The 71,112-nt window shown below is 45.2% G+C and overlaps 3 protein-coding genes across 6 annotated transcripts; 1 reads left to right on the forward strand and 2 right to left on the reverse strand.

The window, feature by feature from the left end:
• The first annotated feature begins 1,235 nt into the window (after positions 1-1,235).
• Syce1 (synaptonemal complex central element protein 1) lies at positions 1,236-9,173 on the forward strand. 2 transcript variants are annotated; one of them, XM_040273545.2, is made up of 13 exons: positions 1,236-1,336; positions 4,707-4,769; positions 5,476-5,535; positions 5,887-5,961; positions 6,548-6,595; positions 6,845-6,899; positions 7,086-7,175; positions 7,392-7,455; positions 8,116-8,182; positions 8,258-8,381; positions 8,453-8,563; positions 8,723-8,807; positions 9,024-9,173. In XM_040273545.2, exons 1-13 carry the CDS (start codon positions 1,258-1,260, stop codon positions 9,099-9,101), a joined length of 999 nt encoding a protein of 332 aa, XP_040129479.2. In that variant the 5' UTR covers positions 1,236-1,257; the 3' UTR covers positions 9,102-9,173. The 2 variants fall into 2 exon arrangements, with proteins under 2 accessions (XP_040129479.2, XP_077879743.1); XM_078023617.1 differs by having other exon boundaries at positions 8,723-8,756.
• Positions 9,174-29,797: 20,624 nt separating this feature from the next.
• On the reverse strand, positions 29,798-50,889 carry Cyp2e1 (cytochrome P450 family 2 subfamily E member 1). Of its 3 annotated transcripts, none has more exons than XM_078023632.1 (9): positions 50,732-50,889; positions 39,413-39,572; positions 36,708-36,857; positions 36,113-36,273; positions 35,604-35,780; positions 34,636-34,771; positions 31,949-32,136; positions 31,389-31,530; positions 29,798-30,585 (listed from the first exon to the last, which is right to left on the reverse strand). In XM_078023632.1, the coding sequence occupies exons 1-9, from the start codon at positions 50,732-50,734 to the stop codon at positions 30,401-30,403; spliced, it is 1,302 nt and encodes a 433-aa protein (XP_077879758.1). In that variant the 5' UTR covers positions 50,735-50,889; the 3' UTR covers positions 29,798-30,400. The 3 variants fall into 3 exon arrangements, with proteins under 3 accessions (XP_077879758.1, XP_040129428.1, XP_077879762.1); XM_040273494.2 differs by lacking the exon at positions 50,732-50,889 and adding an exon at positions 40,351-40,567; XM_078023636.1 differs by lacking the exons at positions 29,798-30,585; positions 31,389-31,530; positions 31,949-32,136; positions 50,732-50,889 and adding an exon at positions 40,351-40,567 and having other exon boundaries at positions 34,637-34,771; positions 35,521-35,780.
• A 5,764-nt stretch (positions 50,890-56,653) lies between these two features.
• Positions 56,654-57,646, reverse strand: LOC101968300 (olfactory receptor 13G1). Its single transcript, XM_005320853.2, has one exon. The coding sequence runs from the start codon at positions 57,606-57,608 to the stop codon at positions 56,694-56,696; it is 915 nt and encodes a 304-aa protein (XP_005320910.2). The 5' UTR covers positions 57,609-57,646; the 3' UTR covers positions 56,654-56,693.
• Positions 57,647-71,112: the final 13,466 nt, after the last annotated feature.

A 71,112-nucleotide genomic window follows, 5' to 3' on the forward strand; every position in this document is an offset into this window, starting at 1 on the left:
TCTTGCTATTCAGAAGAGCTTCTCTCAGAACCTGAGAGTAATATCTAAGAAACATGAACATCAACCCGGAAAAAGTCCATCTCAGCCTCTGCAGAAAGATAGGATCCTTACTTAGACTATTGCCACAAACTCTGATGGTCTAGTCACATTTACACTGATCAAACTTTTGTCCTTTTCCATTTTGCTGAATCTCTAGACACAATTTCCCTTCCCCATTCTTGCTTTAAAAGTGCAAATCATCTCTGCACAAATAATAATAAAGCTCTGCTCTCTCCTTTACTGTCAGTACTGCATAAAATCTATTTCCATCCCTATAAGCCATGCCTGGCTGTAGTTATGGTTGTCATCACCAGAGGCAGGAATTCAGAAGACAAGAAAAAGAGTCAAAAAAATAATTTCTCTAAGACTCCAACCACTGCACCTAACTACACCACGCACTGCTGCAGCCTAGGGACCAGGCACAACAGAGGAGTGAACGTGATTACAGGTGGCCAAGCAGCCACATACTGCCCACCCAACACGTTACTTGTTTACCCAAGGGCTGAGCTGTAAGATGGAAGCAGAAACACTGTAGAGCCTAAGGAAAAGATAGTCTTTGGGATTAAGTGTTCCTGATTTAGGATCATGGCTTTTAAGAAAAGAGGTTGACTGCCAGCACCAGGTTGTCCATTGTCATGGTGAACACAGTCTAGGCTCCGAAGGGAATGACCCAGATGCCTCTGGAGGCTGCAGGCAGCACCCACCCGCTACCCTGAGGCATTCTGGATAATTCAGTCACTCCTCCCTGCCCGGGCCTCACTGCTGGGCCTCTGGAGCTGAGGAGGTTATGGGTTATGGTTGGTGGGTTCCCTCTGAGACTGCTCTTCCCCCAACCTCCTGGGGAAAACTCTGGAAGCTTCTTTGTATCTGCTTCTCTCCACACCAGGTAACCATCCTTTGGGGGGCCTTGCACTTGGCAGAGAGGAGCTGATCCTCCCAACTGCTGAAACTCAGAGCTGGGGGCCCACCACGCGCAAGTGATTACCTGCTCAACTGGCCAATCACCAGCTTGGAAGCTCGCCCACTCCCCGACCCGCTAAACCGGATTTGCAGTTGCGGGCTAAAGCTTCGAGCCTGCGCCGTAACTGCCAGGCGCAGAGCCAGACTTCGACCAAGCCCAGCTTCCAACTGGCACGTGCAGGCCACTGCGCAGGCGCGGCCCCCGTGCGGGTTGGTCCAATCAGCGGTCGAGCAAGGCGGCGGTGCGCGCGCAGAGACATGGCGGCCAGGCCCCGACCCTCAGCGGTGGAGCCCGCGGGAGCCGCGGACCCGGCCCAGGGAGCCGAGGGCCCCAGAGGTAGTGGCAGGCGCGGGGCTGGGGCTGCAGAGCCCCTGGAGAGGTTTCTGGGCAGAGCGCGGAGGCTCCGCGCAGTGGCCGCCTGGCTGAGGGGACCTCGAGGTCTCCCCGCGAACGGTTCCCGGGGAGGGCGATGGGCTGGCGGCCTCCACGCCCTGGTGTGTGCCGCCTCGTCGAGGACGCGCCCCTGAGAGACCCCAGCTTGGTCTTGGAGTCGCCTGCGGCTGGTCTCGCAGGGGCGCCGGGGACTGGGGGATGGCGGGTGGGCCAGAAGGGTTGGTGCCCCACCTGGCTGGGTCGACCGGGGCTTGGTGCAGCCGTGGAACCAGGCAGACGCCGGCTGCGGTGCAGACCCCCTTCACACGCCTTCCGACCCCTGTGGGACCTCCCGACCCGACCTCGGGGTACCTTCCGATCCTCCTCCCAACTGCACGGGCCACCCGCCTCTCAAACCCTGGCACCTCTGGAACCCTCTTCCCAGCTCCTAAGGATCCTGACACGTTGGTACCCCCAGGCACCTGCAGACCCCAAGGAACCTGCCTCCCCGTCTGCCGACCGTGTGCAGGAGACGGCAGCCTGTCGCCACCCAGAAAATCACGGTGTGAAAGTGCCAGTGGGGAGGGGGCACAGACACCCAAACGGCTGGCAGTGTGGAAGCTGATGTGGGTTCCTTTAAAGCTCTCCACTCATTTTTCTTCAAATGGAAGAGTTGGCATTTTTCTAATTGATTTTCAAGAGCTTTTAAAAGGCATATTTTTATAACATAAATTTTTAAAAATATAAAAATATACAGACGTGTATGTGGCGAAAAATAAACTTCCTCCTTCCTGTTCCTTTGTCAAGGATTCCTACCGTCAGAGGTAAGCACTGTCCAGGTGTTGTTTTTTTTTTAAATGCAGGTGTGTGATCTGTCTAGGAATAATCTAAACATGGCATACATACATTGGTTGACCTTTTTGTGGTCACTGCACTTCTTTTCTCTTTAACATTTTTAGGATCTCTTATTCATGTTAACATATGGATCTGCCTCCTTTTTAGTGGCTACATAGCATTCTGTTAAACCCCAAGTTTTCTACTGATAAGCACTCAAGCTGTTTCATGTTTTTAGTTTCACAAATATCGTTTTCACTGCCATCAAATATATCTTGCATACTTTACTGAGGATATTTAATCAATAAACTCCTGGAATTGGACATATGTCTTCCAAATATCGTGTAGCCAATCTGTCTTCCAAAAGTCACATTGGTTTCCATAGTCTCTATCAGTGAACATGAGTGCTGGTTCCTGCATAGTATCACAAACAAGGTGCCGTATATTAATTAGCACTTTAATTATGACAGTAACTATTTTCAAATATGTATTGGTAACTTATGTAATTTTATGTTATCATTAGCTTTTATTTACTGTAACAAAATATGTGAAATAACTTCAAAGAGAAAAGGCTTATTTTGGGTCACAGGTTTGGAGATTTCAGCCCATGATCAGTTGGCTCTGTCACTTTTGGACCTGTGGTAAGATGACAGTCGTGGCAGGAGTGCATTATAGAGGAAGATGCTTTACCTCATGACAGCCAGGAAGCAAAAAGAGGCAGGGAGAAATGACCAGAGTCCTAGTAGCCCCTTCAAGAATCACATGCCCTAATGTGACTTGGAGATTTTCAAATAGGTCCCTCCTCTTAAAGGTTCTAATACCCCCCAATACCACCACACACTAGATATCAAACCTTTACCACATAAGCATATGGAAGGCAAGAATCCAAACCACTGCATTTTTATCTCCTTTTCTCCACTCATCTATAAAAATGATTGTTTACCTTCACTGTATTGATTGGGGAATTGTTAAACAACTTTAAAAAATTATTGGTGAATGTAAGCATATGTCAAAGTTGAAAACAAGGTATAATTACTCTCATCTTACAGCTTTAACAGCTAATAACTATTGGCCATTCATTTCTGTTTTGTTTTTTACCATACCCACTCCCTACTGCCCACTTCAATATTTCATTTTAAAGCATCCAAGACATCATAGAGTACCATCCATAAATATTTCCATGTGTATCTCTAGAAAATAAGCACTTTCCAGGAAAGTAATGCCATTATTGCATTTTTGTAGTAGAAAAAGATAATTTCTTCATTTCATCAAATAGCTAGTCAATTATGAAAGCTTGCTGATTGTGTTAGTATTTTTATTTATTTGAACCCAGATCCAATTACAGACTACTGTTTGATATTTATTGAAGTGTCTCATTGAGGGTCTTATTTTCCTCATCTTTTATTGTTAGGAAGGTCTGTCTTCCTCCTTTCTTTTCCCTGAAAATTTATTTGTGAAATGTTTTTTTTCCTGTTTAGGTTCCCAGTCTGGATGTTACTAATTGTACTCTGATATACTTTTTAGCATGTTGTTCTATCCTTGATTTTTTTCTGAATTGCTATTTAGATCTGATGCTTTGGTAAATCTGAGCATCATTTTTTGGCAAGAGTTCTTAGTAGATGATGTCTTTTTGCTTTAGTTGGTTCATGATGTCTGATTACCTTTATTGTGATGTTAATGACATAAGTTATTTCCTAGGCCTTATTAGAGGGTTAAAAATGGACATGTAAGCTGGGGGCAGTGGTGCATGCCTGTAATCCCAGTGGCTTGGGAGGCTGAGGCAGAAGGATCACGAGTTCAAAGCTAGCCTCAGCAATGGTGAGGCACTAAGCAACTCAGTCAGACCCTATCTTTAAATAAAATACAAAATAGGGCTGGGAACATGGTTCAGTGGTCAAGTGCCCCTGAGTCCAATCCCCAGTACCCCCCCCCAAAACGGGTGTATATAATGACTATGAAATTAATATGAAATGTTACTTTATAGGGAACCAGAATCATTATTGATTATACATAGGAAAACTGTTTGTATATGTGTATATGTATATACGTATATATATATATATATATATGTATGTGTATATATATATATATGCATGTGTGTGTGTGTATATATACATGTATACCTTTAACCAGATAATCTTTTTAAATTTTCTTATGTCCTTGTTTTGTATAAAACTTTCTAGAATTTCCTAATGATCAGTTGCAGTGATTTTCAATTTATTGCCAGTTTTTTATATCCCTTTTATCCATTATTACTTTGTGAACTTTGGCTCAACTTTGATCGCAAACAGTAGAGTGCAGTCATGCCTTTACCTTGAGTTTCGTGAAGGGGCTCTGTAGTGTCATTACACTGTAGGTGGAAAAGCTGACCATAGATGCACCCAGTTCATCTTAAATGCCCTGTCTGCCTCAGGACAAGGAACATACGTTGCTCTGTTAAGAGACTTCCCCTGGCCTTTCACCCTACTGCATTCTGAAATGTTTGGTTTTGTCTCCACAGGGCAGGATGTGTCTACACAAAAAATCGAAGGCTTGATGGAAATGGTGAAAAAGCTGCAGAAAGGTCAAGAGTCTCCTCTGTGTACTAGGTTTAGCCTGAGGTTTGAGGTTAGGCAGATGTGGGTTCAATCCTAGCCCCACAGTTCACAACCATGGGAAATTATTGCATTTGCTTTCACTTTATTTTAAAATTTAATATTGTAAATGATAAAAAGGGCTCTATGATTCAAAATTGCAGAAATATAAGGAGTTAGAAGGCAATTTTTTTTCCTCAAAATGCTGTCTCAAGCCCCTTGCTGGTCACCCACTTGGCTCCCACAGCACTCATGTTAGATCCAGAGATTTTTACCTATATCATACTTCCTTCTCCCTCAGCTCCACTGCCCCCTGCTTGCTCTCTAAGCTTCTCCCTCCCCTCTTTAGGGTAAGCCTTTGCACTGACTACCCACACTCTACCCGAGAGCTTCAAGGCGTGTCCTCTTGTGTGATATGGGGCCCATAAGACATTTTCCCATTCCTACTCCTGCATTCTTTACCCCTTGTCCCACTTCATTTCTCATGACTGCAGTTATCACAACCTGATTCAGAATCTCTATTGGTCTGTACTTTGTCTCCCCACCCAGAATGTGAGCCCATGATGTAACACCTGTGCACAGGAGATGCATAGGAGATGCTCAGTAGATTTGTGTAGAGTGAGATAGTAGACACAGGCAGGCACCCATCATCTCTGCCTGCTCTGTCATCATCTCAGTCTCCTTTCCTCCCTGCAGCTGGAAGTCTAGAGCCCCAGATTGAGGTCCTGATTAACCGAATTAATGAGGTTCAGCAAGGTGAGCTCAGGGACCTTGGCTGTTTTCCAGAACTAGCTACATGTTTTGCCAGCCCCCAGTGCAAAGTAAAAATATAGAAGCCTGTGTTTTAAAAAATATGTATATAGATATTTCATGACATTAACAACAGAGTATTAAGTACAGAACTCTCTGCATGCAGCTACCATAGTCTGCCTGTGAACTTGGTCCTACTGCTATGCAAGCCTGCAAGAAAGGCCTGTACTATGAAAGTTACCTGCTCTGTAAAATCTGGGCCCCTCTAGATTTGCTTGAAGACAAATATTAACTGTCACTGTTTGCGGTGAGAGGTTGTACTCATTCAATGTCGTGTCCATCTGCTCTCTGATGAAGCAAAAAAGAAAGCGAGTGAGGAGCTGGGAGAGGCCCGGACAGTCTGGGATGCCCTACAGAAGGAACTCGACTCCTGTAAGCAATCTAGAAGTCAACAGCGGTCCCCAAAATGTCTCAAGCCTTTCCTAACTTGCTTTTCCAGATACTTGGTATTCTTACCACAGCCAAGTGTCCTGCCCTCTCTGCAGCTTCATATCCTTTATGTCCTTCCAATACCCTGTTCTCATGGTGGAGTGTTCTAGAAATGCCCACCAAGCACACCTTTGCTGAGCCTTTGCCATGATTCTCTCTGTGTTCCCCCAGATGGTACAAGTCCCTGTTGCCTCTGTTACCATTCAAGGTTGTCTTGTGTTCCCTTCTCAGAGAGTCCTTCCCTAGTCATCCTCCCTAAAGACACCACCCTGCCTCCTTGTGGTCAAATGCCCCTTCCTCTTTGATGTGTTTCTTCCCAGCCCTGGTGGGTGTCACAAGATCCTCACAGACAATCTTTGTGAATCCAAGGGCCCTTGGTGTTTATAGGAAGTGTGGGCACCAAGAAGAGGGTGCTCACCTCAAGAGGTCCTTGATTGGGTTGAGGACAGGGCTCTACACAGTTCCCCATGTGACTCTCTGATCATATCATGGGAAGTCCTTGATGCTAAACATTCTCTGTGCTTTCCAGTGCATGAAGAGAAAGTACACCTGAAGGAGATCTTGAGCAAAAAGCAAGGTATTTCTGGCTTCTGTGTCTCCAGGCTTTTGCCTATGCTATTCCACAGAAGCCCACTCTTCCTACAGTACCTGAAGCCTTTAAAGACCCCTGATTTTGTGTTCCTCTTGTGGTTTCCACCAGTCTCAGAAAATGTCAAAACCCAATAAGGTGCCCACATATCTGATATGATCTGTCCTTATTCCCTCTGCCCAAACCTGATGCCTTGATGGGCTCTTATAGAGAGGGCCCTGTTATTCTCCCTTGCAGAATCCCTAAGGATCCTTCGTCTACACTGCCAGGAGAAGGAGAGTGAGGCACAGAGGTGAGAGACCATGCTTTCATGCATCTCCTGAAATCTCACAACAGGGGAAAGTGCTCCTGTCACCCTCTCTCACCCACTACCATGTTACCAGACATGAACCTGAATAAAGGGATAGAACAGAAGCCCCTCAGCCCCCTCCCAAGGAGTCTATCAGAGACTGTGGATGAGGGCTGCCTCCCTTTCCAGGAAGCATACCCTGTTGCAAGAGTGCAAGGAGAGAATTTTTGCCCTGAACTCCCAGATTGAGGAAGAGAAAAACAAACAAAGACAACTAAGGTAAACCCCGTGCATGAGATCTGGGGCCCAGAGAGGCACAGGTAGGGTAATGTTAGGGATGAGTTAGAGAAGCTGGCTGAATTGAGCCTTGGAGGGTCCAAGGGGTGAAATTGCTCCCCGTGGAGCACATGGCATATCCCAAGGGCTATGTATGAAGACCTAACTGGGTCAGTAGTCTCAGCCCAGGGTCCTTATGCCTGTGTGGTTGGGCCCCAGGTTGGATTTTGAAGAACAGCTGGAGGCTCTGATGGGCCAGCACAAGGACCTCTGGGAATTTCACGTGAGTCACTTTGACATGCTTTTGACCTTTCACACCTCATCTGCCCCACCTGTTCCTGTGCCAGCCCTGGTGGTCCTGTTGTCACCATTCCCCAATTCAGCTTCTTGTCACCACCTTCAAGGCACCCTATGTGCTTATTGCTGGTCCTGCCCACCTATCTGTGCTGCTGTCCTGTGTCTGTTCAGTGGTCAGGAGTCCTGATGAAACCAAGGTGGAGTCCTCCATTGTTGAGGGTGTTCACAGATGGGAAGATGGAGCAAGCAGCAGGTGCTTGTCCACAGCGGATCCCAGACACCAAACAAGGAAACATGAATCAGGAGGGAAGGGGTCAGTAAGGAGGCCAGAGAGGGCAGGAGAGAAGGGGAGGAGCTTCAGTACTGTGCTGGAGACCATATCTCTAGATAAAGGCCCAGAGTCACAGGTTTTGGGCTTTCTCTTGTGTAAAACTTGCCCAAGGCCTGTTTCTGGGGAATGGGAGGGGATGGGGAAGTCAGGAATGACAACTACAAAGGTCCTGAGGCTGGATTGTGGCTCACATACACAGAGGGGCAAGGTACTAGGAAGTGAGTCATGGTGAGGAGGTCAATGGCCATGTCCAGGCAGATTTCTTTGAGGCATGGGAAGATGGAAAGTGTGGACAAATCTTTCTGCCCCCTTCAGAGGCCAGAGCAGCTAGCAAGGGAGATCTGCACCCTGGACAGCAGCAAGGAGCAGCTGCTCAAGGAAGGTGAGGCCAGGGGAGAAGGGTGGCCCTGACCTGGCCTTCCTGCCTATACCTGCTCACAACCCCTTCCCACTGCAGAGAAGTTGGTTGAGGTGAAGCTGGAGGATGTAAAGCATCGGCTGTGTTCTCTATGCATGCCTGAGGGGCCCTCCACCCTCACTGAGGGGCTCTTCCTCCGCAGCCAGGAGGCAGCTGCAACAGTGTAAGATATGGAAGGTGGGGGTGGACAGAGGGAAGAAGTGACCCATGCTGACTCCCCACCTTGCCCCATAGGCAGCTATTCAAGGAAGAGAACCAGAAGGCTGAGGAGCTCCTGGAGGCTGCATCCCAGCACCACCAGCAGCTGCAGCAGAGGTGCCAGCAGCTGCAGCAGAAGCGGCAGAGGTAGGCATAGAGCCCCTATGCCCTCACCCTCTTCAGGAAGGTGGATGAAGGGTCTCTCTTCCCTTCTCCACTTGTGTCTTCACATACTCTTGTCTCTCCTGCACCCCTTTACCTCTTCCATTCCTAAATTCATCTTCCTACCTACCCCTTCTGGATCAGGCTGAAGGAAGAGCTGGAAAAGCATGGATTGCAGGTACCTGCTCAAACCCAGAGTTTGCAAGAGGAAGGAGCTGGCCCACAAAAGGTGGTGATTCCTGGAATCTGACGGAAGGAAGCACAGACATATCCTAAAGGGAGGGCAAAGAGGGGCCTAAAATCCTCAGAGGTGGTCTGTGGGCAAAGGGTGTTCCCTTGGGGGCATAGACAAGGCCTATCAAAGGCATGGAGATATGAGGTGGGAAGGGATGATGTGGGCTTAGGATTGATGAAGACTGCCACCCTTGACCCTGACCTTCCACAGGCCAGCCCCAAGACTCTAGAAGTCCACGAGGAGAAAGACTCTGATCTCCCTACCAAGCAGGGCCTGATGCCCTTTTAGCCCAGGATATGCCCCACCCTCAACCTCATCCCATAGGGCCACGAGAAATAAAGGTGCTATTTTGGTACAGTCTGCCTCAGCTGAGTCTGTTTGTGTGAGGGAAAGAGGGTTTAGCCAAGACCCTCAGGTCCTTGAGACTGGTGAAGTCTTGTCCCAACTTTGCCTTTTGACCTTTACATTGCAGGCATTCAGTAAATGCTTCCCAACCTCCCGGGCCTGGTCCAGCATGCAGCTTCAGGCTGCCAAACAGTGTGGAGTCAGAGGGGTTGGCTCCAGTTCTCTTCTGCAGGGTTGTGGCAGGATGCACGAACTCCCTTATGCCTAGTAGAAGAGCCCTTCTATGTCCTAGACACTGTGTTCTGGGCAGAGGGATGCAAGTCTGAATGTCTCACAATGGCCCCAGTGAGTCTGAAATCCACTGATGATTTAATTACTTTATGTAGACTCTCAGAAATAAAAATTAGGGTAAGATGAAGTGGGACCCAAAGCCAGTTTCATGCCTTATTAGTTCATGCATCCTGAATGTAAAGCATCAGCTGTGCTCCCTGTGCAGGCCTAAGGGGCCTAAATCTCCAAAAAACAGGGTTTTTTTGCACAAAAAAGGTGTTAAATTTTGTAAAAGGCCTTTTATATGCCGATTAAACTAAATGGCTGATTTATTTTTAAAAACTTTTATTGGTTTGCCACAAAAAAATAATACCAACCATATAGAAAGGCCTTTTATGATAGTGGAATTGAGGGAAATTTTTAATACATAATGATTGCTATTTCACTAATGTATAAGAAGTTTGTGATTCTCTGACCTATTCCCTCAGCAATGTATCAACTTTAGCTAATTTTTTTAAGTTACTAATTATGCAATACCTTCCATAGAACCACCAGTAACCAAAATTGAACATCCTCATAAGGTCATTACACTACTTCAATAAAAAAAAAAGCCTTTGGGAGCTGAGGTTGTGGCTCAGTGGCAGAGCGCTTGCCTCACATATGTGAGGCACTGAGTTCAATGCTTAGCATCACATAAAAATAAAGATATATTTTTTAAAAAGGACTTTTACAAAATTTAACACCTCTTTATGTAAAAACCCCTCAAAATTAGAAATGGAAGATTACTTCCTTTATATTTCTTGCTGAAATGTTTATAAAGTGCTTTGTATTGGGAATAATTCATGGATATTATATTCAGATTCTATGTATCATATTGGAAGTTCTACACAGTGAGTGGATAAGCATAGAAGTCTAAAGGAGTCTACAGATGAATTGCATAATGGCTACATGAGTATACAAGTTTGCTAAATACAGGTCCATAATCAAGAATCAACTTGTCTATTAAGCACCAATTAAAAAAACAATAAATAAATAGAAGACAGACCAACAGAGTAGAGGAAGGGGAATGGCAGAGGGAGGAGGGGAGGGAAAGAGGAAGTATGAAGGACTGAAATGGAGCAAATTAAATTTCATGCACGTATAATTATGTCAAAATTATAGTTATGTATAAAGATAATACACTAATAAAAATATTTTTGAAAAAAACAACTATGGACACCATGCAGCAGTTACCAAAAAGGGTTACATGGAGAACAACTACCATAAAATGCTCTGTAGAGAAGAACAGGCTCTCAGGCTGGGGCTGTAGCTTAGTGGCAGAGCTCCCGTCTCGCATGTGTGAGGCACTGGGCTCAATCCTCAGCACCACATAAAAATAAACAAAGATACTCTGTCCAACTAAAACTAAAAAAATATTTAAATAAAGAAAGAAGACGCTCTCTACCATCACTCCGCTTGGAGAAGCACAACATGTATCTCATTTTAAAGCTTAAAGAGATCTATGCTATGTACATATATGAATATATCAAAGTGAATTTCACTGTTATATATAAAAAAAGAATTAACTTGTGTCTGGATACTAGGGCTCAGGACCCCAAATGGTAGTGCTTAGGAGGAATCTACATTTTATTGAAGGAAAAGAAACTGGCATAACATTAGCATATGTATCCAGTGAGGACAAGCATGTAATCCCTCACAATGTGGAGTCAGAGAAGTTGTCTCCAGTTTTCTTCTGCAGGGCTGTCCTGGGATGCATGAACCCCTGAGATTAGAAACCTGCCACATGTGCAGAGAATATCTCAAATCCAGGAAGCCCCTAAAGGAGAGTAGACTGGGCTGCTTATACCTGATGGCTATGTGGACTAAGCCCTTCTGTATTATCTTATCAAGAACAACTGAGAACCTAGTCAGTTATTAATGTCATGATTATCAGTAAATGATGGTTATAAGCCAGTACAAACCACCAACACCCAGCTTGGACCCACTATTAACCAGTACTTTTGCACTTCAGATAAGGTCAGTGCCTCAGTGGTTTGTCTTATACCATTGAAAGGGCTCAGTCCATTCCACTCCTGCTGGGATTAACATACCATTTAAAAACAGAGAATTTAAAATCAGATTCTTCCAAAATTATAAAAATATGAAGATAGATATATAATCTTCCCCCCAAAACTATACAGTTTGGAGAAATGTTAGAAGACCTAAATAAATGGAAAGATGGATCATGGTCATGAATTGGAAAGTCATTAATATAAAGATGTCATTTCTGCCCAGTACAATATACAAATTCATTATAATTTCAATAAAAATTTTACATGTTTTTTGTGTAAATGAAGGAATCCATTATAAAAAATATAGAGAGAGAAATAGAAAAGTCCAAGCATCTCCAGCATAGTGTTGGAAATGAGCAATGTGGAAAGATCTCTACAGGTGTTGAACATTGTATGTAGATCCCACTGCAGGAGACATGGTAGTAATGATGGAGAGAGAGGCAGATGCTGCACAGGGAGTATGGGAAGAGTCTGGTGCATGTTACATGGCTGAGGAATGACAAATATTGCATTCAAGAAGAGATGAATGGGAAGGTACGAGGACAATGATTTCTAGGGGCCAGTCATATTCTAGATTTTACAGGTCCAGTTTAACAAGTACAATAAAATATCACATGATTTTATAGAGAGGTCATATGTGTGACATACATGCATGTGTTTGTTTTTTTAAAAAATATGTAGAATCTATTAGAAAATAATCATATAGGGACATAATAAAAGACAATTATACATTACCATGTTCATGGATAAGAAAACTTACCATCATAAAGATGACACTTAATAAAATTAATCTATAAATATATTATCCCACTAAAATTTCAACATGCTTCTTTTTTAAGCAGTAGAAGAGACCTAATATGGCTTGATTGTGTCTACAAAATTATCATGTGTTGGAAGCTTGGTCTTCAGTGTGGTAGTGTTGAGAGGTGGTGGAACTTGTCAAAGATAGGGCATAGAAGGAAGTCATTGGGTCACTGGGGGTACTGCCCTCAGAATTACTATTGCTGTCAGATACTAATTAGTTCTTGTGAGAAGGGTGTTACAGAAAAGAGCAAGACTGACCCCTCTCCACCCTAGCTTCCTATCTTGCCGTGTGATCTCTCCTTCTGACATGGGTTCTCTTCATGATGCCATCTGCCATGAGATATAGCCAGTGGGCCCTTCTCCAGAGCTGGCACCATGTTGTTTAGATTTTCCCCTTCCAAAACTGTGATCTAAATAAACATATTTTCTTTATAAAGTACACAGCCTAAGGTTTTCTTTTATAGGAAAGGAAAACAGATTAACACAGTACCAAAGCAAAAAAAAATTCAAATTTATCTGGAAGGTTAAGTGTGTGTGTGTGTGTGTGTGTGTGTGTGTGTGTGTGTAATTGAACAAGCAATTTCTGAATTATTGGAGCAATGAGAATAAATAGGATTACCTGAAACTAACAGATATTATAAACCTATAGTATTGCAATAATATCAATGACCAATGGACCAGAATTAAAAGAAATCTGTGATTGACCCATAAGGAATTAGTAATTGTGTATTATAAGTGATATTTAAAAGCAATAGAGATGATGCTAATCCATCCACATCAAGAGTAGTAGTAAGTGTCACTGGATTATAAAATCCAACCAAAAGACATAAATTGTCGGGTTGGATAAAAAAAATCAAACTATATTCTGTGTACAGTGGAGAGTCTATTGCAAAGATACAAATTGACAAAGGATGAAAATGATATACCATGTAAACCCAAGCATAAGCGAGCCCTACTGATGGACTTAGTAATATCAGACAAAATAGACTTTAAAGCAAAATTTCTGATAGAGGCAAAAGGGATATTTTATAATAAAATGGTCAATCAATTAGGATATAACAATTATATATGCATACACATATCTAACAAAAACTCCATATGAAGTGAAAAAAATTAAGGGAGAAGTAGACTGCTCTACATAAGCATTTGGAGACATTAATATACACTTTCCAATAATAAATGGAACAATTAGATAACAAACTGACATGGATGTAGAGTCTTTGAACAACACTATGAATAACAAAGATTTATATTACACCAGTCAACAAATACATATTCTTCACAGGTGCACATGGAATTTCTCCAGATAAGATATGAAAAATTATGGTATATGTGTGTAATAAGAATTGTAATGCAAAAAAGTACATGTATAAAGACATGAATTGGCATGAACATACTTTATATACAAAGATATGAAAAATTGTGCTGTATATGTGTAATAAGAATTGTAATGCATTCCACTGTTGTGTATTTAAAAAATAAAATCAATTTAAAAAATTTGTGATAAGGGGAAAAAGTGTGCTAATTCATAAAGGGGCTCAATAAATATAAAATGATTGAAATCATACAGAATATTTCCTCTACCACAAAAACTGAGAAATCAATAACAAATACATTTGAGAAGTTCACAAATAAGGGGAAAGTAACCAAAACGAAACCAAATATACCTGTGAATTTCCCAATCCTTGTTTCACATAGTTTTGGTATACTGTGTTTTAATTTCAATCATCTCACAATAATTCCTAATTTCCATTATGATATCTTCTATGGCTCAATGATTATTTGGAAGTGCATTAACTTCCTATTGTAGGTCTGGAAATGTCTTTTTCATAGCAAGAACAGGATGAATAAAATTCTGGTCAATACCTATCATGAAAGGATCTGAAAGGAGCTCAAATCTAGCGCAAGGACCTAACTATAAGCACAGACCTGAAATGCTGTGTCAGATGAAGATCAATGTAGATCAGGGTAATAGCAGGAGAAAAATAGAGACAGTGATGTGTTACCAGGTTGAACTTCACTGAAAACCCAAAGATACATGAATGTGCTCTCATGGATATGAAGCATAGAAGCCAAGTCACAAGAGCACAAAGAATACACACAGAGGGTTGGTAACTATGACAGCATCCTGACTAGGTGGGTGATCCCATGCTATGGCCAGAGACAAGGATGGTAAAGTTGTTCAAGTATATGCCAGGGACAGGAACTTGTCTAGGTGGGTGTTACCATGGTATGATGAGAAAGCACAGTAAATGGTGTTCAAGTATTCCGGTGAGGGTAACCAAGACAAAAAAATGCTAGGTACATGTTCACATGCTATGATGAGAGAGAAGCACAGTGGAGATGTTTGACTACATGCCAGGTGAGGGTAATATGACAGAATCTTGTCTAGGCAGGTGTTCTTATGCTATAACTGGAGACAGGGACAGTAAAGATATTCAAGTACTCACCAGATGATAGTACCTATGACAGTACATCATCTAGGTTAGTATTCCCTAACTATGCTATGATCAGGAAAAGGCACAGTAAAGATGTTCAAGTACACACCAGGTGAGGGTACCTATGACAGTACATCACTAGGTTAGTATTCCCATGCTATGATGGGGAAAAGGCACAGTAAAGATATTCAAGTATTCATCAGGTGAGGGTACCTATGACAGTACATCACTAGGTTAGTATTCCCATGCTATGATGGGGAAAAGGCACAGTAAAGATGTTCAAGTACTCACCAGGTGAGGTTACCTATGACAGTACATCACTGGGTTAGTATTCCCATGATGGAGAAAAGGCACAGTAAAGATGTTCAAGTACACACCAGGTGAGGGTACCTATGACAGTACATCACTAGGTTAGTATTCCCATGATAGGGAAAAGGCACAGTAAAGATATTCAAGTACTCACCAGGTGAGGGTACCTATGACAATACATCATCTAGGTTAGTATTCCCATGCTATGATGAGGAAAAGGCACAGTAAAGATATTCAAGTACACACCAGGTGAGAGTACCTATGACAGTACATCACTAGATTAGTATTACCATGCTATGATGGGGAAAAGGCACAGTAAAGATGTTCAAGTACACACCAGGTGAGGGTACCTATGACAGTACATCACTAGGTTAGTATTCCCATGATGAGGAAAAGGCACAGTAAAGATGTTCAAGTACTCACCAGGTGAGGGTACCTATGACAGTACATCACTAGGTTAGTATTCCCATGTTATGATGGGGAAAAGGCACAGTAAAGATATTCAAGTACACACCAGGTGAGAGTACCTATGACAGTACATCACTAGGTTAGTATTCCCATGATGGGGAAAAGGCACAGTAAAGATGTTCAAGTACACACCAGGTGAGGGTACCTATGACAGTACATCATCTAGGTTAGTATTCCCATGATGGGGAAAAGGCACAGTAAAGATGTTCAAGTACTCACCAGGTGAGGGTACCTATGACAATACATCACTAGGTTAGTATTCCCATGATGGGGAAAAGGCACAGTAAAGATGTTCAAGTACTCACCAGGTGAGAGTACCTATGAAGTACATCACTAGGTTAGTATTCCCATGCTATGATGAGGAAAAGGCACAGTAAAGATGTTCAAGTACACACCAGGTGAGAGTACCTATGACAGTACATCATCTAGGTTAGTATTCCCATGCTATGATGGGGAAAAGGCACAGTAAAGATGTTCAAGTACTCACCAGGTGAGAGTACCTATGACAGTACATCACTAGGTTAGTATTCCCATGATGGGGAAAAGGCACAGTAAAGATGTTCAAGTACTCACCAGGTGAAAGTACCTATGACAGTACATTACTAGGTTAGTATTCCCATGATGGGGAAAAGGCACAGTAAAGATGTTCAAGTACACTCCAGGTGAGGGTACCTATGACAGTACATCACTAGGTTAGTATTCCCATGATGGGGAAAAGGCACAGTAAAGATATTCAAGTACTCACCAGGTGAGGGTATCTATGACAGTACATCACTGGGTTAGTATTCCCATGCTATGATGGACAAAAGGCACAGTAAAGATGTTCAAGTACACACCAGGTGAGGGTACCTATGACAGTACATCACTGGGTTAGTATTCCCATGCTATGATGGACAAAAGGCACAGTAAAGATATTCAAGTACTCACCAGGTGAGAGTACCTATGACAGTACATCACTAGGTTAGTATTCCCATGATGGGGAAAAGGCACAGTAAAGATATTCAAGTACTCACCAGGTGAGGGTACCTATGACAGTACATCACTGGGTTAGTATTCCCATGCTATGATGGGGAAAAGGCACAGTAATGATGTTCAAGTACAAACCAGGTGAGGGTACCTATGACAGTACATCATCTAGGTTGGTATTCCCATGATGGGGAAAAGGCACAGTAAAGATGTTCAAGTACACACCAGGTGAGGGTACCTAGAACTGTGCCTTGTCCAGTTGGGTACTCCTATGCTATGATGGGAGAAAGAGAGAGTAAAGTCGTTCAAGTACACACCAGGTGAGGGTATACTAATTCCAGTACATTGTCTAGGTGAGTGCTCCCATGCTATGACTAGAAAGAAGGACATAAAAATGTTCAAGTACCTGCAGGTGGGAGTAACTTCAAGAGGACTTTATCTGGGTAGGTGTTCCCATGGTATGATAAGAGGACAGTAGATACATTCATGTATATGAGAGTAGCTGTGGCAGCAGCTTGCTAGGTATGTTCCCATGCTGTGCCGAGAGAGATGGACGGTAAATATATTCATGTACACACTATGTGAGGATAACCACAGCAGAACCTTGTCTGCACGGGTGTTCCAATGCTGTGATGGGAAAAAGATACAGTAAATATGTTCAAGTATATGCCAGCTGAGTATACCCATGATAGCACCTTTTCTAGGTGGGTATTTCCATGGTATAATGGAAGAAATGAAAAATAAAGATGTTCAAATACATGTACAGTGAGGGTACCTGCAACACATCTTGTTTACAGGGGTGTTCCCATGCTTTGATGAGAGAAGGATATTCAGGACGTCCAAGTACACACTGGGCCAGAGTACCTATGACAGCACCCTGATTAGGTGGGTGTTCCTGGAGAGAAGGACAATAAAGATGTTCAAGTACATGCCAGCTGAGGATACCTATGACAGTATTTTGTTTGGGTGGATGTTCCCCTACTTTAACAGGAACAAAGAGCAAAGCAGGTGCTGATATTTGAGTGATTACATTTAGAACTGGCCCAAATTTGAATAATAGGTTTCCTTATTTTTCATAATAAGTTTCTGTGCTTATAATTACTTATAAATTGGGTGTCTTTACTGGTGTACTCATATTCCTCCTCATCCTCAGGAGTTGCTAGCATCCATGTAAAAGTGAACATCATCCATTTTTTAAAAATACAGAGTATAAATAATGGAATCAATAAAATGGTAAGCTACTTACCAGATATGCATTTTAATAGTCACCCCCTTAAAAGAGAGCAAGGAAGGGGTTAAAGGAGTCAAAGAGAAAGAAACTGAGTCAGTCATGATGATCTACATCAGGACACAGAATAATAAGAATAAAAAAGAGGGAACTTCTCTCAGGAAAAAAAGAAGAAAATAAAGGTCAGGAACAGAGTTCATTGCTTATTTTTTGTGCAGAGGGTTAAAAGTGGAGTTTAATTCCTTGTTGTCTCCATGACCAGATCTTGGATCAGCAAACTGCAGTTGGGGAAATGACTAAAAAAACATGATGGGCAAGCTCAGCATGGTGGCACATATCTGTAATCCCAGTGGTTGGGAGGATGAGGAAGGAAGATTGCAAGCTCGAGACCTGCCTGGGCAACCTAGCAAGGCCCTAAAAAAATTAGATAGACCCTGTCAAAATAAAAATAAAAAATAAATGGCTGGGTATCTCAGTGGTTTAGTGTCCATGGTTAAATTCCCAATAACCAAGAAAAAAATGAACATGATGGGAAGAGTGAGACAGATCTGGAACACTGTGTTGGTGTCTCTGTGGAGACGTCTCTGTGGAGATGCCCCTTTGGCAGTTGGATCTATGATGTTTTAGTCAGCCTTTTCACTGCTGTGACTAAAGGACACTTCATAGGTCTCAATCCATAGACAGTACTCTCCATTCCTCAGGGCTCCAGGTGAGGCTAAACATCATGGCGGAAGAGTGTGGTGGAGGGAAGCAGCTCCCGCAAGGATCAGAAAGCAGAGAGAGAGACTCCACTTGCCAGATGCAAAATATATACCCCCAACCACTCCTCAATTCCCCACCTCCTCCAGCCACAGCCTACCTGCCTTCAGTTTCCACTCAATTAATCCTATCAGGGGATTGATTCACTGATTGGGCTAAGGCTCTTGTAAAACCTAATAATTTCTTCTCTGAACCTTCTTGCATTGTCTCACATATGAGCTTTGGGGGGACACCTCACACCCAAATCATAACATTCAATATACAGCGCAGGAGAGAGACCTAATCTGAAAATAAAGATTTGGGAAGTGGCAAAATTTCAGTGGTAGTTGAAGCCATCAGAATGATTGAAATAGCTTGAAGAGAACCTATGCAGATACATATTGCTAGAGGAAGAGAAACAGATAATGAAGACTGAGAAGATGTTTTTGAAGTTTATTCTAGGAATAAAGCTCAATATTAAGAAATCTAGTAATACATTTCCTCATATTTGTCCCTATGGGAAAAATTTATGATCATCCATGTAGACATTGAAAAGTCATATTTTAAAATATTGTCCCATTTTTAATATGGATACTGCATAGAAAAGGATTCAGAGAATCCTTCTTTAACATGATAAAATATATATATTTTAGTTCATATTTTATCATCAGAGTTAAAGGGGAAACACTGGAGGGCAAAAATGTTCTATCACCAAGATTCTTTTAGCACTGTACATGACGTATGTGTTCATCAAATGAAACAAGAAAAGCAGAAGGGAAAATGTGTTATCTACGGAACACAAGAGATTCTTCAAAAACTAATACAAACATGGGCAGGGATTGTGGCTCAGTGGTAGATTGCCCGTCTAGCACATGCAAGGCCCTGGGTTCGATCCTCAGCACCACATAAAAATAAATAAACAAAATAAGAGTATTGTTTCCAATTCTAAAAAATAAACATTAAAAAACTATTACAAACAGGAAGACTCAATAAATAAAGAGGCTATGCAGGGGCTGGAATTGTGGCTCAGGAGTAGAGTCCTTGCCTAGCATGTGCAAGGCCCTGGGTTTGATCCTCAGGGAAAAAAAAGAAGAAAGAAAAAAAGAAAGAAAGAAAGAAAGAAAGAAAGAAAGAAAGAAAGAAAGAAAGAAAGAAAGAAAGAAAGAAAGAAAGAAAGAAAGAAAGAAAGGAAGGAAGGAAGGAAGGAAGGAAGGAAGATTAAAAGAGAGACTATGGAAATAACACACAATAAAAAGACAAAATACTTAGCCATATAGTTAACAAAAAATACATACATACAACTCTATGAAGTTGTGAGGGAAGAAAAAAGTGAAGTATACTAAAAAGAAAGGACTGAAAGACACATGTTCACGGATAGGAAGATTCTACCTTGTTGTGGTTTAGATGTGAGGTATCCCCACAATCTCATGTATGCAGTGGTGCAAGAACATTCATGGATAAAATGATTTGATTATGAGAGTTGAAGCCTAATTAGTGGTTTTCCCACTGATGGGTTAGTTGGGTGGTGATTGGAGGAGGTGGGTCTCTGGGCATTCCTTTTGAGTTTGTATTTTGTCTCTGGTGAGTGGAGCTCTCTCTGCTTTTTTTGCCACGTCCTGAGCTGCTTTCCTCCTTCACACCCTTCTGCCATGATGTTCTCCCTCACACTGGGCCCAGAGCTATGGAGTTAGTCAACCATGAACCAAACCTCTGAAACCGTAACAAGTATAAACTTTTTCTCCTTGTTTTTTTCTACCTTGTTTTTGCCAGGTTTTTTGGTCATAGTGATTCAAGGTTGACTAAAACATGCATCATACATATGTCAATGCTCCCTAAGGCACTAAACTAATTCAACATTATTCTGACAGAAAAAATTCTTATTTATAGATAAAGTGATTCATAAGATCATATGAGAAAGTAAAGAAGCAGGAATAGACATGTGTGGTAAGCTATATTTCTGTCCACCCATATGAGTCATCTCTGACTGCCATAAAATACTATAAACTGAGTGCCTTAGACAACAGAAATTTTCTTTCTCACTGTTCTGCATGTTGGTAAGTCAAGGTGCCAGCCAGTGCCTCTACTGCAGACTTAGAGATAGCAGCTTCTTGATGCGCCCTTGCATAGTGAGGAGAGGCCAGTTTTCCTCTTCTAAGAAGGTCATCCGTCCTACTGGATAGGTTCCACTATCATGATTTCATTTAACAACCATTACTTCCTAAACCTCTCTTTCCAAATGCAGTCATACAGGGGCTTGGGACTAAGCTTCAAAATCCACAATTTTGGGAAATGATAAATTTATAGCAGTATCTGGGCTGCTTTTCACTGCAGGAGGGTTAAATATCCCCATGCAGTAGAACACATAGCATATTTTTAATCCAACATTTGCCTTATTTTAAATAAAAATTAATGGAAGTGGCATGGGTGACTACCAAATAGAGACTGTAAAAGTCATACATAAGCCATCAAGATCTCCCTCTGTCACAGGAGCCAGTGCCATTAAAGAGATGAGCCTGGGGCTGTAATTATGGCTCAGTGCTAAAGCACTTGCCTAGCATGTGTGAGGCACTGGGTTCAATTCTCAGCAGCACATAAAAATAAATAAATAAAAATAAAGTTTCATCCACAATTAAAACTTATATATATAAATTATCCTCTGTCTGGGATTCTGAGTGAAGCAGAAACGAGAAAAAATAAAGCTTAGGCTTGATGGAGAGGCACTATGAGTCAGAAGAAGACACTGACTGCTGATCTGCCTGTCAAATGGGTCAGAACAAGCACACCAGCACCAAGGACAGGGCCCCAAGGATGGCATCTGCACTGTCCCACGGCAGCACCCTCCCAGAGGAACACACCAGCACCAAGGACAGGTCCCCAAGGATGGCATCTGCACTGTCCCACGGCAGCACCCTCCCAGAGGAACACACCAGCACCAAGGATGGGCCCTAAGGATGGCATCTGCACTGTCCCACATCAGCACCCTCCCAGAGGAACACACCAGCACCAAGGATGGGCCCCCAAGGATGGCGTCTGCACTGTCCCACATCAGCACCCTCCCAGAGGAACACACCAGCACCAAGGATGGGCCCCCAAGGATGGTGTCTGCACTGTCCCACATCAGCACCCTCCCAGAGGAACACACCAGCACCAAGGATGGGCCCTAAGTATGGCGTCTGCACAGTCCCACATCAGCACCCTCCCAGAGGAACACACCAGCACCAAGGATGGGCCCTAAGTATGGCGTCTGCACAGTCCCACATCAGCACCCTCCCAGAGGAACACACCAGCACCAAGGATGGGCCCTAAGGATGGCGTCTGCACTGTCCCACATCAGCACCCTCCCAGAGGAACACACCAGCACCAAGGATGGGCCCCCAAGGATGGTGTCTGCACTGTCCCACATCAGCCCCCTCCCAGAGGAACACACCAGCACCAAGGACAGGGCCCCAAGGATGGCGTCTGCACTGTTCACATCAGCACCCTCCCAGAGGAACACACCAGCACCAAGGACAGGGTCCCCAACGATGACATCTGCACTGTCCCACATCAGCCCCCTCCCAGAGGAACACACCAGCACCAAGGACAGGGCCCCAAGGATGGCGTCTGCACTGTCCCACATCAGCACCCTCCCAGAGGAACACACCAGCACCAAGGATGGGCCCCCAAGGATGGTGTCTGCACTGTCCCACATCAGCCCCCTCCCAGAGGAACACACCAGCACCAAGGACAGGGCCCCAAGGATGGCGTCTGCACTGTTCACATCAGCACCCTCCCAGAGGAAGACAGGAGCATCAAGGACCTGGACCCCAAGGATGACATCTGCACTGTCCCACATCAGCCCCCTCCCAGAGGAACACACCAGCACCAAGGATGGGCCCTAAGGATGGCATCTGCACTGTCCCACATCAGCACCCTCCCAGAGGAACACACCAGCACCAAGGATGGGCCCCCAAGGATGGCGTCTGCACTGTCCCACATCAGCACCCTCCCAGAGGAACACACCAGCACCAAGGACAGGGCCCCAAGGATGGCGTCTGCACTGTCCCACATCAGCACCCTCCCAGAGGAACACACCAGCACCAAGGATGGGCCCCAAGGATGGCGTCTGCACTGTCCCACATCAGCACCCTCCCAGAGGAACACACCAGCACCAAGGACAGGGCCCCAAGGATGGCGTCTGCACTGTCCCACATCAGCACCCTCCCAGAGGAAAACACCAGCACCAAGGACAGGGCCCCCAAGGATGGCGTCTGCACTGTCCCACATCAGCACCCTCCCAGAGGAACACACCAGCACCAAGGATGGGCCCCCAAGGATGGCGTCTGCACTGTCCCACATCAGCACCCTCCCAGAGGAACACACCAGCACCAAGGATGGGCCCTAAGGATGGCGTCTGCACTGTCCCACGGCAGCACCCTCCCAGAGGAAAACACCAGCACCAAGGACAGGGCCCCAAGGATGGAGTCTGCACTGTCCCACATCAGCACCCTCCCAGAGGAACACACCAGCACCAAGGATGGGCCCTAAGGATGGCGTCTGCACTGTCCCACATCAACACCCTCCCAGAGGAACACACCAGCACCAAGGATGGGCCCTAAGTATGGCGTCTGCACTGTCCCACATCAGCACCCTCCCAGAGGAACACACCAGCACCAAGGACAGGGCCCCAAGGATGGCGTCTGCACTGTTCACATCAGCCCCCTCCCAGAAAAACACACCAGCACCAAGGATGGGCCCTAAGGATGGCGTCTGCACTGTCCCACGGCAGCACCCTCCCAGAGGAACATACCAGCACCAAGGACAGGGCCCCCAAGGATGGCGTCTGCACAGTCCCACATCAGCACCCTCCCAGAGGAACACACCAGCACCAAGGATGGGCCCCCAAGCATGGTGTCTGCACTGTCCCACATCAGCACCCTCCCAGAGGAACACACCAGCACCAAGGATGGGCCCTAAGGATGGCATCTGCACTGTCCCACATCAGCACCCTCCCAGAGGAACATACCAGCACCAAGGATGGGCCCCCAAGGATGGTGTCTGCACTGTCCCACATCAGCACCCTCCCAGAGGAACACACCAACACCAAGGACAGGGCCCCCAAGGATGGCGTCTGCACTGTCCCACATCAGCACCCTCCCAGAGGAACACACCAGCACCAAGGATGGGCCCTAAGGATGGCATCTGCACTGTCCCACATCAGCACCCTCCCAGAGGAACACACCAGCACCAAGGATGGGCCCCCAAGGATGGCGTCTGCACTGTCCCACATCAGCACCCTCCCAGAGGAACACACCAGCACCAAGGATGGGCCCCCAAGGATGGCGTCTGCACTGTTCACATCAGCACCCTCCCAGAGGAAGACACCAGCACCAAGGATGGGCCCTAAGGATGGCATCTGCACTGTTCACATCAGCACCCTCCCAGAGGAACACACCAGCACCAAGGATGGGCCCCAAGGATGGCGTCTGCACTGTCCCACATCAGCACCCTCCCAGAGGAACACACCAGCACCAAGGACAGGGCCCCAAGGATGGCGTCTGCACTGTTCACATCAGCACCCTCCCAGAGGAAGACACCAGCACCAAGGACAGGGCCCCTAGGATGGCGTCTGCACTGTCCCTCATCAGCCCCCTCCCAGAGGAACACACCAGCACCAAGGACAGGGCCCCAAGGATGGCGTCTGCACTGTTCACATCAGCACCCTCCCAGAGGAACACACCAGCACTAAGGACAGGGCCCCCAAGGATGGCATCTGCACTGTTCACATCAGCACCCTCCCAGAGGAAAACCAGCACCAAGGACAGGGCCCCAAAGGATGGCATCTGCACTGTCCCACATCAGCACCCTCCCAGAGGAACACACCAGCACAAAGATGGGCCCCCAAGGATGACGTCTGCACTGTCCCACATCAGCACCCTCCCAGAGGAACACACCAGCACCAAGGACAGGGTCCCCAAGGATGACATCTGCACTGTCCCACATCAGCCCCCTCCCAGAGGAACACACCAGCACCAAGGATCGGCCCCCAAGGACAGCATCTGTGCTGTCCCACATGAGCATCCTCACATCCAGGGCCATGGATTGCTTCTCTGTTTTCTGAAATGCTAATGCCTCTTTTACATGGCTAGACCATGATTAGTGGTGCTGCTCAAGAAGACTCTTCTGTCTATACTTAATATCACTTATGGTGTCTGTAAGCACATCACGGGAGGCATATTATTAAGGCAAATCAAGTTACCCTTATGGACTTACGCTTTTTTTTTTAAAGAGATAGAGAGAGAGAGAGAGAAATTTTTTTAATATTTATTTTTTAGCTTTCGGCAGACACAACATCTTTGTTTGTATGTGGTGCTGAGGATCGAACCCGGGCCACACGCATGCCAGGTGAGCGCGCTACCGCCCGAGCCACATCCCCAGCCCTGTACTTACGCTTTTGCCAAAGAGTCTGGAATACTGAATTATAGAAGTATGTCTCAGTTACTGCTCATTCCATTTGAGCTTTCAGAAAACCTTGAGCTTTTAGAAACATTGGGCTTTTCAGAAAACCTTGAGCTCATGGGAAACTAAAGTGATTTGCAAGCAGGAGTGAAAGTTAATAGGAAGATACTGGAGATCTGGGGATACACAGGTCTGGAAAACTGTGGCATTTCACTATTTATCTTTTGCTCTTTCTGGTTGAAATATTGCCTCTGGTTTTTAATTTTAAAAATTTAAAATTAAATTTTTCATCCCACTGCCTTTCCTACTCCATGGCCTTCCCATCCTCTCACTCCCCTTTACCCGATCTAGAGTTCATCTATTCCTGCCATGCCCCCCCTCACTATCCACATTATGAATCAGCATCCTTATATCAGAGAAAATATTCATCATTTGGTTTTTTGAGTGGGCTTACTTAGCATTATATTCTCCAACTCCATCCATTTGCCTGCAAATGCCATGATTTATTCTCTTTAAAAGCTGAGTAATATTCCATTGTATATATATACCACAGTTTCTTTGTCCATTCATCTACTGAAGGGCATCTCTGTTCGTTCCACAGTTTAGCTATTGTGAACTGTGCTGCTATAAACATTGATGTGGCTGTGTCCTGTAGTATGCTGTTTTAAATCCTTTGGGTATAGATCAAGGAGTGGAATAGCTGGGTTAAATGGTGTTTCCATTCCCAATTTTCTGAGGAATCTCCATACTACATTCCATATTGGCTGCACCCATTGTTCCCCACCAGCACTGTATGAGTGTGCCCTTTTCTCCACATCCTCACCTCTCTTGTTGTTGTTTGTCTTCCTAATAGGTGCCCTCTGACTGGAGTGACATGAAACCTTAGAGTAGTTTTGATTTGCAGTTCTCTAATTGCTAGAGATGTTGAACATTTTTTCATATATTTGTCAATTGATTGTATACCATCTTATGAGAAATGTCTGTTCAGTCCCTTGGCCCATTTATTGATTGAGTTATTTGTTCTTTGTTTTTTTTCTTGGTGTTAAGATTTTTGAATTCCTTATATATCCTAGAGATTAGTGCTCTATTTGCTGTGCATGAGGTAAAAATTTGCTCCCATTCTGTAGGCTCTCTATTCACCTCACTGATTGTTTCTTTTGCTGAGAAGAAGCCACTTTACTCTTGTGCTATAGGAGTCTTAAGGAAATAGGGGCCTAGTCTGACATGATCGAGATTTGGCCCTACTTTTTCTTCTATTAGGCACAAAGTCTCTGGTTTAATTCCTAGGTCTTGATCCACTTTGATTTGAGTTTTGTGTATGGTGAGAGATAGGGGTTTGATTTCATTTTATTGCATATGAATTTCCAAATTTCCCAGCACACAATTGTTTCTTTTGTTTCAATTTCATTGATTTCAGCTCTGATTTTAATATTTTCTGTCTTTTACTGCTTTGATGTTGATCTGTTCTTCTTTTTCTAAGGCACTGAGATGTAATGTTGAGGCATTTATTTGTTGACTTTTTCTTCTTTTAAGGAATGAACTCCAAGCAATGAACTTTCCTCCTAGTACTGCCTTCATAGTGTCCCAGAGATTTTGATATGTGGTTATCAGCATTCTCATTTACCTCTAAGAATTTTTTAATCTCCTCTTTGATGTCTTTTGCAACCCATTGTTCATTCAATAGCATATTATTTAGTCTCTAGGGGTTCAAGTAGCTTTTATTTTTTATTTTATCATTGATTTCTAATTTCATTCCATTATGATCTGATAAAATGCAGGGTAGTGTCTCTACTTTTTTGTATTTGTTAAGAGTTGTGTTGTGGCATAATATATGGTCTATTTTAGAGAAGAATTTATGTGCTGCTGAGAAGAAAGTGTATTTACTCATTGGTGGATGAAGTATTCTATGTAAGTCAGATAAGTCTAGGTTATTGGTTGTGTAGTTTCTTCAACTTTTGTTTGGAAGATCTATCCAGTGGTTAAAGAGGTATGTTAAAGTCATCCAGAATTATTGTGTTGTGGTCTATTTGACTCCGAACTTGACAAGAGTTTGTTTGATGAACATAGATGCTCCATTGTTTGGGACATATATATTTATAATTGTTATGTCTTGTTGGTATATGGTTTCCTTGAGCAGTATAAAATGCCCTTTTTATCCCTTTTGATTAACTTTGGCTTGAAGTCTACTTTATTTGATATAAGGATGGAAACCCCTGCTTGCTTCCACAGTCCATGTGAGAGGTATGATTTTTCCCAACCTTTCACCTTCAGTCTGAGATGTCTTTTCCTATCAGATGAGTCTCTTGGAGGCAGCCTATTGTTGGGTCTTTTTAAATCCAATCTGCCAATCTATGTCTTTTGATTGGTGACTTTAGGCCATTAACATTATTATTGAGACATGGTTTTTATTCCCAGCCATTTTTGTTTATTTTTGGTATTTAACTTGACTTGTTTTTTCCTTTGACTAGTTTTTCCTTTAGTGTAATATCTCCCTCTGCTGATTTTCATTGTTCTTTTCATTTTCTCCTCATGGAATATTTTGCTGAAGATGTTCTGTAATACAGGCTTTTGAGTTGTAAATTCTTTTAACTTTTGTTTATCATGGAAGTTTTTTTATTTCATCATCAAATCTAAAGCTTAATTTTGCTGGATATAAGATTCTTGGTTGGCATCAACATTCAACATTCTTGAATGTTCTTCTCATTGTTTCTTCCAGAAATATGGGATAGCATAAAAAGACCAAATTTAAGAGTTATTGGGATAGAGGAAGACATATATTTCCAAACCAAAGAAATGAATAATCTATTCAATAAAATAACATCAGAAAATTTTCCAAACATGAAGAATAATTTGGAAAACCACATTTAAGAGGCTTACCAGATGCCAAATGTACAAAATCACAACAGATCCACACCAAGGCACATTATAATGAAAATGCCTAGCATACAGAATAATGAGAGAATTTTAAAAGCCATGAAAGAAGAGAATCATATTATAGATAGAAGGAAACCAATTGGGATATCTGCAGATTTTTCAACCCAGACTCTGAAAGCTAGAAGATTCTGGAACAACATATACCAAGCTCTGAAAGAAAATGAATGCCAACCAAGAATCATATCCAGCAAAATTAAGCTTTAGAAAATCAGAACTACAATGAGACTTCATTCAGGACATGGCACCAGGAAGCAGAGTCCCCTCACCATGGACAAAATATATACCCCAAAGGCAGCCCCAGTGGCCCATCTCCTCCACCACACCCCACCAGCCTGTGGTTACCACCCAGTTGATCCCTGTTAGGGGATCAATACACAGTCAGGCTGTCATCACCCCGACACTTCTCCTCTGCACATCCTTACACTGGCTCACACACGTGTCTTGGGACACCTCATCTACACCATAACAACAGGATAGTCTTTGATCATTTTCTCCTCTTCCTACTCACAGTTGATGATGTTCAGGCAACCTCCTCACCTCATGGGACATGTCTTTCCCTGCCACTGACCCTCAATCCCCACCCCTGTCAGGAGTATGCCTCCTGCTGGTTCTTTTTTGGTAGCAGCCTATGTAGTGGGGAGGTACACAGTGTCAGGGCCTAATGAGGATTCAGAGTCCTCATTTTTGGAGAAGGAACATGACCTGGAGCTCAGAGGGCTGGGTGTGGCACAGCATGATGTTACTACAAAGTATTTCTTTGTGTGCGGATGCCATAATATGTTATTCACTTTCTGTATTCACTTTGGAAAATTAGTCCTGCCTTGGAGTATTTCTTATGGTGGGACAAATTTTCTGAAGTGACATTACCTTTGGGCCCAGTGCCCCTCCCTTGAGATAGTAGAACCTGTGAAGGCCCAGACTTGGAAACCACCCAGTGAGAGCAGTTAGGGATGCTGCTGACAGAAAGTTACCCTCAGAAATCTGGAGCCAGGTGATGTCTCAACAGTAAGCCTCAACTCCCTCCCTCCTAGCATCTCCCCACTGCCTGGGAACACAGAATCTTCCCAGCAGTCACTCAAGTATAAGCCCTCTGTCCCACAGCAAATAAGAAGACACTGTAACCATTTCCTGCTGGAGGCAGTCTTGCCACTGTGGCACTGGGAGGGGACACAGACAGATGCCTCTGGGAACTGGTGGCCCTTCAGAAGGTTTCCCACTGATGCCCACATTTATTCTCAAGAACCAAGAAACAGGTTATTCTACATGGTAGAAGGACCTCAGAGCATCCGATTAAATTCAGCATCTTGAGATGGGCAGATTGCTTTGCACTGTCCAGGTGTGTGGAGAGCCATGTTGAGTTACCACGCCTTCCAGTCCTGATGCACCATGGGGATCTGAAAGATCACTGTAGTCTGGAGTGGTAGTGCCATGATTTGTAACTCGGTCTTTTCCCCAACTCAGGTAGCAAGACCAATCTTCCCAGTAAGCATACCCCTGGGGTTGAGCTATACACTCACCTATTCTTTTGTAATCCTACACCTTTGCCCTGTTGGGACAGAATGTTCCATGGAAACTACTTTTGTGTGTCCCCTTCTCTTGCTCTGCCTTTGGGCATGACCTTCCTAGATGTCAGTCAACCTGCTGACAGCAGACATCAGGAAGCCAGACTCAACCCCCTGAAACCTGACCCCTGGCCTCATTTGAATGGTTTCTCCCCAATAAAAGGGTTCAGCACATACATGTGCGCTCTCTCTCTCTCTCTCTCTCTCTCTCTCTCTCTCTCTCTCTCTCTCTCCATGGACATTTAAGGTCAGAGGAGCCATCAAAGGACCCAAAGAAAAAGTATCTCTGTCTCTTGTGTGATTATTTCATGCAGCCCAGTTCACCTGGAGTGGCCCTGAGTTATGTTTTAGTCATGAAATGTGACACAGGTGAGCCCAGTGAGACCCTACATGAGGGAGGCTGAGGGTCAGGAGGACAGAGGACACCAGCTGCTGGCTCCGAAGTATGGCTCATTTTATTGAAGACACAGAGTACACAGTGCCTCGGGAAGTGTGCAGCCTGGGAGGGCTGTGCCACCCCGATGGAAGGAAAGCTCAGGCTCAGGGTGGGTGGCAGCTATGGAAGGCAAAGGGCGGTCTGCTGCTCCTTTCACACCACCACTCAGTTTTGTTTCGTTCCATGCAAGGACAAATATTAAGAAATAATAATGGGTGGCCCTGTTGACTTTTCATACTTATTTCATACAAAGGACAAATTGATGCTCACAATGAGGTAAAAGGAAAAACTTTCCATCTTGAAGCAAGTCTTTCCTGGTAAGTGTTGACTGGTGACAGTATAGCTCTGCCTTTTCAGAAGTCTCAAAGAGCACTGTGTCTAGGACCACAGCACAGCCTCAACCGCCTGTTGGTTTAGGTTGACCACATCTTCACTGGACTTTGCTTTGCACTGTCTGAAGACTGACTGGAAACATCAGCTCTGGTAGAACTCACTCTGGGGGGCCACCTGCCTCCTGACTGGGGGAGCAACTTCCTGAGCACTGAGGAACTCTCAGAGGCTGTACTTGGGGACAGAGGTGTCCAGGGTGTTTTCTTACACTTATGAGCGGGGGATGACACAGAGTTTGTAGTGAGGTGGGATTCTGCCAAAGCCAATTGCAATGGGCCTAAGATCAATATCTTTTGGGTCAACAAGAGACTTCAGATTGAAATGCTGCAGAATGGTAGACAGGAGCAGAAACAGTTCCATACGGGCCAGGCCTTCTCCAACACACACTCGTTTTCCTAGAAGTAATTGCAGTACTGGTGAGACACAGCAGGTTTCAGAGAGACACGACATTAACTGTGAGGCTTTAGGGCAGGGCCAGAGGAGGCTGGGGCAACCACACCCTAAAGCAGCACGTACTCCCCACACCCACTGAAAGAAGCATAAGAGCAAAGAACAGAGTCTCCATGACGTGACCTGTGTGGGGGCCATGCAGAACTCAGCTGCAAAAACTTCTGTTCGGTTGGGAAAAATGGCCTCTGCCTGGTGAAGTCGACACCCAGTGCTGACCCATGGTGCCCATGGGATGGGGTGGGTGAGTTGGTTGGCAGTGCACACACCAGGAGGAGTCTTCCTCACCAGAACCCGAGGTGCAGCCCTGACAAGGGGCCGCAGGAAGGCACCTCTTACACCCAGGGAAGGCTGCACTGCTTCCCAGATGAGTCCAGGGAACCTGAGAGGAGTCTGTTAAAGCCCTGATTTAAAATGGCAGGTATCAAGTGAGATGGCCGTGAGAGGTTTTCTCTGTCTTGTTAAGCAGAAACAGTTTGACAATGAATGAGGGAAAGCGGCCACTCTGTGGAAAGAATAGTCTACCCATAAACCTTTCTTCCAGAACTTATTGTGAAAATGTCACCCAGCCTCTCTGAATCAGGGGAGCACACTTGGTTTGTGTTGTGGGTAGAAATCGGGGATGAGGACAGCTGGGAGGTGGTGGACAGCTGGGAGGTGGTGCACAGCTGGCTGGTGGCAGAGACACAGAGAGCAATGAGGGGAGAGGAGACCATTTCAGGCTGAGGTGCTGCTCTTGAACCCTGCTCACCTGCAGAAAAAGGTTTGAAATAGTCACTGTACTTGAACTTCCCATTTCCATCCAGAAAGTGCTCTGGCTTAAACTGCCCAGGATCTGGGAATTCTTGGTCATCATACAGAAGGGAGTCCAGAGTCGGAATCACAACAGTGCCCTGCAGGAGACACAGATCTGTCAGTCATTCAGGCAACTGAGTAAATGTCTGCTGTCAGCCTTAATCCCATACTAGACAGGACAGCACATTTCCCAGTGGGACAGTGCTCAGTTAAGGACTGGACAGCAGCCAGGTGTCAGGTCTAAGTGGAGAGGAAGCCCTAAAGTACTCATGCAGTGGACTCTGACTGGAATATGCTGCACTCCCAGGTGCCATCAAGGAGGCACTTCCTTAAAATCCATCCATTTCTCTAATCACCAGGATCAGACAGGGACTAATGGGGAACTAGCACCCTGTATTGGCCTGTCCCTGCCATCCAGCCACACTGGCCACAGAGCCTTGGGATCCCCCACCTGCCTGGTAAACTAGACAGTGAGGTGATAGGAGGTGTTCACAGTGCACACCAGCTCACTCTGACCTTGGGGATGACATATCCTTGCAACATGGTGTCCTGCGTTGCTTCGTGGGGCAGGTTGGAAGGTACAAGGTCAATAAACCGCTGAATCTCATGCACCACAGCATCCATGTAGGGCATCTCCAGCCTGTCCTTGACAGCAGGGATGCGGCTTGGCCCAATCACCCTATCAATTTCCTTATGAAGTTTCTCTGCCAAGGCATGAATAAGAGCAATGTAAAGGATCGACACCAGGCTGAATGTCCACCCTCCATCCATACATCTACCAAGTACTCTTCCATGCATCCACCCACTCATCCATCCATCACTCACCCTAACCCTCACCCAAACACTTACCCATACACCTATCCATCTGTCCACTTACCTGAGGACTCATCCCTTCATCCTTCCACCATTCATGTATACCCACACACCTATCAAGTCATCCCTCCAGCAAGCCAGCATCCATCCACCCACACATCTACTCAATACATATACCAAATCACCCTTCTAGTCATCCACCAAACCCACCCTATGGATTTTGTAGAGTATCTATGGAGTGCTTTTTGTGCCACAGATACTTCAAATTATTGGATATCATCTTCACAAATGTCGATAATAGTTATGCTCATGGAGGTCATTTATAGTCTACAGAAACTTTTGCTTCAATTATTTTAGCTGGAGATGGCTTATTCAGTTCTCTGCATGTCAGGAGCAGAGAATAACAAATGGGTCCTGGAAACTTCCTCTTAGAGAGAAATCTCTGCAGTAATTGTCACCCTGATGTTTCACTATGGACTTTTAAGAAGTAAGAGGACAGATGACGGAATATAACCAGACATCCACAGTCTACTTCTTGAAGTTCCTCTGACTGAGGTAATAGCAGCCTTCAGCAAATTCTTATACTTTCTATGTTTGAAATTTCCTGTGGGATTTTCACTTTGAGTGAAAAAGAAAATTGCAAAAAAGTATGTATAGTATGGTACCCAGGTAAAATATTAAGGCACTACAACCTTACTGTGAGCTATTTGTTGATATTTAGTTTTTGATAAATGTACTGGGTCACAGGTAGGGATGATGCACAGCCATCCCTTATAGGGATTCTAACCATGGAAATGTACAGGGAAGCTTTCCCCTGGTGGGAAACCCCCTCAGGGGATAACAGGTATCCTGTTTCCCAACCTTAGAATGCCCTATAAACTCTCTTAGGATCTAATAATATAGCTAATATATGTGCAGTGTCAACTAGTATAGCAATGCCCTGAGATGCCTCTATGTTAGAGCCTCATCAAGCCTCAACCTTGATTGCAGGCACGTAGCTCCTGGGAATAGAAGAACTTGTTTGTTAGATAACTACAATGTTTCACCAAGATCTGGTGCTCCTAGGCTGCCCATATGACAGTAACTTCAGACAATGGACTTTCTTGAGGACTGCACAAAGCTCCTGACATTACATATTATAACAATGAAATGTAACTGCAGAATAAGCAACTTCACTGATACTCTAAACAATAATGTGGTTATGGCACTAATGACTTCATGTAATCTATTGGTATAAATAAACGTGGCTTCTTGGACATGGAGCCATTCTGTCACCTGCCCTGCCTCTGCACCTTGTCTCTGTGTCTCCTCTTTATTATTATTCCTTACAACCCCTAAGCATTGCCCTCTCTGGGGCGGGAGGCACAAACGGGCAAGACTGATTGGTTCTGTAACATGTTTCCTTAAGAGCTCAAACCAAATATTGAAAAATGTTAATACATGTTAAATTTGGCAAAGAATGTAGGGTGTCTATCATGTTTATTCTCTTTGTTTATATTGGAAATTCACCATGGTCAATAATTTAAACTGTTTGAATACAGGATTCCTCTATAAACAGTGTTCAAAAGTTCTCCTACAAATGCTGCAGATCTGTAAAATATTTCCCTCCCTGGACTTTTGATTCCTTTTATGATTAAAACAAAACAAAGCTTTTGCTGAAATAAAGACCAGGTCCTAGGGCCTGACTTGGACTGGTTGCACACCCATACTCTTGGGGGAAATTGCTTCATGTCTTCCATCTGTTCTCCAGGACTGAGGAGCTAGAGGAGCACAGTGCATCCAAGGTCTGCCCCAAGCTAGCACTCAGTGGGAGCCACGTCCCATCAGCAGCAGGTGGGCCCAGCTCAGAAAGTGGAGGTCCCAGGCCTCTGGGCTCCCTTGCCCCAAGCTACAGCTCCCCTGCTCCCTCTTTAAGGCAGGTTGGTCCTATTAGCCTGTGTGCAGGTAGGTGCCTCCAGGGCAGGAGGTGGCCTCATCAATTCTCCCTGAGTTCCCACTTCAGAGCCCGGTGGAGTGAGATGCCCAGGGAGATCTGAGACTTGCCCTGATCCCCATTCTGCCTAGAAGGCCAAGCCTTCCTCAAGAGCAGCTGGAGCACTGTGTTGACTGTTATCAGTGTGTCTTTATAGTGCAGAAGTTACGTCCAGCGCCTCTCTCCTCTCCAGTGTTGGACTGTTCTTTCTGCACCCGGGCCCCAGTGGAGTGTGGGTCTATCAGTGTTCAAGGGTACCAGGTGCCTGGTACCTACAAGGACATTTCTCTTCAAAGCAGTTCACCCAGGGATCCCACAGTACAAAAGAAGGCTAAAAAGCAACTGCAGACTGAGAGCCCAGGCCTGAACACACAAGGCTGGCCCTGCAGGGAGGTCCTTTGGCTTCTCATCTGCATACCTTCAATCTCTGGGTATTTCATGAGAATCAGGAGCCCATATCTTAGGGTGGTGCTGGTGGTCTCCGTCCCCGCAAAGAACAGGTCAGCCAAGGTTACAGCCACGTTTTCCAGAGTGTACCCAGACTCTCCACTGTGCTTTTAGAGACAGACAGAGACTTGGTAAGAAATTGTCTTCAGATGGCTGAAGAGACAACCTGTTGCCCTTCAACAGACAGCCAGGGAGGTGAGAAGCTCTCCCAGTGCAACCAGGACCCCATTATTTCTACCTCACAGCTGGAGAAACTGAGGTTCCCAGGAAGTTGGCTGAGGCAGGATAGGCTCCTCACCCAGGCCATAGGACGGTGGCTCTATCAACAGTGCCAGGGCTGTCCTGGGAAAGGGGAGGTAACCTGGGTGACCTGCCAAGCCAGGACCTCTGCTGATGACTCTCCAGCTGCAGGGGCTGGAATCAGCCTCCTTCCAGGCCAGAGGGAGGCTGGTGCCTTTGGGAGACAGAGAGGGTCTTTGCTAATGGTGAGATTCTGACAGCCTAGGAGTCTGCCCAGGGGAGTCAGTGTGAAAGCTGCATGCTGTCTGTAAGCCAGAGAAAAAGAAAGGAAGGAGGCTTCACCATTCTGAGCTAGAGGAGGGTCCTAGGAGCTGCAGGCAGATGAAACTGGGGATGTCTGGGACCCCTGGAACTTTGGCACCATTGGGGAACCCAGCCTGGCCTGAAGGGAGCTGAAGCAAGGTGCCAGCCCACCATCCCTGTGTCTCCTCTGCAACACTAAGAGCATCCAGTAACACAGAGGGCAATTTGGATGCCAGCCAACAGGTGGCAGCATGGATCTGAGGTGCATGTGCCCTACCCCACCCCATCAAGTCCAGCAGGTGGCTCTGGGTACCTTCTCCATTTCCATGAGCAGGCAGTCAGTGAAGTCCCGGGGACACCCCACCCCATCAAGTCCAGCAGGGTGGCTCTGGGTACCTTCTCCATTTCCATGAGCAGGCAGTCAGTGAAGTCCCGGGGACAGCTGGGGTCCAGTGACTGGAGGTGCTCCTTGGCCATTTCAAGTGTGTATGCTTTTATTTCAGACGCGTTTGCTATGACTTTTCTATGGCTTCCAGGTAGATAGTGTAAGTAGTCCGAAAAATTATTGTAAAGCTGAAAAGAAAGAAATTTATAAAATTATTTTCAAACTTTAATTTATGGTTGTAATTACTGTATTATTTAGAATATTTGAGATCATTCTCCAGGCAGTGTACCCTCTGTGGTGAACATGTGCGCACTCAGTCTATATGAATGCCTAGGTTACGGAAAGGGGCACTCAGGGCCCAGGGCATCCCAAGAAGGAGCCTAGGGGCTGCCTGGACGCCTCCAAAACACTCCCGGTCTCAGGCTTTCTTGAGCCCATTGGTCCCACACCACCTGAATCTGCCTTCTTCCAACATAGCTGCACAATTAAAGACTAAGGAAAAGGATAGAGTTGGCTTCACCTGCAGCCAAGGAGTACTAAGCAGGTAGAAGTTAGCATTAAACATGCTCATGAGCCGCAGACACTTCTTGTCGTCGTAGTTGAAACGCCTGTTGAACAGGATGTCCGCTATGACGTTGCAGGGTGCGCAGCCCACAAGGAAGGTAGGGTCGAAGGGCTGGCCTGGAACACAGGTGAGATGTTAGGGAGGGGAAAGTATGCACAGGCCCACCGCAGCCCCAGCCAGCTGTTCAGTCTCCACGCACTCGCACCCATGCCTGGGGACCATCCTGAAAGCTGCCAAGCCACAGAAGGCGGCCAAAGGTTTGTCCACTTCTCAATGCTGTTTGGGCTCAGCAGTCATGTGGTGATCACTCTTGCTCCCTTATAAGCAGAGCTGGAAATTGGAGTCCAGAATGCAGTGGCTGTGGACCATCATGACCCACTCTGGTCCAGGGTCCCTGTAGCTGCCAGCTGCTTCGGGGTTGATCCCTGCCCTCCAGGGGCCTGCCCACAGCTCCCCTCCCTGCTGCCTGCCCAAGAACAGCATCCTGAGTCTTCCTGAGCTCCTCCAGCAGGAAGTGAGCCTCCCTCTGGATCTGCTCCAGAATACACACCCCGAGTCTTCCTGAGCTCCTCCAGCAGGAAGTGGGCCTCCCTCTGGATCCGTTCCTCATTGCCCTGTTTTCCCATCCCGTAATCCCGGAGGGTGGTCAGGGAGAACCGCCGAATGTCCTTCCAGGTAGGCCCATTATTGAAAATAATTCCTAAGGAAGAGGGACAGCAGAAGTCACCCCAAAGGCCCAGGTCTTGGGGATATGGGGCTGGGGCAGGAAGTGGTCCTCATAGGGCCTTTGGGTCCTGGGCAGGGTGTGCAGGGGAGGAAGAATCACAGGAGGAGGCAGGGGACATGCAGTGCTTCTCTGGCACTCCCCCCTCTCCCAGGTGCCTTCATGATATGGCGTCACTTCACTGTCTTTGGCTCTGCACTTTCCTCAGAGCCTTCTCCATGCCAAATAAAACCTCATGTGGCAACTCCAAGGAAGAGCAGTCACCTCTCTCCTGCCTATTGACAGAATTCTTGGACAGCCCTTCTGTCCCCAGGGATTTGAACCCTTGCTCAACAAGCGTTTCATCTCATCTCTTTATGGCTTCCCAGCAGTGGCTTTGACGAAGACTTGAAGGTCACCAGACCCTACTGTAAGGACCTGCAGCTGGGAAGAGCAAGCAATCCCTTCACACGGCCCTCTCCTCCCAGGGTAAAAACATTTGGAATCAACAGACCCAAAGAAATGCTTTCTCTGTAAAATGTTGGGGTGCTTCCGTTCCTGTCTCCGTCAACTCTGTGGACATTTTTATTCTTCCCCAAATGCAACTTCTGTTGCCCTGCTGGCCTCTCACTCCTTGGTGAAGACCTCAGATCCCTTCAGACAAGCCCTGCTCGGCCTCCTTGCACTCCAGCGCCCCTCACAGCCTCGCTCTTGGCCTCCCTCCCCCTTACTTTTCCCATCGTCACTTCCTCAAGAAGCAGGTTTGGCACCCACTGTGCCAGGCATTCTATGAGATTCTGGGCATTCTTGGGCCACAGAGGTAACAGTAGCACCCTCACAGACACAGGGGCTTGCATCTTGAAGTTCCTCCCACATTAACTGTAGGACACACATGGGATGCTTGGTGAGAGGCCCTGCAGGATGCTGAGAAAGTACCCTGGGGATGAGTGGTCACCATGGTCCAAGGAAATTTCCAGAAAGAGGCTGGTTGACCTGAGAGGGGCAAGGACAGCATGTGACATGAGGTGGGAGATACAGGCCAAATGATGGTTCCAACTTCATTCCTTCCCTCCCATGGGGAGGAGGGCGGAGCTCCATGGGCAATGTCGTGAGGAGGCCACTACCCAGGTTGAGAACTTTGGTGGGAGCACTTTTCTGGGAGTCTGTTGAGACTTACTCATGTGATGCATGCAGTTCCCTTGGCATGTGGCCATACACCTGTGCTCTATCTTAGCCAAAAATAAGCATTCACATCATTATCCCTGAAGGGTTAGACGTATCTCTTTTTCAGGGTCCAGCAGATTTTCACTGTCAGACTGGGCCATATGGGATGAATAAAAATAGGGATTTGGAGTCTCCAGGCAGAGGCAGCAAAGACCCTGGAGAGGAAAATTCTGGGCTCTGCCCTGCTGTCTCAGCTCACAGGCCCTGGACCATGGGGGCAGATATGGGCCTTAAGCCAGGATCACACTGCTCCATAGCAGGACACTGTCTCCCAGGCTCCGGGAACTCTTCTGATGCTGACAACAGGGACTAAGACAGTTGGCATTGCTTTACTGAGAGAGTGCAGCAAAACAAACCCAGTGCTGAGAAGGGGGAGCCAAACCTCTCTGCCTGTGAGGTGGTGGAATCTGGGAAATGCACACAACCAGGCAGGACACCAAGAGGCAGTGCCTGCTCCCTGGCTTGAAGCCCCCACGACAGGGAGAAGCTTCTGGTGACAGCAGACGGGATGCTGTTCACTTCTGACCTGCTTCGGGATCCCCTGAAGTGACCGCAGGGAGTAGAGAATGTGCAGGCAAGGTGAGAACAGGAAGGAGGGGTGGCAGGGACTCCCAGGAGCTGGGCGCACCACAGAAGGCAGAGCTGCATCAGGGGCTGGGAAACGCTGGCAGGGTGAGCAGCCAGCCCCACCCAGCCCTCCTCCCCATGGGAGGGAAGGAGATATCTGCGAGGGTTAAACTCAGGGCTCTAGCAACAGTGAAGTTGAGGCCAAGAGAGGAGAGACTGCCTGGAAGTCTGCTTCACCCCTCCTGGCCTCAGAATGTCCACCCCTTGGGGCTCTCTCGGGAGATCACCAGCTGCCGCTGGCACGGTCTGATGCTGGCTCGCTTGCAGACAGTGTCTGTCAGGTTGGGTGCCTCATGGCAGGGGAGGGGACTGGTTGGGTGGAGCCATCTACACCCCACGGGCAATTCAGGCTGTGAGTGGAAAGGGTTCCAAGAAGTGCGGGCCCAAGGAAGCAAGGCCTGGGAAGGGTTGGTGCAGGCTCAGAAACAGCCTATCTGCCTCTCTCTGCAAGCTCTCTGCACCACTGGTCAGTGTGGATATCCGGCAGCCCCGTGGTGTGGACAGGGCACCTGCTCAGTGGGAACATTGCAGCAGGTTTCACAGGCACGAGCCATTACCCAAGGGCCTGAGGGTCTCTTGCCTTTCTGCCTTTATTCTGTTGCTGTCACTAACAGTAAGTGTGGGTTTGGCTAGGCAATGTGATGGTCACCTACCACTGTCCCTCTGGGTCTGCCCCACCTGCTGCTAGGAGACACACTCACCCTTTTGCTCATACATATGGAATGCAGGAATCTTCCCTCGGCCGGAGAACTCGTTCTTGCGGTTCAGCAGCACCTCCTTCACAGCCTTGTAGCCATGCAGGACCACCACGCGCCGCGTGCCCAAGTACAGTGTGAACACAGGCCCAAAGCGCTCTGCCAGCTGCAGGGACCAACACAAACTGTGAGCTGGGAAGTGGGTGAAGGTGACTGACTCAAGATGGCCTCGCCTGATTACTATTACTGTAATCCACCAGAGAACTGGAAGGATGTGGGGAACGACTGTGCGGCCGGTGCAGGGAAGTTCCTCCACAAGAGGCTGCTGCATTTGCAGGAGCATCTCTCCCTGTCTGTACACCAACTCTGGACCTTGGCTCCTCATGTCCCTCCCTTGCAGCCTTGTAGCCAATGCCCACTTCCGTCACCCCATTGTTCACTTCCTAAGTCAAGGTCCTGGACCCCAGGGCACTGCTGGCTGACCTGGAGCCTCTATCATACATAATGACACCTCATACAAATACCAAGTGCCACCCTTGCACCCCAGAGCACACTGGCTTTGGTTAGCTCACACGGTGCGCTCAGCCACAATGGGAGGCGGGTGTTGGTATTGGGTAGAGCATGGGAGATACCAGCTGGGATGCACCCCTTGCTTCTGTGGGAGCTGCCCATGGCTGCACCAACTGCCCCAAACCTCCCAATGATCACTCTGGTTCCATGGCACCTCTGGGCCTGGTGTTTAGTGCCCATCCTCCCTGTTCAGTGCCCAGGCTGCAACACCAGTGGAGCTTTCTGAAGGGGACTCCTGGGTGCTGCTACCCACCCCGTTACTCCATAAAAGACTGGTGTTAGAAAGCAACAGTTTTTTTGACTATGAATTGAATACACATGTATTAGATCTCATTCCTGACTGATTCTCCCTAAAATAACAATGTTTCTCTTACCCTGGCAAAAGATTTGGGAATATCCTTCAAGTCCACCTGGAGAACATTCCCCACGATGGGTAGTGGGAAAGGCCCTGGGGGCAGGTTCCAGCTGCTGTGGATCTGCTTCCAGATGGATATGAACAGGAGGGTGACCAGCCACACCAGCAGTGCCAGGGTAATGCCAAGAGCAGCCATGGTACCTCTGGGGCCCTCTGCTGACACATGGGGATGATCCCTGCAGAGGGAAGCTTTTATAACAAAGTGCAGAGAAGGAGGGAGGTCAGCCAGCCAATGCCACCTCCCTTCTCCTGCTGCCAAGGTATTAGTTTACTGTCAGAGGTGGCTGGCACTCATTTCAAAGGCCTACTCCTGAAGCAGTTTTCTCTTAAAGAGGATGAGCCGAGACAGGGTCAATACCAGGTTGCTGGCACCTGTCACAACTCCAGAAACACATCTAGTGGCACTTTGGTTCTCCTAGTAAAAGGGGAAATTTCCCTTTTCTCCCCATAGGTCAGTCTGGGGGTGGGAGACTGTCCCCTGAGACACTGGTTGGATATGGTGGGGCGATTAGATCACATTGGCTGGAGCTTGTTTGGGCAGGGCTTATGTAAGACAGCACCAGCCATGTGCTGGCCCCTGCAGACAGGTGCCAGCTCAGGTGATGCAAATGCCTCTGAACTTCCGACTGTGATCTGTTTAGGCAGCCAGAGCCCCTGGCTCACCACCTGCAAAACTCTGAGGGCGGAGGAGGAAAGCTCGGCTTCTGAACACCGTTGAACTTTGTTAAGTAAACTGGCAAAAGTCTTAAAAGGCAAAGAAAAAGTGTTGGCAGATTCTGAGATTGTGTTTGTACCACCTGAGCTGGCCTGTCTGCAGTGGCCAGCACGTGCCTGTGCTGCCTTACATAAGCCCTGCCCAAATAAGCTCGAGCCAACGTGATCCAAACACACCACTATATCCAGCCATGTCAAAGGGGACAGTTCCCCACCCCCCAGACTGACCTATGAGGGAAAAGGAAAAATTTCCCTTTTAGTGGAGAATTAAAGTGCCCCTGGATGTTTCCAGAGCTGTGACAAGTGCCAGCAACCTGCTATTGACCCTGTTCCATCCTTGTTGGTCGCTGAATGCAACTTCTAAGAGAAAACGGCCACAGAGATTTTAATAATGTCTGATTCTTTAAAAAGATATTTTATTGTAGATAATTAGGCAGAAGTTATCCTCCAGAATCATTTTGTCAAATTCTAAAAAGAAAACTTCATTTCTGGCTTTGTTTTATTGAGGAGTTAAACTTGGAAGAGTGTATTTCACTACCAAGAACACAGTTGTGCTGCACACCTCTCTGCATCTTCTTACATGAATTACTTCCTCATACAATCCCACATCCACTTTTCCATTAGGGCTGTCTCTAGGTATTTTGTGGGTCTCTTTGTGTGTGTGTAAGAAAAGTAAGAAAACTGTTTTTCATTCTGTCTTCTCACTGGTAACATGGGGAGAATCTTAATTTATGTATTATAATCGTATATTTTTATGTAAGTCCTACATCATTGTGTACGATGCAAAATATGATGAACAATAAGGAAAATTAAAATGCAAAGCACCCGAATCCCCTGTGGCTTAGGGGTGGTGCCTCTGTTCCTGGGTCTGTGTGAAAGCGAGGCTATGCCGTGTCCACTGGCTCTGCACGGTTCTCCTCTGCAGCCTGTGAGCCAGGTGAACAAGTCCTCCTTCTGCCCTCAGACCACAGCACCCACTTGTTCACTCTCCTGCACCATGAGGAGCTGCCAGCCTCAGTAGAGAAATACATTTACACTTGTTCTAAATTAACCTGAATAGTTAATCAGCAGCTCCTGACCTGGACAAGGTGCAACCTTCAACAGACTTGTCTCCATGCCACATGCCACTCAACTCTCAGGAATTTTAGCTTCCGAGTGGTATTTTCAAATTTATTCAAATATGTTTTCTTCTATTTTGGAAATCAGTGTTTGGCCGTGGCATTAATATTTACAGTCCTCCATGGCTCCCCCGATCCTAGTCTCCTCCAGAGAGCTGAGTCATCGTTAGTGGCACACCACATGGTAGAAGCATTTTCTGTCAGTCTCGGTGCACTGAATTCCCTTCCTTCATGTTCACCAGAAGCAAGCATAAACGACCAGAGGCCCTTAGGAGACCGTGCAGTAGCCACAACTCCTGAGACCACAGTGGAGAGAGGAGAACCTTCCTCTGTGACAGGCCAGGTAGTGAGAGGAAGTTGAGTAGCGATGGTGGGGGAAGCCTTCTCAGAACAGCCAGGTACAGGGCTCCCTCCTGTTTATATGATCAAAGGCAGGCCCCTTATTAAGCTCTTATTTCTAATAAAATAAAAAGGTTCAAAATAGAAATCTGTCCAGACAACTATCTTATGTTCAACTACTCTTAACTAATAACAATGACCTTGACAAAAGCCAAAAATCCCCCAAGAAAAACCAAAGCAGAGAACACACAACATCACAGTGTCCAAAGTTCAGGCCAGCCTGGCCTAGGAAAGCAGTTCCTACCTCAGGTGGGAATTCAGAACCGGGTCCTCTGATTTACTAGCTGCCTCCAGCACCAGTCTCAGCTGCTCTTTAACATTCTGGGAGTAAACAGCACTGTTCTCCTGAGCCAAGAGTCTCCCCTGCTTGGGTGGAGGAAGCTGCTCAGGGCTCTGCATGGGATTCTCACTGACAGGTGTTGGCACCTGGGCCTTGCTAGCACTCAGCCAGGCGGACCCGATAGGGCTCTGATGCCCTAATATTTGACACATAGCAAGGACTGATGAGCACTTCTCCTGCAAATTGTAAAGAGTGCTAATACAGCAAACACCAAGCCCCCATTACTAACCACACCGCCACGTCCCATCCCAGGGCCATCTGCCTGCATACCAACACACTCAGAGCCAGTGGCCTCTTTGGAGTTTGCTTCTAATATTCTCTGTGATTTTCTTTCTTATGTCTTTATATTGTTTTATTTTTATTTTTTAAAAAGTAATTTTGTGACATTATATTCCTTGACACCTGAATTTTTCACCTGTTATTTCCTTTAGAAGAAGAGTCCACAATGTGAGATGTGGCTGTGGGTCATTGACTTCATGGGTATAGATATTTTATACTTTATTTACCCTCTATCCTGCCAGACTTCCTAAATTTTAGCCTTTGCAAAGAGTCTTGCTAGGGACATTGTAGCACATGCTTCCAGAACACTGTGTAGGAATATCTCTAGGCTAGGCTGCACCTGCACCCTGAAACATGCAGCCCTACATCATTTCCTGAATACGTGAACCACCTGCAAACTTAAACCCAGGGGCCACCTCTCAATGCTTGCTGCTTGTACATCCTCATTCATGCTAAGCTAGTGCATGTGAAATGGTAGAGCTGAGTTCCATTTCCCTGATTACAGAGAACCTCTGTTTGTAGGGTGCCTTACAGATTCTGGTTAATAGTTCTTGTTCAGATTTATGTGCTACAATGGTATTTTCCACTATTTAGTTTTCCTTCCATACTATTTATGTTTATCTCCCTCCTTCCCTTCCTTTCAAACAGGTATTCTCAAATTATCAGTCTTTAATTTGGGGGTTAGCCCTTTGGAGGAAATTTAAAGATTCTTCCTTACTCTGGAAAGATAGTTTCCTATTTGTAAAGTTTACTTTTTACATTTAGCACTGAAATCCTTGTAGAATTTACTTTTGTGTATGGTGAGGACTAAGGATAAAATTTTGCTTCTCCATGTAACTACAAATATCCCAAGACCTCATTCTGATCCCCAATTCCTCCTTCTACACACTGCTTTCATAACTAAAGCTTTATGTTAAGTCTTGAAATGAATAGGGTGAGTCCTGCCAGGACATAAGTAGACATATATTTTATATATTTTTAATATATACATATGGAGTGTTTTGGCCCTTTGTTCTTCCATATAAATTTTCAGTTAAAATTCCTCAAAAATTCGTTTAGGATTTTGACTATAATTACATAGATTTTGCAAACTATCTTTAAGTATTGCTTCTTCCTATCTATGCTACACAATTAATTCTCATTAATTTAAGCCATTTAAAATGCTTTTAGTGATTTTCTGCATATAAATTGTACACATTTTTGTCAAAGTTATCCTTAGGCAACTGAGATTCTTAAAACAGAAATCTTTGTGAATCACCTTTTCCATCTACCTATTGCTGGAGTGGAGTGACACCGCTTTCTGCTTGTTGATCCAGAGTCTTCTTGCTGCATGCACTCTCTGATTCCCATGATTTCTGCATGGATCCTCTTGAGGTTTCTCAGAAGACAGTCCTATCATCTATGACAAATAAGAGTTTCACCTTCTCTTCTCCAATCCTTATTTCTAAAACGTTGCTTCTTGTCTTACTGCATGAATAGAACCTCAGTATACTGTTGCTTTAAGTTTTATTTTATTGAGGATGTTCTTAGAATTTTCCTTTAAGACTAATGCTTGTTGCAGGGTTTTGATAGATATCCTAATGGAAGTTTAAATTGTTCCCTTTTGAGCTGGGGTTGTGGCTTAGAGGTAGAGCACTTGCCTAGCATGTGTGAAGCAATGGGTTCAATTCTCAGCACTACATAAAAATAAAATAAAGAGATTGTGTCCACCTACAACTAAAAAGTAAAATTTTTAAAATGTTCCCTTTTATTTTGACTCCAAAGAATTCCTAAGTTAGTAATTGTCATTGAATTGTATTAAATGCTTCTAAGCATTTGTTCAGCCTCAGGGCTGCAAACACCCCAGCAACTACTCACCAATACAGAGAACTTGGAGGACTCAACAGAGAGGTGTTGTACACCTCGTTACTCACATGCTTGGTGGTGGTGCATGGCTCCACAGCAGGGGTAGCACTTGGGCTGGGCTCCATGCCCACTGCGTGGTAGGTCTCCTCCATGCTTTATGAGCTCACTCCTTTACTTCAACCATCATCACTCTGCCTTGACCCTCAGCTAAAGACTGGAGGTGAGGGCAGGAACCAGCTTCCCAGTCCAGTTCCTTCACGATCACATGCCTCAGAGTCCTTACCACCCTGAAAGTTTCCAAGCACTCTTTAGTGTGGACTCTAAGGCATCCTAACCAACATTTCCCCCGTGTGCTAACGTGGTGAACAGCACTTGTGTGTTCTCCAGTGTGGAGCTGGTCTGGAAGCCCTGGGATACCCAGATTCAATAATGTTAAAAATATGTTGAATCTAGTTGCATCTATGGAGTTAAGATCTTGTGCTCTCTCTCAGCTTAAAATATGTCTTTGCTGTGCTCATGCACTTGTGCCCAGAGGGTGGGCTTGTGGCCACTGTGTGGCTTGCTGACTCCTGCACTCCCTCTCCTGCCAGGGTCGCCCGCGCTTCATGGAAAGATGTGATGCCTGTCCACTCGGTTTCATCCTCTTGAAGTTTGTATAGGAAAAATAATCTGCTTTTTGAAAGTTGGAAATAACTCACTTTTTAGACCACCTCATAATTTTACTTGTGATAAAGCTTTGTTAAGTCATTTATGCTTCAGTTTCCTTAAGGGTGTAACTGGTCAGGCTTTATATTTCTTCTTGAATTAGCTGTAGGAAAGTCTGATTCCTTTTAAGTTTAAATCCATCGCCTTCCCTTAGCTCTGGTGTTTTACTGCCAGCCTTTGTTGTTTTTATCACTGTGCCCTCTTTTCATCCTAAATGCTGTTTACTTGTACTTTTTTGTCCTCAAGTTTGCCCATTCCACTAAACTTTGAAGAAGAGTCTCGCCTATTTGCATTTCGCCATCTCTGCTTTCATCCTTGTCCTCTGACCTCGGCCCTTCCCTGGGATCGTCACACTGTGTTCTTTGGGTCTGACATCTGGCTCATTGCTTTCTAGTCCTTCTCTGTCCTGTTTTTGCTGCCTCCTGAGTTTGATACTTAATATTTCCTTCATTGAGTTCCGTCCCATTCACCCATGCTCTAGCAATGAGGTCTTGTTTTTTGAGTAGAGGAAATTCCACATGTGGAAAAATAGTAAAGAAAGTATAATGTGCCCCATCACCATTACCCAGATTCAATAATGTTAAACATCTGTTGAATCTAGTTAAGATCTTGTGCTCTCTCTCACTTAAAATATCAATAGCACCTCTAGAAATCAAAACCATTTCTTGGGGATTTTTAGTTTATATTTCTTGTGCTGGTATTTATCTTCCATAAACCTTAGCTTCCCGGGGAAGCTGCACCTCCTTCGAGATCCTGCAGCATGCCTGGCTGAACTGAGGAGAGCATCTTCCTCCTGGAGACATCCAGTTGTGGGTGCAGAGCCAAGTCCTGGGGCTGCCCAGCCCCTTCCATGATCACTCACTCTCCGCTCTGCCAATGGCTCCTGGTCTCTAGATGAAACCCTGGGAATGAATGGCTAAGCTCACCAGGCCTCCAGCCCACCAAAGCCAAGGGCACTGTGAGGGGGCATCTGGGTACAGAGGTGATCTTCCCCTGCTGTGGCCCTCAGAGGCCCCCACCAACACGTGGGGTAAATGTGAGGGTCTATGACCTTCTCTCACTGTGATCAGAGACGTCCCCTCACAGCACAGCTTGCAGTTCTGGTGACTAGAGTCACGTTCCCAGGCCACAGTCACTCACATCTGGCTCAAGTTAGACTCTTATTTGCTCTAAACAAAGCCATTGTTTCACACCAACTTCACCCCCCTATTGCTAGAGAGCATGGCTTGCAGGATTGTGGCCTGGTGTGGGCACACAGTGTGGTGCAGCAACCCTCTGAGGGGTGGGACTAGGCGAGAGGGGGCAGAGGCACAGCACACTTTGAGGCCACTGGCTTTCCAAGCACACAATCCTGTTTCTAGTAATCGATTTTTAATTGACTGTTTTTAAAAAGCACCGGCTCATTCAGATTGATAAGAAACTGAATGTACAGAGATAGTCTGAGGAGGACTGGCCTAGCTGAGCTCCATGTATAAGGACGTTCGACTGAGGTTTGAAAAGCTGTGTGTTCTACGGTGACAGCGCTGTGCAGACCTCTATCCTGACTGAAGAACATTTTTCTTCTTTCACTTGCTTGTCTTAATGATGGAGAAGACTGTTAAATCCACCTGTGCTTCTCCCTGGACACCATCAGGTTTTGTTCCGTCTTATTGCTTGCACTGAGGGTGGTCTGCTGGCAGCACCTCAGAAGTAGCCCATTGAGTTGGAGGTCAGCACACCTGCTCTGGCTGCTTACATCAGGTATTCCAACGACAATGAGGCTGACAGTGACTTGTGAGATCCAAGGGTCATGGGGTATTGTTGGCTACTGTGTATCTGAACCCTCACTTGAGGTAGTGAGATAAGACTCGCCTATCAACAAGCTCCTGCCAAGTCCAGAAATATACTGTGTTTGTGCAATTTCACACCCTCTGCTACACAGATCTACGGCAGAAGTCCCACATTCAAACCATAGAAAGGAATTTACCTGAAAGTAGTCAGCTAGGACCACACACATACAGCCTGGCATCCAGGGCCCTAACCTGTTCTACTTACAGTCTGTCTTCTCCCTAGCTCAGGGAAGAATTTCATTGTCTCATAGATTGGCTAAGAACTAATGAAAACAGGAACATAGGATTGGGAGAAATGTCAGCCACAAGAAAAATTCATAATGGCAGAATGATAATGAGTAAAATTAACAGGGCAGCTACCAATCCCCAAAATGGGGACAGACTGACCAGGAGAGCAGGTGTCACTGGACACAGAGGAAGGAGTCAAGTCCTAAATGGCTCCGTGAGGTGTGACAGGATTTGACATGGAGGAACCTTGAACCTCCACCAGTGCAGGGGAACGGCCGTCCCAACAGGTGACATGGAGTGAGAGCCACGTGAGTGACAACCACTCACAAACATGCAACATGCCTGTGTGCACTGAGGAAACTAGGAGACAGCGCAGGCCACGGGCATCCACGCCCTCCTGATACCACGCACCAGCAGCGAAGAACCCAGGTCGGGTGCAGGGTTGAGAAAGGGACAGCATGAGACCACCCCGGGTGTCACTCTGCCCATGAGTGACGTGGCATGTCACAGGGACACAGGCCACAGAAGGCCTCTTCCTGGAAGTCCAAGCCCTGGGGAGCAAAAACTAAGCAATGTCAGGAGACTGTGGCCAGACTGAGCTGCCCCAGGCCACACTCAGGCTGCCTCCCTCAGGGGCAGAGGAGGACTGGTCCTGCAGATGTCCAGCTAAGAGTGGATGAGAAAGTCGTTGTCACCAGGAATGTAGGCGGGTAAGCCCAGGACTGGATGCAGGGCTGTTCCCAAAGTAGCCACACAGGAAAAGTACGACTTCGCCTGGAGCATCTTGCCATGTGACCAAGCCAACATGCGGGTCCTGGGGCACACTGGCCATGCCCTGCAGGGGAGAGAAGTGGGGCTACAGTTCTGGGGATTGTGCTAGAGGTCACAACACAGAGGGAAGGATGTGAACTGAACAGGCACACAGGTGGGTGATGGTCACCTCCAGCTACACTGGCCACCAGGAGGCTTCCAGCCTGGGTTTACCAACCTGCCAAAACCCACATACTCCCTGTGGGACACGTGCAGATATGATGGAGAAGAACAGAACGGCCCTTCTAAAAGCTAAGAAATCAACAGTCAGTCTGACCCCTGTGCTCTGGCCAGACTAAGAACATTTCCCTGCTGGCTCAGGAGGCCAGTGTCTCATCCTCTCCTCCAGGACACGGACAAACAGCCAGAGAGGACCCCACACCTACACCCACAGCCAGGCAGAGGGGGCGGCATCCACACCCAAGGCCCTTTGTGTGGGTCCTGGCTGATGGTCAGGGACTGCAGCCTCGTCCCCAAGCCCGCATTTGGAAAGGGACAGACTTTAGTGTGTAGTGGCACCCCTCCTCCACAGAGAACTTTAATTAAGCTTCTCCAGAAATCTTCACCATAATTGATCTTAGGACTTTCAGCACAAGAATCTCTACAAAGGAGTTCACTGTAGTTGAACTTCTCATTTCCTGTTGCTCTCTCTTACTTGGCCTGGAAGAGATCAGCACTCCAGGTGCTGAATGCCCCTCTACTGGATTTCCACAAACATTTGTGAACTATCTAAAATAAATAACTACATATATAAATAGTTTGTAGAAGTGTGCTTACAAACACAGAGCACGCTAAGGAAAACAGGTTCTTTTAACTAGTCCCTTGGCCTTGGGCTGGAGCTTCACAAGATGTTTACATTCCAAAGGTAAGAGAAGAGGTTACCAAAGGGGCTCCACAGTAACAGCTGGCAGGGGGAGGGAAGAAAGGGGAGAAGAAGCTCACCCTTCGTAGGCCCTGCCCTTGAAGGGTTAACTTGCGCAGAACAGTGAAAGGAAAAGCTGCTTTCAATGTGAACATCTGTGGACTGTGAGCCCCTCCCCTACATGATGGGTTCTGAAACAGCCTGAATCCAGCTTTCAGGGGGATGGATAGATTGCAGTGAAAGCTTTGCCCTCTGAACCTGGCTACAGCTAAATAACCTGATTCTTGTTCCTATTTGATGTCTTGCCTCCTCTGTCCCCTGCAACAAGTGTGGAGATGCCCTCTGCCCCTGAGGACTTGGAGGAATAGGAATGGCACAGTGCTCTTGAGAGGGGTGTCCAGCAGCCTTCCACTGCCCTCAGGAAGCAGGTGGCACCAGGGTCTGGGCAAGCTGCTCTGATGCCCACAGGACCTGACTCCACCAGGAACAAGGCTGCCTGTGTCCTCCGTTTGGTGAGGTGGATGCCCCTGCAGCACCCAGGGGCAGCTTGAGGTCTCCGTGCACACTGGGCTTGCTTCTGAGGGTCACCTCAGCTCCAGCACTCCCCACATGCCCTCACCCACTCCTTCTCCCTGCCTCCTAACAAAAGACAGGCACCTCCAGTGCTCTGGCCACACAGGGCATGGCCAGCCTGACATGAAGGGGTCTGACGCTCACCCAGGTGCAGGTGGAAGGTCTCTCTGCCCCCAGCCTGGGCTGTGGCACAGCACCTGACTCTGCCCCTCACAGCGTCTCCCTCACAGGCTCAGGAGTCCATGGGGGAGCAGAGGGCCCCACAGCGTGTGGCTGTGTACCTGGTCTTCCACTCGCCCAGCACTCTGCCTTTCCTACCAGGAGCACAGTGGCTGGCAGGCGGGGGAGTGAGGCAGCCAGTCTGGGCTCAGGCAGAAGAACAGGTATGGACCAGCTCTCTGCCTGGACAGGTGGCATCTGACTGTTCTGCAGGAACTTAATCCCAGTGCTCCTCCACATCCTGAGGTCAGAACAGTGCTGCTTGTCAGCACCACACCAAGGAGACCAGGCCTGGGGACAGTGCCGTCACAGCACCTGGAGGGCTCTGTGGGCACTAACACACTTCTAGGCGGAGTCCATTTGGGAGGCTGCACTTCCTGCTGGGAGCTCTGGGGGTGGAGGGCTGAGGCTTCACTCACCATGCTGCCCACAGTGCTCGGGGTGCTCTGGAGGGGCTGGGGCCCAGCTCGGCCCTGTGGTTCCCACCGAGGCTCTGCTCCCACAAAGGAACCTTCACGTTCTCCAACTCTGTCCTGCACTGGTGTCTGCTGACTGCCTTCGGGGAAGCCTGGGCTCTGTTTGTCTGGGGACCCTGGGGAGCCACTCACGGAGCCAGCTCCTGGGCTGCAAGTGTGTGCATGGCAGGTGTCCAGAAGGAGCAGGCAGCTGCACCTTGGCCTGTCAGGGCAGCAGTGCTGTCCTCCCCAGGGCCCACAGCACCCTGCCCACGGCACCTTCCTAGGAGGCTCCTTGGAATCCACTGTGCCTGTGCACAAGGTCCCAGGCTCATGGGCCTCCCCCCGAGGCCTCCTGCCTCAGATCTGCAGTCCACCTTAAGGCAGCAGAGCACCTGGAGGACACCAGGGCGCCTCAGACAGGGCCTTGGCTTTCCCAGACCCCCTCTCCTGCCACATGTCAGCAATTCAGCACATGCTTCAGCACCTGGAGATCCTTCAGCTCTTCATCCTGGCCGCTGCCCCTGAAACTCCACACAGCGCGCCTGGGGTTCACCCTGGGTGGTTTTGCCTGGCTTGCTCAGCGCTCTCCACAAGCGCTTGGTCCCCCCATTGGAGGATCATTCTGCATCCTTCCTGTTCCTGAACAAGTGACATCAGCTCTGTGAGGCTCATCCCCATGAGAACTCAGTTCAGAGTTCTGATGAATGTGTTTGCCACGTAACCCTCCATCCGCATGGCCAACTGCTCCGTCCTCCTGGGCAGGCCAACCTCGGCCCTCACCCTGCCCGGCAACACTGAAGGCACTTCTAAAATACTCTATCTGCTTTGCCTCTTTGGGGTTCCAGGCAAAGGGATCTGCAGCCAGGCTCTTGTTTGTGCTCTCTCTTCCTGTTCTGGTGACACAGTGTGAGTGGCCTGAATCCTGCCCCTCAGTGGTAGCCGTGTGGTCACTCAGGATTCCTGACAGCGAGCAGTTCCTTGTGTGGACACACTGTGGTGAATTGCCAACTGTCCTTGATGGCGACCTAATGCTGGGTTCACAAAATCTGACTATTCCAATTACTCAAGAAAACAACAAAGAAAGCACACAACCACACAGAATTACCTTTTCAATAATCCAGAGATGGCTTTGAGTCCTTAAGGGTCCTTGGAAAGAGAGAGAGCTACCAGAATTTTTATTCTTATAGAGGGAACACACAAAGGGATGTTCCATGGAACATCCTACCCCAAAAAGGGCAAAGGGGTTGGATTACAAAGGAACAGGTGAGTGTAGCTCAATTCCTCTGGGTGCTGCATACTCTTAGGGCCACACCTTGTTATCCAAGCGAGGGAAGAGCCCAAGTCACGAGTCATGGCACTACCACGAAAGACTAGAGTGATCTTTCAGGTCCCAGTGTGCATCATGCGTTTGGAGGGGCTCCCTACAGTGGTGCTGAGTAGTTGGACCCGAATGTCCTGAGGTTACATAAAACCTGGAAGACACAAAAGAAACAACTCATTTGCTCCCCCTTTAGACCAGAGTGGGACAGTAACCACTGGTGACCAGGAAGGACCTGGCAAGGACAGTCAGTGGTGGTCCTCCATGGCCCAGCAGGGTACTGATGCTGGAATAACCCCCAGGTCTGATACCCACTAAGGGAGTTTCCAGCACAGGACAAGGAGAGATGGGGAGCTTCGGACCATGGTGTCCACATTGCACACTGACACACCTCCCAAAAGTGTCCAGAGATGTGTCGATATTAAAAACCACATAGGCACTGTGGACATTTGCATGGCGTCCAGTTTTGAACAACTTCTGGGAAGTTTCAGTGAATGTACTCTGATGGCCACTTGTGGACACTGGTAAATTTTGGTCACCTGGGCAGCACTAGATGTGGAACTCTGGTCACCAGCAAGTGATGTAACCTATTTCCCTTGGACATCTGATCAGAGTCCTTTGCCCCTCTCTAGAGCTACAGTCTCCTGCCCACATCTGCCTCACCTGCCACGTCCCCTACGGCCTTTCCCCTTATTGACCCTCACTGAGGAGTCGTGACTTTCCTTCACAGATCAGGAAAGGAGAGTTCTGTCACATGGAGATGGGGAGATAACTCCAGGTGTCCCTGGAGGGAAAGCTTCCCTCCACATCCAGGTCCTGCCTCCTTTTCCTCAAAGCTTCTTTGGAAGAGCCGCCATTTGGTACTTGAAGGCCAGTTCACCTTTGGTCTTCTCTGTGCCTTGTCAGGGGATGGGGACTTTCTCCCCCCTTCTCCGGGTGGTTCCTACATTGCACCAGCTCCACCCCAAGTCCTAGCCCACCTGGAAGCTTCTGTCTGAAGCAGAACTCAGACATGGTGAGAGGCAGGTTCCGGGGTCCCTGTGGGGGGTTCTAGGAGAGGTGCACTTCCGAGGCCCTGCTGGCCTCAGGCAGTGAGCACACTCAGGAGACAGGCACTTCTGCTCCCCTTCCCCACGGTCCCTGAAACCTGCCCCCAGGCCCACTACTGGGCCTCCTGGCCCTGCAGATGTGCTTGCATCTCCAAGATTTCATGAAATGGAAACATCCAGGGTGCAGTCTTCCTTTGGGTGGGGTTCTGTGTGGTGTCACCTCTTATTGCACACCACTGTGGCAAACAGCAGAGTTCGGCCCTCTTTGTGGACAAGAGAAGCTACAGTGTAAGAAACATCAGCAGGCGGTCAGCTGTGCCCCTGCTAGAGGGCAACAGGCTGCTGCCAGTGGGGCCACTGTCTGTACTGCTGCTAGGAACATGTGGCACAATGTCTGCAGGTAAGGTGCACTCACTCCTCCTGGGCAGAGGGCAGGAGAGGAATGAGAAAGTGCTACGGGGCACCTGGAGAAGGACTGCAGGCGTGGGCACTGTGAGGACTCCATGGGCCTGTGGGACCAGGGGGAGAAGGTCATGTTTGGGATCGCCAGTGTTCTCCAAGGTTCACGTGAGAAGCTGTGGGCCCCAAGGCAGCCATGTCCAGAGATGACGCCTTGGGAAGTGATTGGTCCAGGAGGGCTCTGACCTCATCAGCTGTAATCATTTGGAAGGACTGCTTGGAGGTGGTAGGAACTGTAGGCATGTGGGGCATGTGGGAGCAAGCAGGTTGAGGCAGACCTGGCCTTGGGGACTGTACCTTGTCCCTGAGCTTTCCTCCCTAATCATGATCTCCCTATGCTAATCCTGCAAGCTTGCCCAGGAGAGGTCTGCACTCCTGGAGACTGCCAGGACTCTCCTTCCCTCCACCATGAAGGGAGACCTCTCCCCAGCCAGCTGCCACGCCTGTCTGTGTGCTCTGCTTCTCTTGCCACTCTCTGGGCTTCACCTGGCCATGTACTCTCCACTACTGCCCTCCAGGGCTTTCCTACAACAACTGCCCCCACACCGCCCTCCGCTCAACCTGCAGCCGCACACATGCAGCTTTGGTTCAATCTCATGGAGCACCAGCTTGATGCAGAGTGTCCCTAACCCATCTTTCTTCCCAGAGGCCCACCAACTTGTGTTTACCTAAAAAAAAAAAAAAAAAAAAAAAAAGTCGTTATTGCACCATCAAGTTTTAAAGGATTTTCTTCAGGACACAAAATTCTCCTGTGTGGGGGGTGTGCTTTTGTTTGTGGGTTATACTTCAGTTGCCGTGCCAGTGTCTTCTGGCTGTCCTTGTTTCTGGTGAGCAGTCAGAGAACACTCACAGCATTGTCACCCTCTGTATGCAGTGTGTCTGACCACATTTTTGTCTCTGGGACCAAAATCACTCAGGAGAACAACCTAGAGGAGGAAGAGCCTATTTGGGCTCAAGGTTGCAGAGGTGCAGACCATGGGTGTTCAACTCCACTGCTCTGGGCCTGAGGTGAGGTACAGCAGGGTGGAAGGGCATGGCAGAGCAAAGGTGCCCAGCTCCCAACAGCCAGGAGTCATGGGCAAGACCTATTTTGCAATGGCATGCCCCCAGTCACCTTCCTCTAGCCATGCCCAGCTGCCTAGAGTCACCACCCAGCGGTTCATTCAACTTGATCCAACAGGGGATGGATCAATCAATGAGGGTACAGCACTCACAGTGGACTTGCCTCTGAACATTCCCGCATTGCAGACACATGGGCCATGCAAACCATAACAGCATCTGACTTCTCTGACATGATGTCCTCAAAGCCACCAGGATGCCTAAGAATCTATTAGAATTCAAAAATACATTCATGAAAATTGTAGGATACAAAATCCACATATAAAAGTCAGTGGTATTTCTGTACACCAGGAAAAAATTTTATGAAACAGAAATCAAGATGCCAAAGTATTTCTATAGATAAAAGAAAACACTAGATATTACTTTGGATGTCCCTGGCCCCTGTGGTTCCTCAATTCCAACTACCCTGGGGCCACAGCTCTGCCCCTGGTCCTTAAGCCAACAGGACTTGGGTTTGCCAACTACTTCCAAGCTCCTGCAGCTGCCCAAAAGGCTCCTCATGGAAAAGCTGCATGATGACTCAAAGTGTCAAGGTTTAAGTCTTTCTCCTTCCTGTCTCCTTGTGATCATTCTCCAGACCTGAAACACTTGTGGACACTGTCGTTACGACAGTCTACGTGATGCTAGAAACAGTGCATGGCCTCCATTTTAATTTTTCTTTTCCCGAATATCCTTGAACATGTGTGCACTTTATTCTAAAGTCAGAGAAAAGCCAGGTTGCTCACCAAGTGCCAGACTGCATTCCGGGCCTGGGGAGAGGGTGCCATCCAGCCCTGCAGAGGTGGAGTCTGAGGTGGCAGTGGCCCGTGGGGAGCTGCACCCTAAACCTGCTGCCACAAAGAGCCTCCACCAGGAGTTGGTGGCAAAGTCTGCAACGACCTGTGAGGACTCAGGCCACATTCTCTGAACCGAAGGGATTGTGTGCAACACCCTGTGTGCACACTGACACCAAGTTGATCATGATCTGTGTGTGGCTTGTGCCCGGGAAGACTGAGAGAGGAGAATGTGAAGGAAGGCCCCTCTGGACGCAGTCACCATGATTCTGCTCTTCCTGTGATCTCCTTCATGCCTATCTAGGTTTCCTAACTTCACTGCATGAAACGTCTCTAATGGAAAAGACTCATGGTCACTCTTCAGGGTTCTGTCCCAGAGGGAGCCCGAGAAGCCAGAGGAGCAGGACTTAGTGTGTCGGGCCACTTGAGGATGCCCTGGCTGGAGGCCCATGCTGGCTATGAACACCCCTAGGTTCACCCTTGAATGCCCTCCTGTGGCCCCTCTTCCCCTGGGGTCCAAGCAGCAAAGCAGGCTCATGTCGTGCACTCTCTTCCCCTCACCACCATTAATGCCCCGTCCACTCTCCACAGGGACAGGAAGTGTTTCAGGTTAGGGGAAAGCAGACAATTGTCTGTTCCCTTACTAACCACACCACAGACCGCCTCTGCCTGGCCTTTCTGAGCCTAGTCCTAGTGACCTAAGTGCACATATCTTGGCTCCCTTCATCCTGTGGCAGTCAACTGATATTTATGGCTACCTGCCCTGTGCCTGGTCAGAGATAAAGACAACACAGTGTCCTTGTCAGCAAAGAGATGCAGTCTGCAGGGGAGGTCAAAAGTCAACAGTGACGGAGACATGAAACCATCATGGCCTTGGGGACGGACAAGCCACACACAGGAGATAGATCAATAGGAGGGGACAGAAAGGGCAGCATGACTGGAACAAATGAGCGTGGAAGGACCAGAAAAGCCACCGAGGGCACAGATCACCGTTTGATGATTTCCTAAGTGTGTTTATAGCAGAGGGCACAGGCACCCCAACACCTGCCCCCTTGTTCAACAGTATACCGGGTCTGGGGGGAGGGCTTTGGGGAAGCCCAGGGGGGTGCTGTCCCTGCTGTGGTCCTTGGGCACGGGCCCCTGAGTGTCCCTGCAGTACCTGGACCCCTGACCCCGCAGGGCTGGGAGCTGGTGGCCTGGTGGGCTCAGCAGCAGCACAGAAGTCTCCTGAGTGCAACTTTGACGTCCTTATTCCTCAGAGTGTAGATGAGCGGGTTCAGGGTGGGCGCCACAGAGGTGTAGATGATGGACACCACCTTGTCCTTGCGCAGTGAGTAGCTGGACGCGGGGCGGATGTAGGTGTAGATGACGGTGGAGTAATACAGCGTGACCACCAGCAGGTGGGAGGAGCAGGTGGAGAAGGCCTTGCGCTTGCCCGCTGCTGAGCGCATGCGCACAATGCTGGCGATGATGCAGCCATAGGAGAGCACGATCACCGAGAAGTTGCCTATGGCCAAGAACACGTCCGCGGTGAAGGCCATGACCTCATTCAGACGTGTGGGGGCACAGGACAGCCTCAGCAGTGGGGGAATCTCGCAGAAGAAGTGCTCAACGACGCCAGACTTGCAGAGTGGCAGGCGCAGCATGAGGCTTGTGTTCACGCTGGTGTTGGTGAGGCTGATGGCCCACACGGCCACGGCCAGCAGAGCACATGCCCGAGAGCCCATCCGCGCACCATAGTGCAATGGCTGGCAGATGGCCACGAAGCGGTCATAGGCCATGGCTGAGAAAAGAAGCAGCTCTGCCCCCATTGACCATGTGAAGAAGAAGAGCTGCGCCATGCAGCCCCCATAGGAGATGGTCCTGCTAGCCCCCATGCTGCCCAGCAGCTTGGGCAGAATGGTGGAGGTGCAGAGGATGTCCACTGCGGCCAGGTTGGCCAGGAAGAAGTACATAGGCGTGTGCAGAGCTGGGCTGGTGCTGATGGCCACCACGATGAGCAGGTTTCCCGACAGGGCAGCCAGGTAGAGGCCCAGGAAGCCCAGGAAGAGTAGTGCTCGCAGGCGAGGAGGTTCCAAAAACCCCAGGATGGTGAACTCGGTCACCAGCGTCTGGTTCATCCCAAAGGGCCTGGGTGTGGAGACCTGGCAGCTGCTCCGCCCCACACCTCTGATCCCCCACTGTAAAAGAAAGAACGGCACTGCCCCTGCTTGTTCTGAATACTCCTCCCTTCAGTTGTGTGAGACCCACTAGAGGCAGGATTTCAGTACCCTGGGGGTATAAATGTGCCTCTGAGCCCCAGACCCTGCAGGGAGAGCCACTGAAACGACCCCCTATCCTCACCCATCCCAGCGAATGCACCGTTTAGGACTTGGCCTCCTGCTCAGTTTGCTTGGCTCCACAGCCCACCGGCACCAAGCATGACTGGGGAGGCGGTCACCCACAAACTCCCAGAGACCTGAGCTCTGTGTCCTCAGGAAAATTGTCCTCAGGGGTCAGTGGGTGAGGAATGAGAAGAACTGACCAAATGCTCCCGGGTCACATCCAAGCAGCACCCACCCAGGGCCGCCCAGGTCCTCACAATGACCTGTGCACTGGCAGTTACGGTCACCTCACTGAACCCCTGTTGCTGAGGCTGGAGGAGCAAGCCTGTCTGCAGGCAGGAGTGAGCACCCACCAGCACCAGAGATTTTATGCTACGTTTTGTCCAGGCTGCTCAGTGAGATAAGAAAGTGAAATTTCACCTGGGATTTGAGAACTTGCCCCCTCAGAAATCACAGCCAGAGGGATCTCATGGCTGTGGTCAGTGTGGAATACAGCACCGCACCACAGTTATCAAAACATCATCATCTCTCGTCAAATACAGGATACAGAGAATCAGCATCCCCTTAGAGCAGGTACTTACGAACGTGGTAAAATATTCCTGAAATTCACCTGTCCTCTCAAGAAACTTGCTTCTCTTTACCATGAAAAAGAGTCATTAGGTTTCATTGGGAAACAGAACAGGTTCAAAATAAACACTATCAAGGAATTGTGGGAGACATCTGCAGCTGTGTGTGGGGACAGTAAGAGACCTGTGACAAGGATCACAGCCCTGTCTCATCTGTAATAGCCAGAGGCAAGGGCTTACAGGGAGGGGCCAGGCCCTGAGGGACCAATTAGGGAGAGCCACCTCCCCACTTCGGCAGAACCAGTGCCTGAGCTCAGGACCCTCTGGGAAGCTGACCAGCACCTGGGGACAGACCCAGGCCCTCATGGGGAGCATCACTCAGGCTTACAGCACACTCCACCCTACAAGAGCAGAACGCATGTTCTATCCAAGACCCTGGGGACCTTCACCAGGAAAGGCCACACACTGGGTCTTAACACAGGCCTCAGCAAGTTTTTAAGCCTTTAAGTCATACAAAATATGTTTTTGACCATGTGGAATTAAAGTCAGGGAAAGTGAGCTTTCAGGAAACACATCAGAATTTATGGGATGAGGTAGTCATTAAGAGGGAGTTTGTGAAACTGTCTCTGTGTAGTGGCACCACTCCTCTACAGAATATCTTCACTAAGTTTCTTCAGAAACCCTCACTATAATTTTTTTGTACTTTCACACACAAAAAAAAATTCTGCAAAATAATTTTCAGGGAGAGTGCATGCTTATGCTTGCAGCAGAGTGAGATTAGAAAATAACCCAAGGCCTTCACAGAGGCTTTTGAATTTCAAAAGACAGCAGTCAGGTCCTTTGGAGCTAGGAAGCTGAAGGAGAAGGGAAGGGAACTCTCCCTTTCTTGGGCCTTGATTGTTGCAGAGTGTGTCCTTGATTTTGTATCCAGGCCTGGGTTCCACTCTTCAGGAAAAAGCCTCTTTTGTGTAGATTTCTGCAGATTGTTATCCTCTGAGCCCTTCCCTCTACACACTGGGTATAATGTCCTGAAACTTTTTGAACCCGAGGTTCAGAGAGATTGATTGATGATAGCAAAACCTCTTTCCCTATAAACCTGGCTGGAGCCAAAAAATCTGCTTCATGCTAATTTCTGAGTGTCCAGCTTCATCTGTCCCTCAACATCTGTTCCTAAAAGAAGGAAACTAGAGGCCATACCATCCCAAACATCTGATTTCACCCCAAGGCAACAGGAAGCTGCTTGGGGGCTCTGAGACAGGATACTGGGCCTTCACCAGGAAGCAACATTTATCAGTGCCACCACTGGCCCAGCAGATTCATATCCACAGGCTGAGCACACTTGTCTTCTGTACCTCTTGGGAGTTCTTTTTACTTTCCAACTCTTAGTCTCCCATATAAGGTTGTACTCATGCTGGCTGAACATTCTATGTCTACACTATAGAGTTGCAAATGTGTTACAACAGAGTAGTGGAATGCGAACACTGATGCTGATGGTGCCAACTACCACATACCCCTCTTTGACACTCTGATCCCTTCAGGGTCAAAGACCACTGTTCTGAATTAATGTCTTATATTTCCATAACATCATGACTTGACTGGCCGTTTTTCTTTCAATTATAGCATCCATGAGAATAGAAACATATGTTTTAACCGGGGATAGCCAGCAAGGTAGGAGTAGGCAGGCCTAGCATCAAAATGCAACACTTAGGAGACTTTTGAATCTTCAGAACATTGAAAATGACAAAAAGTAGAGACTTTAGCAACTGAGAGGGTTAAAGGGTGGCAGTGCCAAAGCACTACGGTGAAGACACACATATAGGAAATAAGATCCGTCCGTTTGTCCCAGTCTATTCCTGGAGCTCTGCATGTGTCAGTTAGTCAGCCTCTGGAGTATTCAAGCAGGGCTTGTGTCCTCAGGGTCTCTCGGGATGCGGCTCACTTGTCACAGATGGTCAACGTGCAAGGGGTAGCTGGGTCAGTGAGGCACTCCCAGGCATGAGAAGCCGGTTTTACTCTTCTGGAATGAGTCCAGGGGGTCACCTTGGCTACCTTTACTGCAGGATCATGGATAAATGACAGTGATCAGACTCCTCCAAAGACACTTCAGGGGTTGCATGATTTCTTTTGTTGTTGTTCTTTTAGAATCACATGAATGTAGAGTATATTTTGACATGTTATACATTTGTAGAGTATAATTTATCCTAATTAGAATCCCATTCTTGTGGTCATACATAAATTGGAGTTACACTGCTAGTGTATTCATGTAGAACACAGGAACATTAAGTCCAGTTAATTCTACTGTGCTTCCTATTCTCCTCTTCCTTTCCTTTTATTCATTCCCCTTTATCTGATCCAGTGAAATTCTATTCTTCCCCTGCCCACCCTCCCTTCTTGTGGGTCAGCATCCACATATCAGAGAAAACGTTCAGCCTTTGGGTTTGGGGGGACAAGCTTATTTCACTTATCATTATATTCTCTGGTTCCATCCATTTAACGGCAAATGCCATAATTTCATTCCTCTTTGTGTATATATACCACATTTTCGTTATCCATTCATCTGTTGAAGTGCATTTGGGTTGGTTCCATAGTTTGACTATTGTGCATTGAGCTGCTATAAACATTGATGTGACTCCATCACTGTAGTATGCTGATTTTAAGTCTTTGGGGTATAAATTGAGGAGCAGATTAACTGTGTCAAATGATGGTTCCATTCCAAATTTTCTAAGGAAACTCCATACTGCTTTCCATAGTGGTTACAATGGTTTACATTCCCTCCAGCAATGTATGAGTGAACCTTTCCCCCCACATCCTTCCCAACATTTATTGTTGCTTATATTCTTTATACTTGACATTCTAATTAGAATGAGATGGAATCTCAGTGTCATTTTAATTTGAATTTCTCTAATTGCTAGAGATGTTGAATATTTTCTCATCTATTTGTCAACTATTCATATTTCCTTTCTGTGAAGTGCCTGTTCAGTTCCTTTGCATTTATTGATTGGGTTATTTGATTTTTTGTTATTAAGTTTTCTGAATTATTTATATATCCTGAACATAAATGCTCTGTCTGTGGTGCACTTGGTAAAAATTTTCTCCCATTCTGTAGGCTCTTCGTTCACTTTCTTGATTGTTTCTTTTGCTAAGAAGCTTTTTAATTTTATAGCATACCATCTATTGATTCTTGATTTTATTTTTTGTGCTTTAGGAGTCTTATTGAGGAAGTTGGTTCCTAAGCTGACATGATGGAGACTTGGTTCTACTTTTTCTTCTAGTAGGCACAGGGTTTCTGGTCTAATGCCTAGGTTCTTGTTCCACTTTGAATTGATGCAGGGTGAGAGATGGGAATTCGGTTTCATTCTACCACATATGGATTTTAGTTTTCCCAGTATTATTTGTTGAAGAGGCTATCTTTTCTCCAATATACGTTTATGGCACCTTTGTTTGGTATGAGATAACTGTATTTATGTGGGTGTTGCTGTGTCTTCTATTCTGTTCCATTGGTCTTTGTTGTTGTTGTTGTTGTTGTCGTCGTCATAGTTCTACTTAGTTGTACATGACAGCAGAATGCATTTCAATTCATTGTACACAAATGGAGCACATTTCAATTCTCTAGTTGTACATAGTGTAGAGATGCACCATTCATGCAATCATACATGTACCTAGGGTAATGATGTCTATCTCATTCCAAAGTCTTTCCTACCCCCATAACCCCTCTATACCCTTCCCTTTTCCCAATCCAAAGTTTCTCCTTTTTCCCATGCTCCCCCATCATAGGTCAGCATCCACTAATCAGAAAAAACATTCAGCCTTTAGTTTGGGGGGATTGATATTTCGCTTAGCATAATATTCTCCAACTCCATCCATTTGCCTGCAAATGCCATGATTTTATTATCTTTTAATGCTGATCAATACTCCATTGTGTATATATACCACAGTTTCTTTATCCATTCATCTAATCATAGGCATCTAGGTTGGTTCCACAGTTTAGCTATTGTGAATTCAGCTGTTATAAACATTGGTGTGGCTGTGTCACTATAGTATGCTGATTTCAAGTCCTTTTGTGTATAGACCAAGGAGTGGGATAGCTGGGTCAAATGGTAGTTCCACTCCAAGTTTTCTGAGGAATCTCCACACTGCTTTCCAAGGGTTGTACCCATTTGCAGTCCCACCAGCAATGGATGAATGTACCTTTATCCACACATCCTCTCCAACATTTATTATTGCTTGTGTTCTTGATAACTGCCATTCTGACTGGGGTGAGATGAAATCTTAGAGTAGTTTTGATTTGCATTTCTCTAATTACTAAAGCTGTTGACCATTTTTCATATATTTGTTGATTGCTTGTGTATCTTCTTCTAAGAAGTGTCTGTTCAGTTCCTTAGCCCATCTATTGATTGGGTTGTTTGTTTTGGTATTAAGTTTTTTGAGTTCTTTATATATCCTGGAGATTAGTGCTCTATCTGATGTGCATACGGTAAAAAATTTGCTCCCATACTATAGGCTCTCTCTTCATCTAAATGATTGTTTCTTTTGCTGAGAAGAAGTTTTTTAGTTTGAATCCATCCCATTTATTCATTCTTGATTTTATTTCTTGAGCTTTGGGAGTCTTCTGAATTGAGGTCTAATCTGACATGATGAAGATTTGGACCTGCTTTGTCTTCTATTAGGGCCAGGGTCTCTGGTCTATTTCCTAGGTCCTTGGTCCATTTTGAGTTGAATTTTGTGCTTGGTGAGAGATAGAGGTTTAATTTCATTTTGCTACATATGGATTTTAGTTTTCCCAGAATCATTAGTTGAAGAGGCTATCCTTTCTCCAATATGTTTTTGGCACCTTTGTCTAGTATGAGATAACTGTATTTATGTGGGTTGGTCTCTATGTCTTCAATTCTGTACCATTGGTCTACATGTCTATTTTGGTGCCAATACCATGCTGTTTTGTTACTATTGCTCTGTAGTATAGTTTAAGCTTTGGTATTGTGATACCTCTTGCTTCACTTTTCTTGCTAAGGATTACTTTGGCTATTCTGAGTCTCTTATTTTTCGAAATGAATTTCCTGATTGCCTTTTCTAATTCTATGAAGAATGTCATTAGGATTTTAATAGGAATTGCATTAAATCTGTAGAATAGTTTTGATAGTATGGCCATTTTGACAATAGTAACTCTGCCTATCCATGAGCATGGGAGATCTTTCCATCTTCTAAGGTCTTCTTCAATTTCCTTCTTTAGTGTTCTGTAGTTTTCATTTTAGTGGATTTTCACCTCTTTTGTTAGATTGATTTCCAAGTATTTTATATTTGGGGGGGGCTATTTTAAATGGGGTAGTTTTTCTGATTTCTCTTTCAGTGGGTTCATCACTTATGTATAAAAATGCATTTGATTTATGGGTATTGATTTCATATCCTGCTACTTGCCTGAATTCATTTATTAGTTCTAGAAATTTTCTAGTTGAATTTTTTGGATCTCCTAAATATAGAATCATTGTTGGCAAAGATTAATAGTTTGTGTTCTTATATTCCTATGCATATCCCTTTAATTTGTTTTGTCTTTTTGATTGCTCTGGCTAGAATTTCAAGGACTATGTTGAATAGAAGTGGTGAAAGAGGGCATCCCTGTCTTGTACCAGTTTTTAGGAAGAATGCTTCCAATTTTTCTCTGTTTAGAATCATGTTGGGCTCAGGTTTGGCATAGATATATTTTACAATGTTGATCCTGCTATTCCTCGTTTTTTCTAGTGTTTGAACATATAAAGATGTATTTTATCTAATGCATTTTCAGCATCTATTGAGATAATTATATGATTCTTGTCTTAAGTCTATTGATGTGATGTATTACATTTATTGATTTCTATATGTTGAACCAACCCTGCATCCCTGGGATGAACCCCACTTGATTGTGGTGCACTACCTTTTTAATGTATTTTTGTATGTGATTAGCCAGGAATTTATTGAGAATTTTTGCATCTGTGTTCATCAGGGATATTGGTCTGAATTTTTCTTTCCTTGAAGTGTCTTTGTCTGGTTTTGGTATCAGGGTAATGCTAACCTCATAGAATGAGTTTGGAAGGGTTTCCTCCTTTTCTATTTCATGGAATAATTTGAGGAGTATTGGTGTGAGTCCTTTGAAGGTCTTGTTGAACTCAGTTGAACTTTTAATCCATCTGGTCCTGGGCTTTTCTTGAGTAGTAGGCTTTTGATGGCTTCTTCTATTTCCTTGCTTGAAATCGATCCATTTAAATTGTGTATGTCCTCCTGATTCAGCCTGGGTAGATTATGTTTCTAGAAATTTTTCAGTGTCTTTGAGATTTTCTATTTTATTGGAGTATAAATTTTCAAAATAGTTTCTAATTATCTTCTGTATTGCAATAGTATTCATTGTGATAGTTTTTTATCATGAATTTTAGTAATTTGAGTTTTCTATCTCCTCTTCATTAGCATGGCTAAGGGTTTATCGATTTATTTTTTGTTTCAAAGAATCTTCATTTTGTCGATTTTTTCAATTGTTTCTTTTGTTTCTATTTCATTGATTTCAGCTCTGATTTTAATTATTTCCTGTCTTCTACTACTTTTGGTGTTGATTTGTCCTTCTTTTTCTTGGGCTTTGAGATGTAATGTTAGGTCATTTATTTGTTGACTTTTTATTATTTTAATAAAAATGCAATGAACTCAATGCAATGAACTTTTCTCTTAGCACAACCTTCATATTGTCCCAGAGATTTTGATGTGTTGTATCAGTGTTCTCATTTACCTCAAGGAATTTTTTTTTATCTCCTCCACAATGTCTTCTGATATCCATTGTTGATTCAATATCATATTTTTCAGTCTCCAAGTGTTGGAGTAGCTTCTATTTTTAATCTATCTTTGATTTCTAGTTTCATTCCATTGTGATCTGATAGAATACATAGTAGTATATATTTTTTGTATTTGCTAAGAGTTGCTTTGTGGTGTAATATATGTTCTATTTTAGAGAAGGATCCATGTTCTGCTGAGAAGAATGTATAGTTGCTCAATGATGGATGAAATACTCTATATATGTCTGTTAGGTCTAAATCATTGATTGTATTATTGAGTTCTATAGTTTTTTTTGTTTGTAAGATCTATCCAGTGGTGAGAGAGGTGTATTAAAGTCACCCAGTATTATTGTGTTGTGGTCTCTTTGATTCTTGAAATTCAGAAGGGTTTAATTGGTATATGTAGTGCTCCACTGTTTGGAGCATAGATATTTACAATTGTCATGCCTTCTTGATGTATGATTCCCTTAAGCAGTATGAAATGTTCTTCTTTATCTCTTCTGACTAACTTGGTTTGAAGCCCACTGTATCTGATATTAAGATGGACCCCCTGCTTGTTTACATGGCCCATGTGAGTGAGATGCTTTTTTCCATTCCTTCACATTCAGTCTGTGGGTGTCTCTTCCTATGAGATGAGGAAAAGAAGGCAGCATATTGTTGGATTTTTTAAATCCAATCTGCCAGTCTATGTCTTTTAATTGATTAGTTTAGGCATTAACATTCAGAGTTATTTTTGAAACATGGTTTGTATTCTCAGTTATTTTGGTTTATTTTTGGTTTTCAACTTGACTTGGTTTCTCCTTTGATTAGATTTTTCTTTAGTGTAGTTTCTTCCTTTGCTAATTTTCACTGTTGTTTTTCATTTCCTTTTCATGGAATATTTTGCCAAGAATATTCTATAGTACAGGCTTTCTCATTATAAATTCTTTTAATTTTTGTTTTTCATGGAAGTTTTTATTTCATCATCAGATCTGAAGCTTAATTTTTATGGATATAGTATTCTTGGTTGGCATTCATTTTCTTTTTTAGTTGTATTTGTAATAAAATACCTTTATTTTATTTTATTTACTTGTTTTATTTACTTACATTGTGCTGAGGATCAAACCTAGTGCCTCATACGTGTGCTCTACCACTAAGCAAAAATCTCAGCCCCATCATCCATTTTCTTTCAGATCTTGGTATATGTTGTTCCAGGATCTCCTAGCTTTTATGATCTGGGCTGAGAAATCTTCTGAGATCCAGATTGTTTCCCCCCTATATGTAATCTAAAACTTTTCTCTTGTGGCTATTAAAATTCTATCCTTATTCTGTATGCTAGGCATTTCCATTATAACATGCCTTGGTGTGAATCTTTTGTAATTTTATACATTTTTGTGTCCTGTAGGCCTCTTGTATTTGTTTTTACAATGTTTGGGAAATTTTCTGATATTATTTCATTGAAGAGATTGTGAATTTCTTTGATTTGTACCTCTGTGCCTTCCTCTATCCAGATAATTCTTACATTTGGTCTTTTCATGTTGTCCCATAATTCTTGGAGGTTCTGTTCATGGTTTCTCATCATCTTCACTGTGCGGTCAACTTTATTTTCATGATTATATATTTTGTTTTCATTGCCTGAAGTCCTTCCTTCCAAGTGATTTAATCTGTTGTTGATGCTTTCTATTTAATTTTTTATTTGGTTTGTTGTTTCCTTCATTTCAAGGATTTCTGGTTGTTTGTTTGTTTGTTTTCAGTGTCTCTATCTCTTTCCTGAGGTAATCTTTGCTACTTGTATTTCCTCTCATATCTCTTGGTTGGAGCAGTCAATTGTTGCCTGTATTTGTTTTCTTAATTTATTCTTTGTTTTGCAGATCATTTTAATTATGTACGTTCTGAACTCCTTCTCTGACATTTCATCTACTGTGCTATCAATGGAATTTATTACTGTATCAGCTTGGTGTGTTTCTGGTACTTTCTTCCCTTGTTTCTTCATGTCGTTTATGTGTCTTCCTCTCTAGCAGTGTGGAATCAAGGCATTACAGTTTCTACATTACAATCTTGTAGTCTCCTTGCAGATTACCAATACCTTGCCTGAAGGAACCTGCTTCCAGTTGCTCTCCTACAACTGTGCGTGTGCATGTTCTCCTTACCACACAGCAAGCTGCAGTTGTACTCGTCTGCTCCTCCTCATTCTGCGCTAGAGCCAGGGTTGTAATCCTGTTCCATTGGTCTTCAGTCTGTTTTGATGACAATATCATGCTTTTTAAAATATAGCTCTGTAGTATGATTTAAGGTCTGGTATTGTGATGTCTCCTGCATCACTTTCTCACTCAGAATTGCTTTGGCAATTCTGGGCCTCTTGTTTTTCCAAATGAATTTCATGACTGCTTTTTCTATTTTTTCTGAAGAACATCATTGGAATTTTAATAGGAATTTAATAGGAATTTTAATGAAATCTATATAGCACTTTTGGTACTATGGTCATTTTGACAAAATTAATTCTGCCTATCCAAGAACACCAGAGGTAAACTTTCCATTTTCTGGGGCCTTCTTTAATCTCTTTCTTTAGTTCTATAGTTTTCATTGTAGAGGTATTTACCTCTTTTGTTAGTCTGATTCCCAATATTTTTTAGACTATTGCAAATAATAAAGTTTTCCTGATTTCTCTTTCAGTTAATTTGTCATTGGTGTATAGAAATACAATTGATTTTTAGTGTAAATTTTATATCCTGCTACTTTGATGAATTTATTCATAAGTTCTAGAAGCTTTATGGTGGACTTTTTTAGGTTTTCTAAATATAGAATCATCTCATCAGCAGATAGGGATAGTTTGATCCCTTCTTTTACCATTTGTATCCCTTTAATTTCTTTCATCTAATTTCTCTGGCTAGGTTTCCAGGGATATTTTGAATAGGAGTGGTGAATGAGGGCATCCCTGTCATGTTCCGGTTTTTAAAGGGAATCATTTCAATTTTTCTCCATTTAGAATGATGTTGGCCTTGCATTTAGCATATATAGCTTTTACAACATTGAGGTATATTCCTACTATCCCTAGTTTTTCTATGTTTTGAACACAAATGGATGCTGAATTCTGTCAAATGCTTTTTATGCATTATTGAGATAATCATGTAAATCTTGTCCTTAAACGTATTGGTGTGGTGGTTACATTCATCAATTTCCATATGTTGAACCAACCTTGCATTCTTGGGGTGAACCCCACTTGATCATGGTGCACTATCTTTGTAATATGTTTGTATACTGTTTTCCAATATTTCATTGAGAATTTTTGTATCTATGTTCATCTAGAATATTGGTCTGAAGTTTTCTTTCCTTGATGTGTCTTTGGTTTTGGTATCAGGTTGCTACAAGTTTCATAGAATTTGTTTGGAAGGGTTTCATCCTTTTCTATTTCATGGAATAATTTGAGGAGCATTAGTATATATTTTTCTTCAAAGGTCTTGTTGAAATCAGCTGAGAATCTGTCTGGTCCTGGGTTTGTTGTTGTTGTTGGTGGTGGTGGTGGTGGTGGTAGGTATTTAAGGACATCTTCAGTTGCATTGCTTGAAATCAATTGTTTAAATTTTCTATGTCCTTTTGATTCAATTTGGGTAGGTCATATGGCTCAAGAAATTTGTCAATGTCTTTATGACTTTCTATTTTATTGGAGTATAGATTTTCAAGGTAGTTTTTATATTATCATCTGCATTTCAGTGGTGTTCAAGGTGGTATTTCCCTTTCTCCTCATAAATTTTGGTTATTTGAGTTTTCTCTCTCTTTTTCTTCATTAGTTTTTAACAATTTTATTTATTTTTTCAATGAACCAACATTTTGCTTCATCAATTTTTTGAATATTTTTGTTTGTTTTGATGTTATTAATTCTGGCTCCGGTTTTAACTATTTTCTCTCTTCTACTAACTTGGGTGTTGATTTGTTCTTTTTTTAGTACTTTAAGATATAAAGTTATGTTATTTATTTGGTGAATTTATATTCCTTTAATAAATGAGTTCAATGCAATGAACTTTCCTCTTAGAACCACCTTCATAGCATCCCAGAGATTTTGATATGTTGTGTCACTCTTCTCATTTAACTCTAGGTATTTTTTATTTCATTCCTGATTTCTTCAACTATCCATTTGTCATTCAATAATATATTATTTAGACTCCAGATGTTAAAGTACATTTATTGTTTATTGTTGATTTCTAATTTTATCCCATCATGATCTGACAAAATGCAAGATATTCTCTTTTTTTGCTAAGAGTTCCTTTGTGGCCTAGCATATGGTCTATTTTAGAGAAAGATCCATATGCTTTGAGAAGAAAGTATATTCATTCATTGGTTGATGACATAGTCTATATATATGTCTGTTAAGTCTAAATCATTAACTATATTTTTTACTTCTATGGCTTCTTTATTTAGTTTATGCTTGTTTTTGAAGATCTATCAATTGGTGAGAGAGGCATATTGAAGTCACCTAGTAATATTGTGTTGTGATCTATTTAATTCTTTTTTTTTTATTGGTTGTTCAAAACATTACAGAGCTCAAGACATATCATCTTTCATACATTCGACTCAATTGGGTTTTGAACTCCCCAAATACATAATACAGACTCACTTCTGTTACATACTCACATTTTTACATAATGGCATATTAGTGACTGTTGTATTCTGCTACCATCTATTTAATTCTTGAGATTGTGAAATGTTTGCCTGATGTATGTAAATGCTCCATTATTGGGGGCATAAGTATTTAAGGTTGTTATGTCTTGTTGATGTATAGCAGTATGAAATGGTTTCATACAAATGTCGATTCTGATTAATTTTGACTTGAAGTCCACTCTACCAAATATGAGGATAAAGACTCCTGCTTGTGTATGAGATCCATGTGAATGATAAGTTTTTCCCCATCCTTTTAGTTTCAGTCTGTAAATGTCTTTTTTATTTGATTTTTTACTTCTATGGCTTCTTTATTTAGTTTGTGTTTGTTTTTACCTATTAGGTGAGTCTCCTGAAGATAGCATATTGTTGGGTCTTGTTTTTCAATCCTATCTGCCAGTAAATGTCTTCTTTTTAAAATATTTTTAGTTGTAGATGGACACAACACCTTCATGTTGTTTATTTAGGGTTTTTTTTTAATGTGGTGCTGGGGATTGAATCCACTGCATCATGCATAGTAGGCAAGTGCTCTACCACTGAGCCACAACCCCAGCCCCCAGTCTATGTCTTTTGATTGATGAGTTTAGACCATTTACATTCAATGTTATTATTGAGAAATGATCTTTATTCCCTTTCAATATGAATTATTTCTAGTTTCTTAATTTGAATTAGTTTCTCCTTTGATTGACTATTCTTCTAGTGTAGATCCTCCTTTTGCTGGTTTTCTGTTTTATTTTTCATTTCTTCTTCATGAAATATTTTCTTGAGTGTGCTTTGTAGTTCAGAATTTCTAATTGTGAATTCTTTTAACTTTTGTTTATTGTAGAATATTTTATATTCTACAGTATCATCAAATACTGAAGCTTAATTTTGCAGGGTATAGTATTCTTGGTTGTCATCCATTGTCTTTTAGAGTTTTGAATATATTATTCCAAGACCTCCTATCCTTAAGGGTCTGGGTTGAAAAATAAACTGAGATCTGAATTGGTAACTTGTCATTTTCTCTGGAAACCTTTAGAATTGTATCCTCATTCTGAATGTTAGGCATTTTCATAATAATGTAACTTAGTGTGGGTCTGTTGTAATTTTGTATATTTGGGGTTCTATATGCATCCTGTATTTAATTTTTCATTTTATTCTTAAGGATTTGGAAATTTTCAAATATTATTTCATTGAAAAGCTTATGCATTCTTTTGGTTTGTATCTTTGAGAATTTGTCCATCCTAATAAATCTTAATTTTGATCTTTTCATGTTATCCATATTTCTTGGAAGTTCTGTTCATGGTCTCTTAACATATTTTCTCCATGATCAAC

The sequence above is a fragment of the Ictidomys tridecemlineatus genome, chromosome 1 (assembly GCF_052094955.1).
Source record: "Ictidomys tridecemlineatus isolate mIctTri1 chromosome 1, mIctTri1.hap1, whole genome shotgun sequence".
Taxonomy (NCBI): domain Eukaryota; kingdom Metazoa; phylum Chordata; class Mammalia; order Rodentia; family Sciuridae; genus Ictidomys; species Ictidomys tridecemlineatus.

Coding starts and splice junctions, on each gene's coding strand:
- Cyp2e1 (XM_040273494.2), bottom strand. CDS start 40,527: ATGGCTGCTCTTGGCATTACCCTGGCACTGCTGGTGTGGCTGGTCACC. Junction 39,573..40,350: donor TTCCCAAATCTTTTGCCAGG/GTAAGAGAAACA, acceptor TGGTCCCTGCAG/CTGGCAGAGCGCTTTGGGCC. Junction 31,531..31,948: donor AAGGATATGTCATCCCCAAG/GTCAGAGTGAGC, acceptor TGTCTCCTGCAG/GGCACTGTTGTGATTCCGAC.
- LOC101968300 (XM_005320853.2), bottom strand. CDS start 57,608: ATGAACCAGACGCTGGTGACCGAGTTCACCATCCTGGGGTTTTTGGAA.
- Syce1 (XM_040273545.2), top strand. CDS start 1,258: ATGGCGGCCAGGCCCCGACCCTCAGCGGTGGAGCCCGCGGGAGCCGCG. Junction 6,900..7,085: donor AAGGAGAGTGAGGCACAGAG/GTGAGAGACCAT, acceptor CTCCCTTTCCAG/GAAGCATACCCTGTTGCAAG. Junction 7,176..7,391: donor AACAAACAAAGACAACTAAG/GTAAACCCCGTG, acceptor GTTGGGCCCCAG/GTTGGATTTTGAAGAACAGC.